Consider the following 61907-nt stretch of genomic DNA (forward strand, 5'->3'; position numbering starts at 1 on the left):
TATATGAACTCAATTTTTGATACGAATATTTAGTATGAATATGTGGACACAAATTAATTTATTTTAGTGAGTGTAAAGGCCTAAAGGGTGATTGGAAGTTTATTATCAATATATACGCATGTATCTTTCCAAATCGATTTTTCCCTTGTAAATTCACAAAATTCAATTCACAATGCCAATTACTCTTTCACCGCTTAATCCATCATTGCCTTCGGCCTTTATTAACCTAATTATGAAGTGATGAGCGCATTATCTAAAAAATCAGACATGTCGATCTTTATAAATTATAACTTACACACTTACAATCATAATTGTGAATTTAATAATTTAATAATTATGGATCATCTCAATAACATATGATTATATACATTATTCTGGTGATATGAATTCAAATAATTTTTTTATAAAGTATATGCAAATTTATCTTATGGAAAAAATGACCAAGTCTTCTTCATCAGACAACTCCGAAACTTATTTTTGTTTGGTTGTAAGAGAGAGAGAGAGAGAGAGAGAGAGAGAGAGAGAGAGAGAGACGGACAAAAGGAAGGAAAGAGTTTTGCTTTACTGTGTGGTTAAAAAGCTAAAGGCCAGCCTGAGCTTACCCAAAGCTTTTATAACCAAGAGGTGTCAAAGGCAGCAGCAGACACCAGTGTATATCAAAGAAAGTAGCTTCCTTTGGAGCCCAAAGAAAAAAAAAAGAACCCATCTTTTCTCAAATATATAGGCATATATATATATATATATATATATATATATATATATATATATACACACAGAGAGAGAGAGAGAGAGAGAGAGAGAGAGGGACTAGAGAGGACGAGAGAGATGGTGGGCTCAGGTTCAGCAGATAGGACTCATAGGAGCAAAGAAGCTGTTGGGATGATGGCCCTTCATGAGGCACTTAGAACCGTCTGTCTCAACTCAGACTGGACTTACTCTGTTTTCTGGACCATCCGTCCTCGCCTGTATCTTCCTTCTTTTTGTTCTCTATTATCAAATCTTCATTTTTTTTATTTCTTTTCTTTGTATTCACTTGCTCTCTGTTTATTCACTTTGCTAAAATTTCCTTTTTCTTCTCTCTTTTTAATTTCTTCAAGTTTTTGTAATTTTCTCATCTGTTTTACTGAATCGGGTCTCTTTGTTTTGGCGTAGGAGAGTAAGGGGCGGTAATGGTTGCAAGGTTGGAGATGACAACGGCAGCTTGTAAGTATGGTTTTGGGGTTTTCATTCTGCACTTTTTTCTCTACTTGTTTGGTTCTCTAGAAAACTGAGGAAAACGAAATAACTTCAGAGCTTAAAGTGCTGCAAACTTTTGCCTATTAAGTTAACAAGAAAACAGAGGAAAATGAAAGAACTTCGTACTCAGGCATTACATGTTTCCTTGTAGAAACATGAGATATTTGGTTAATGAGAGACTTTGAGTCATTAATTGATTTTATGAGATGGGTTTTTGTTATTATCATTTCTAAATTCAGCAAATTTGTGTAAAAATTGTTTTTTTCCCCTTCTGGTGAAGGATGTTGATGTGGGAAGATGGATTTTGCCGAGGAAGAGTGACAGATTATTTAGAAGATATGGATGCAGAAGATCCAGTGAAGAAAGCTTTCAGCAAATTATCCATTCAGTTATATAATTATGGAGAAGGGTGGGTACTGGGTAGGTGCTATTAATATTTCAATAGATTTAGCCTTACAAAAAAGGGGAAAATAGATTTTTATTTTTCGTACTGTATGTTTTTGATTGGTTGAAAATATGATTTAATGAAAAGGTTAATGGGGAAAGTTGCATCAGATAAGTGCCATAAATGGGTGTTCAAAGAATCAGCAGAATGTGAGCCCAATGTATCCAATTATTGGCAGAGTTCTTTTGATGCTGTATGTTTATCTTTCACTGCTTCTTTTTGTTGTTAAAATCTTAATTGTTGGTTAAATGCTGTGTTGTTATTTAATTTGCAGCTTCCTCCTGAATGGACTGATCAATTTGACTCTGGGATTCAGGTCTGCACAGTAACTAATTGTTCTTCACTGCTAGTTTTTTTTTCTGGTTTATTTTTGTCTATCTTACTCGGACTCAGCGTAAGATTCTGATACGGGTATATTTAGTTTCCTCTAAGATTTCCATGTCGATATACATATACATATACATATACATAATTGTGTTCGGCATTTACGCTAAAGTTCGAGTAACATATGTTTTTATGTCGGTCATTGGGACATTGGTGATTCTTGATTTTGTCTTGACCAGACAATTGCTGTTATTCAAGCTGGCCATGGCCTTCTCCAGTTGGGTTCCTGCAAGATTGTGAGTCTGATAATTAAAGTTTTCCATTAGTGATGATGGTTGTAATATATGATGTTTCTTACATATATGTGTGTTGTATGTATGTATGTATTATTCAGATACCTGAAGATCTTCATTTTGTGCTAAGAATGAGGCATACCTTCGAATCTCTTGGCTATCAATCTGGTTTCTATGTCTCTCAGACGTTTCCGTCGAATAGGAACGGTTCATCGTCGTCTATAGTTCCTTCAAATCAGTCTGCCATTCCGTCCTGGCCTCCTCCGCCTTCAGTCTTCAGCTGGAACCAGAGGCCGCTTCCACCAGCAGCTCCAATGGTTGGTTCGCCTAATTATCAGAACCTGGCTAGGGTCAGATTTCCACAGGCCAAAGACGAGACCAACATGTTTCTCATGCCTCGTTCATCTGAAGCCAGAATGAAAGATGTGATGAATGAACAGGAAAGTGACGTCAAATGGCCTAATGGTTTGAGTTTCTTCAACTCTCTCACCGGACGGAGAGAAGACGCCGACCTTTTAGTTAACCTGGAGAGTTTAGGAGCCAAACCGGACCTGGACCACCATCCCCTTATTGTTGAAGGAAAAGATAATCAGAATTTGGATGCCGATGTGAACCATACCGAGTTATTGAGCTTGGATAGTCATCCGGAGAATATAAGGAAGAGGGAAAACAAGTTTAAGAGGAGCTTTACATTACCTGCAAGAATGGCCACGTCTTCTTCTTCGACGTTGTTAGATCATCATCAGCACCAACTGGGGGAGTTTTGGAACTCTGATGCAGGGATGTATGGCGATGCCATGGATACCTTCTTGAAATGAAGGGTTGTATTAGAGGGAGGTTTTATATTTTCGCAAAAGGATTTGTGCTATTTAGTTGCTGAACTTATGTGCTTGCTTTTATGTTCTTTTAAATTCGCTACTTTGATCCATTGGAATCAAACTTTCTAATCTTTTGTGGTTTAGCCTAATATCCTACTCTAATATTGAACCCTAAAATTCTTAACCTATAAGAATGAACAAAATTTAAAAAAAAATTAATATAATTTAAAAATAATTATAATTAAAATATTAAGGAGAATTGATCTAATGATAGAATGGTTTCATGGATCCAAGGCAAGTCAACAAGATTCATTTGAAACAATGTTATATCCTGAGCAAGCATGGGTTACTTGAGTTGCAAACATGAGATTCCTCCTAACAAAACATTGAAGATCTTAATGATCTTGTCTGAACGAAGAAAATGTCTTGACTGTCGACTTGCACCCTGCATGAAACTTGGATCCATATCCATTTGCGTTTCTTTATTTGAATAATGAAGTTTGCAAATGAATGTTTCATTTCTTACCAAGCAGAATTTAACAAAACCCAGATTTTTTAGAAGCCAGTTCAATGTTTTTGTTTACAATTAACGGAAATTAAGATATAAAATTAAAAGAAATTAAAGGATATAAAAGTTTAACCCGGATTCGATTAGTTTGAATTTATAAATATATAAAATTAAAAGGAAAATAGAGAAATAGAAAACTTAATTTGATTGAAAGTTCTATTCTATTTTATGTTGTTTATCCAAACAAGTTTTATTTATAATCAAGCAAATGTCTCTATAAATAGATACTAGGATTAGGATTAGAAGTCAAGTTGTTCATGTGATTCTTCTTATATTCTTCTATTTCTGACATTAGTGAAAATTTTGCTTAAAATATGAAATTTTGATGTTGATCGCAACACTAAATTCACATTGTTGCAAGTGAAGGTATGAAAATTTACAAGAATTCTCCATTTGTGATGAAATGGTAGAAAAAAACTACTAAGTTTTATGTTTTGTCAGATTCAACAATTGCCGAAGATAAAATTGTTATTTTCTCCTTCATATTAGATGACAATGTTATTGGTGAAATCGCTTTGATTGAATAAAGTAAATGAGAATTATGTATTGGACCAAACAATTGAGAGTATAATAGTTCTTAAAAGCAGGAAAAATAAATAAATTTTGTGAGTATAATGAAATTGAGAAAAAGAAGAGTCCAATTCTTCACATAGATTAATAACAAAAAAGATAAAATTGACGTTGATGATCAGAATTGTGTTGTGCATGATATTACTTATAGTGATATGACTGTGAGCAAAGTTGATACTTATGATGACGTTACTTATGATAAGACTAAATCTAAACTTGAGAAAGACTTGGATTCAGTTGGCAATCATTGTTGAAGAATATCTCTTTAAGGAGTTTCGTGGAAAAAGTGGGGAACTTGATCGTCAAAGTGAAAAATTGATTTTTTGTTGAGTTTAATTATTCCGTCGAATTTGAGATTTTCCCCCTTAACTCCTTTCACTTTCATAATTTGTGTCAATATGGAGATGGTTAGAGTTCAATTCGAATTCGATAATACTCAAATTAACTAAGATGCAAAATTAACAGAAAATTGGAAAAATATAGAAAATCTAGTTTGATTGTAAGTAGGGACTTTATTCTATTTTATATTGATTAAAAGTTGAAAATCTTGTTTGAGTATATTTCTAGAACAAGTTTTTATTGTAACCAATTAATTGTCACTATAAATAAATATTAAAGATTATATTTAGAAGTCAAGCTGTTCATAGGTTTCCTCTTGTATTCTTCTATTTTCGATGTTAATAAAAATTCTCTTTTCTTTTCCTGTATTTTTTTAAAAGATTTTTTCACATAAAATCTTAATATTTATTTTATTATACAATCATTATATATATCGTTATATTCTAATATGTTTTCATATAATTGAAATCCGAATCGAACTGATTCAATCCAAACCTAGTTGGGCTTCTTAGACCATTTTTCTGGTCCTTTGGGTAGTGTTGGACTGAAACCGAAAGAACTAAAGGCTATTTAAAGTGTATCTGAATCATGCACTCAGGGCAAGGTCATATTCCAGGTATTATTGTAGAGGAAGTGTATCTAAAGTCGTCAAAACTAAAGTTGCGATCTAAGTTAGTTCAAAATAATCATGACGAAGCTTTGAAAACTAAGAGGCCAACAAAGAGGAAATGGCGAAACTTTAAAAGAGTTATAGATGTTAAAAATAATAATAATACTTGCAACACAGTGTACGAGACTACTGACAGATAGTTGGACTTACAGAAGTCAACTTATGCTGGAACAGATTAATCATCCCGGATAATCCTAGGATCTAGCGATGAATTTGAACGACAGAAAATCTCGGAGAAAGCCAGAACGAAAGTACTTATTTATTTTCTTTCTAGTTGGCAAGAAGTATTTCATCAAAATTCCAAACAAAATGATGTTCATAGCAGAAAATCCTCACAAGTCAATCAAGAAATATATATATATATATATATATTAATATGCATTCATATGTTATTCTTGTTTCTTGGAAGGTTCCATAGCATGACATTCTCTACAGGCCAACAAAAACAGGCTGAAAAACCTCAGGCAAGGTTCCGATCTTCCCTTAGTGGCAGTCCTTTGTTGTTGATGATCACCTTGTTTCTTGCCTCTCAAGGCATCTTTCCTCTCCACCCCACTATTCTTCCTCCTGGAAGCCTCGCGTTTCAGAACAGGCACCGCCGTAATGTACTGCCATCTCTGAGCATCCCCATATAGCTGAGCTGTTACCATTTTACTCGCTTTATTACATGCATGGATCTTGCTATGGCACAGCAACCTCCTCTCTGAATTGTCGCTCGAGCTCGTCCGTGCGCTGCTGCAACTGCTCCTGCTGTTCGTGCTGTTACTTCTGGAAGACATCAACGAATCCTTGCTGTTGATGCTGCTCGTTCTGCTCGTCTCACGAGAACTACGACCACTCGCGACGACTGCAGTAGTCGCTGCAGGTGGTAAAGGAAAGGCATGTGGCAAGAGTCGGCCGTTGCAGAAAAGATGATCTGCCGGTGAGGTCCTATATAGATCTTGAGAAGGCGAATCCGGGGTAAAACACCCAAATTCGAACTCCGAATCCAGCTCTTCGTTCTGGGTGATAGGGAAGGAGAATATCTCACCGGAACTCGACCTTTTCCTAAGAGTTTCCATGAAAAAGATGTTAAATTTTACAATAATTTGATGATTCCTCTATTGTTGTTGAAAGTTTGGAGAAGTGCATGAGTAAGCTTGTATACTTATACCTAAACCAAGTTGATGAATAAATTGATAGTATGATAGCTAGGAACAAGGTGAGAGAATCATGTGTTATGTCGAGATGGGGCAGCTCTTGGGGGTCCCGTTGTTGGGTGATTTTGATAAGTTTTGTGTTGGTGTTCATTTCTTGCCAACCCAACCTTAATGTACCACATGGGAGAGCTTAGTATTGTAATAATATCTTTGAATGTGGGATTTTCCCAAGTGTGTGTCTTAAATGATTAAATGATTCAAATGTAGGGTCTTTTTGCATCTTTGACCAAAGCTTAAGATCTCCCAAAATAATCTAAATTCTATAAAGATCGAGTCTTAAGTGTGTGATACATATAATAATACATGTTTTTATTTTTTTAGCATAAACTTGAAAGGTTAAAACCCAAATCTCATCTATCCTTTTTAGTTGAGATGAGAGTGTATTTGGGGTAAAGCAATGTATTTCAATATGCGTATATATGTATGTATGTATAGAGTAACCAACTTCATTGTTTCAATATACCTTACAAGCAATTGTAAGAAAACCATGGTGACATTTAGATGAATACGAATAATTGATCTTTTTATTTAAGACATTCGGTGTTTGATAGTCACATAAACCCTAATGATATCTAAAGATAAATTGATTTTTTTTAATACCATTTTTCCATTCACAAGACTTGAACATACGTTGATGTTAATTCATCATCTTGTTTGTGCTTTATGATTGCCAAACATGAGTTTGATATTAAAATTTATAGTCATTTTGCTTTATGATAATCAAAGTTTGGGCAAATGGGGTGGCGTGGCATTCTCTTTAGCCTTTGTGCATCAACTTGCTTTAGTTTTTGACACAGCCTCCCAAAAATTCTCTTCCATATAAAGCAAGGAGAGCTTTTTAGACCATAGAGATTGAGTCATTGGCTACTTGATTTTCCCCACACAATTGCTTAAAAAATTGTTCCAACTTAGTGTTAATAAGTACTTATTTGATAGTTTAGGCTCTCTCAAGCCTAGAAACGAGGACAAAACACAAAGAGGTCCTTAAATAATTAGCCTTGTCTCCCATTTGGGTTTCGTTGGAGGAACTTTTGGGGTCCATTTGAGGTCATCATGCCTTTGGGACCACCAGCATTCAGCCTAGTTTCGGTCTCCTACTTTTCTTTAAGCCACCGCAGGCTGCAAGCCATTGCCTAGTACTTTTGTTTTCCCTTTGTTGACACCCTTAAATCTTTAGCTTAAAGGATATGGAGATGGTTGAGTCCTTATATTTAGAGGGGTGGGTTTAAGTTGACTCTTTGAGCTAACTTTTGACTTGGGCACCTTCCTCATTGTTTATTCAATGGGCTTTGGTTTGGACTGTGTTTAGTGTTTTGAACTCATATTAAGGCTTCCCTAATAGTATAATGGGTGGGTTCTTTCCTTCTATTAGGAGCCCAATTGGATTACATATAAAATGTATCAATAAAATTTTTATTAGTTTAACGATCAACTTAGAAGTTAAAGTTTATTTGGATTTAATATAAAAAAAATTTAGAACACAAATCATTTAGATGTTTGTTGATGGAATAAATGGGTTATGATGATTATAGACGATTCATCTCTTTTGATCGGGATAGAGAATTGTAATTGGTGATTGGACGACGGTCATTGGCCAATGTTAGAATATTTTATCTTCAAAGGTAGAAGAGGAGAACAAATGTAAGAGATGATTCCAATCTTTCTCTCGGTATTAATTGAGAGACATTATAACAACTCTTAATCCTGCTATTAGATGTATGATTGTTATGACAACTCATATGTTAACAAACTAAGTGGATATGATCACCTAATAGTAGATTTAACTCTGATAAATCATGTGGATCTATAAGAGTTCGTGTCAAGAGATTCTTTTGTGATTTTATAGAGTCCCTAAAGTACATAAAAGATCAAAGATTCGAATATGATCTTGAATCCTCTTATGGCTTTGAGATGAAGAAATACTAAAATACAAATTAAATTTTAAATATTTATATACTTGTTATATAGACTACTTGAATATAACATGTTAAAAATATATTTAGTGTCATTAACCTTCTTTGAAGATGAAATTAAAATGTTCTAAAATTTGAGAACTAATTTAAAATTTGGTCCATTGTTTAGGGACGCCTAATAGAAATGATACCCAGCGCAAAAATAAGAAGATTTGCATGAATGTCTCGAAAGTTTAACCCTCACGGAATGGAGAAGAAAAGTAAAGGCAGCGTGTCAACAGTTGGGTATACTTCAACAAACACCTGTCTCCCTCATTTACTTCCACAACCATCTTCTTTGCTTCCTCATCATCTTGTTTCCTGTCGTTTTCCCCTTCCCTTCACCACTTATTAGATTTGATATAATATATATATCTATATATACATGCACATACAAGTTCCTTCCATTTTCGAAAGCTATGAGTAGTGGCAAAGAAATCCTTCATAAGATGAAGGTATTTTGACTATTTTCTCTTAACTTACCATCATTATCATCTCTATGCTTTGTCTTGACTATACATATTCATCTGTTTATATGTTTATTGCAGGAAAAAGTTGGCTTAGGTTCCAGTACAGGTGAATCTGGGAAAGGAAAGAGCAAGATCTCCAAGAACATAAAACATGGTTATCATTTAGTGGAGGGGAAATCCCATCATCCCATGGAAGATTATGTTGTTGCTGAGTTTAAGCATGTTGGCAACTGCGAGCTTGGTTTATTTGCTATATTTGATGGTCATCTGAGCCAAGTAATTCCTGATTATTTGAGGTCACATTTGTTTGATAATATCTTGAACGAGGTAATAATGTCATCAATGTGCAAACTGGTGTTCCATGGTCGTTGATCTTTTGTTAAAGTATGCTCCTGATTAGATTGTGTTCCTTTGTTTTACAAGCAGCCTGACTTTTGGATAGAACCGGAGAATGCGATACGGAAGGGTTATCGAATAACCGATAAAGATATATTGGAAAAAGCAATCGATTTAGGCCGAGGGGGTTCCACTGCAGTGACTGCAATTTTGATCAATGGCGAGAAGCTGGTAATAGCGAATGTAGGTGATTCTCGGGCTGTTATCTGCAAGGGTGGTGAGGCTAAACAGCTCTCGGTTGATCACGAACCGACCATGGAAAAGGAGATCATTGAAAATCGAGGCGGTTTCGTTTCGAACTTTCCAGGTAACGAATACGGATGATCATAAACTGCATTAACAAATTGATCATGATATAAAAGCTGCAAGTTTTGTTGTCATTGCAGGGGACGTCGCGCGAGTTGACGGGCAGTTGGCTGTGGCGAGGGCATTCGGCGACAAGAACTTAAAGGAACATCTTAGTTCCGAGCCGGACATCACCGTGGAAATCATCGATGATGATACAGAGTTACTGATATTGGCAAGTGATGGTTTATGGAAGGTTGGCAAGGGCCCTATCTAAATATGATTTCGCCCAAGATTGAACTGTTTGATTTATTTCCTTTGATACGATTGCAGGTAATGACGAACCAAGAAGCGGTCGATGCGATCAGGAACATTAAGGATGCTCGGTCCGCAGCCAAGTACCTAACAGAGGAAGCTGTTAATAGGAACAGCACGGATGACATTTCGTGCATTGTCGTAAGATTTTAGTGATTTTAAGTTTGGCAATTGTGTCCTGCTTTCATTTGATAACACAACTCTTTCCCAATAATGTGCAAGCACCTTTGTTATATTAATAGAATATTATATTAGATGTTGTGCTTTATGTATCTGCCTAATTGCTTTGAACTTGCTTGTTCGATCTTTTGCTTCAGATAAATGATCAGATTTGTACATGATATTTGATAGTAATCCTTTGAATATTTAAGACATGTATCTTACAAGTCTTTGTACACCGCAGACGCTGCTTTCCAATTTGGTTCTTGTATTTGATATGTACTACATGTGTAATATTTTTTTTTGGGAGAGAATCCGTAAAACTGAACAAAATATTTTCTTATTTATGTTTATTATCATGTCACTCTGTCATGCTAACATCTCAGTTTTCAGTAATATTTACAACAATATTCACCTCTCGGAATGTGTCACATACTCTTTACTTGAATACAACTGCTATAGGAAATTATATAGCATATGATCATTGATAAAATAGTAGACTCCATAGATAGAGTTGCAGGTACAGAGAGCTTAGATTCGACGACAAGGCAAGCTTCCGAAGAGAGGGAGCATGGTGATCGCAGGTTTTGGTCTTTAAGCTCCTTATCTGATTTGAGAATTCTTAAAAGATGAACTCCAGCTCTTTGATCATCGGCCTGCCTGCAATGACTCTTTCAACTGTGGACTCGTCCCTTTGCGACTCAAACCTTCTGCAGATGATTCAGCCGAATGCCTGTCGTTGAGTCCATCCAACCTACTCCGACAGCTCCTTTTCGCCTCATCAAACTCTGATAGCTCATGGATCTTGTGAAAATATACCACGATGACAGAAAATTTCTGACCTGTTTACTTGTAGGTCAAGCAATTAGCATTTTAAGTATCAATAGAATTAAATAAACAATCAAACAATAAACAAAGTCCAAAACCTGCTGCATTGCAGACAGAAACCTTGCTTGATTCCAGCAACAACCGCAACCGGACCCTCTCCTTTCTGAAGCATTCTTCTTCTAATCATCAGGGAAACCATGATAACCTACGGTTCCCTCTTCTTCGTCGTCCTCCTCCATTGACAAACTAAACTGGTTCAAAATTTGGGTGATCATGTATGTTGGTGACAGACTCTTGAGAGACATATTAAGAAAAGGGTCATTGAAATGACTACTGGCAAAGTAACCAATTGTGTGTGACTGTTTGAGTGGGACAAAGCTTTTTAGAGTATCAGAGTGCATGATTAAACAAGAATGGGACCAAAATGGACCAAAATGGACCTAGCAATCTATAGTTCTATACCATATAGACATTCAATTTCCTATTATATGTCATATAGGATCATAGGAAACATCAACATTCCTATTGTGAATAAGACGACTCCATTGTCTCTTGAACAATCATGAAGGAAAAAAAGAAAAGGGGGGGGGGGCTCAACTAATGTCAAATTTCAATTCCAATTGAAATTTCTCGCACACTATAAAAAATAAAAAACCCAAAACCACCATTGAAAAAAAATTATTGAACCACTTTATATAATGTTTTGATATAACAATTTAAGCCAAAATAATTTTCGACTTGAATTGAATTTATTCAAAGTTTTCAAAATAATTTAAAGTCAATTAAAAGTGAATTTGAGCACAAAAGTGATTTTCTCGTACGTAATACTGATATTGTTCTTACATTATCGACATTATATGAACAATACTGATACTTTTCATGTGGTATCAATAGCCTAGATAAGAGAAGTATCGATACACTCTAGTTAGTACAGATACTATCATCTCAAGCTCAACTAATGTCAAATTTCAATTCCAATTGAAATTTCTCGCACACTATAAAAAATAAAAAACCCAAAACCACCATTGAAAAAAAATTATTGAACCACTTTATATAATGTTTTGATATAACAATTTAAGCCAAAATAATTTTCGACTTGAATTGAATTTATTCAAAGTTTTCAAAAATAATTTAAAGTCAATTAAAAGTGAATTTGAGCACAAAAGTGATTTTCTCGTACGTAATACTGATATTGTTCTTACATTATCGACATTATATGAACAATACTGATACTTTTCATGTGGTATCAATAGCCTAGATAAGAGAAGTATCGATACACTCTAGTTAGTACAGATACTATCATCTCAAATTCCAGAATGCAAAAATGGTATCGATACCCAAAGGGGTACCAATACTACTTTACATAGGAGTATCGATACCGTCAGGCCCAACGACTAGTTTTATTTAAAAATAATAAAGGTAGTACCGATACTCCCTATAGGAGTACCGATACTCTCTGTACTTGCAGTTTTATTTTGTAGAGAAAAACATCCCCAACGGCTCCAAATCACTCCCAACGACTAGAATCGACCACAAACTCATTCCAACATATATATACAAGTTCAAGACACTTGAAGAAGGGTTAGAACTTTTCACTCTTTATTCCTATTCTCTTGTAAATATTTTGTTCTTGTGAGCTTTGATTCTTTGTAAACACATTCCTTTTTGAAGTTTTCTTTGTTTACATCTTTTTCCTTGTAAAGAGGTTTTGGTTCTAGCCGAGCCTTTGAAAAGCTAGGGAGTCTTGTAAATGTTATCTCTTTGTCCTTGAAAAAGAAAGAACAAATTAGTGGATTTGTTGGAAAATCCTTAGTGATGAGCTAAGATAGTGGAGGTAGACTTAGTTGAGAAGCCGAACCATTATAATTCGTTGTGCCTATTGTTTATCTTTTCTTTATCCTTACTCCCTATACAATTTTTTCCAATTCACCCCTTGTACAATTTTTGGTTGTCCAATATGAGCTTCAAAAATCCCAACAAAAATGTTGGTGAAAGTGTTTGAAATGGTACAATGATCAAACAATGTTACATTCATTCCAAGTTTAGGGACTGCAAAACAATTTTACCATTATATTAGCTTACCTTTTTTTCATAGTCAATCCCTCTTTAGTGTGAAAAAATGAAATGTGACCTAAATTAATAATCTTAAGGGTAAAGTATGTAAATAGTCTCCAACTTTTAGGACACTTGCATTTTGGTCACCTAACTTTTGAAACTTTCAATACAATCATCGAACTTTTAGTTCATTTTCAAGAAGGTCTCTATAGTTATCTCCCGTTAGTTTTTGCTGATGTGGCACCTAACCCTTGTCAAACCCCATTAACCCACTTCTTCTTTCTCATCTTCTCCTTCTCCTTCTCTCACACCTTTGGTCACCTCACCTTCGGTCAGCGGTGGCTTATACTATCATCACCATCATCATTGGCGTCACCTCTTGACCACACCCTTGATTCATACTCATCGTCCACCGTTTTTCCTAAATTGGGAGAAGACCGTTCAAACACTCATCCCTGATCTCTATCGTCAGTTGTCTATAACCGTCACCACTAGTACCAGTAGGAGCGCTGCCTATCCCGACAAAATTCCCGTTAGCCACTTGTCGAGACTCACCTCCGTTCGTCGTGGAGAGGGTAACGAATCTCGTGAGAAAACCCCAACACCCATTTGATGTTTTCATTGATTTTTGACCAATTTGGATGTCCATTCGCCACATTGCCACCACCGTTGGAGTCTTCACACCGTTTCGACCAAAACCCAGTCAGTCGTGCCTCGTTGTCGTCGTCCCTCCTCCGTCTGTCGTTGGTTAAGAAGAAGGAGAAGAAGAAGAGGGTTAACAAAAACTAACGGGAGGTAACAACAAAGATCTTATTGAAAACGAACTTAAAGTTTAATGATTGTATTACAAGTTTCAAAAGTTTAATGACTAAAATGCAATCGCCCTAGAAATTTGGGAACTGTTTATATATTTTACCCTAATTTTAATTGAATCTAAGATTTAAACTAGAAACTTTTGACACAGATAATCAAACATTTCTTAAAATTATATGGTTAAACATTTCTTAATTGCCTCTATCATCTAAATCCGGGTCCATTAATGTTTTATGGGCCAAACAATAATAGGTCCATTATATGGTGAAACTGTTAGCTTAACAAGTTTTAAAAAAGATGATAAAAAATATATATTTTGGTCCTCCAAAATAATAATTTTTCAAATTATATTTTAGCCCTTCAAAGTTTTATAATTTTCTTATCTCCCCTTAGAAGTTTCTGGCTTCCCCCTAATCTAACTGGTCGTTGAAACGCAAGGTCAATACAAACACTAATTTGAGAATTTTTCCAAATTCATCTTAAATAGTTCAAACAAATTTAAGTAACAAATTGAGAAAAAAATCATCTCTTCTTCCCTTCAACGTTTCGTTTCCAAAGGCCAACTTTCCCAGGTAAAAAAGCTTGCTTCTTTATTTCATCTTCCTTGTATGGGGTTTTTCAAGTTATATATATACGTGTGTGTGTGTGTTTGCATATGTTGATGATCAAAACTTCTAATCCGATTGAGAATCTAGATTGGGTTTGAGTTAAAACAGGTTGAAGAGATAGCAAAACAGATAACAAGGGTTGATCTTGGTTAGAGCTTGTGTTTGGGCTTTGGTTTGCAAATTTGAGAAATTTGTAGCTCTAGTAGTTGATGGAAGGCTTGAGTGGTTGAACTTTTGATGAAATTCAGTGTAAATTTTGTAGAGGAATAGGCTGCCTATGGGACTGGTATTAATTGAAGTTGTTTTGAGGTTTAAATGAAACGGTTGCATTGGGTGTGGCTAGTAATTACTTTTGGTCTGGTATTGTATTTAATTTAACAATCACATGAAGTCATAGTTTCGCCATGAAAATCGCCCTTGGGTGTGGTGAAACAGGGCAATCTTGCCTGCAATCCTGCTATTTGGAGGCATAAAGTTGTACTTTTGAAACATTTAGGTCAAAGCATTTATGTTAAGTGTTAACCAGAAAGTGTTAGTGTTGCCTCAAAAATATGGTTGCTGGTTTTCCATAGTTCTTTATTCCTTTTTCTAGTCATATGAACCGAAATAAGTTCCCAGCAAACCCTTTTTCTGTGATGGAACTCGGATGCTAGAGTTGGAAACATTTATGTTCAATCTTTTTCTATATTTCTCCACGTAAGTGGGGGTCCTTGGAGGGTCCTATTCCCATACGGGTACTTAAGAAAAATGTCGAGTTGGAGCAACATAGCCTTTTCTTTCTAATTTACCATTATAGATTAGGCCTATCTCCTTTTATTGATGTTTCTTATGCATTTTCTGATAAACCTGATAATTGAACGTTGTGGCAAAACCCAACAAGGAGAATAAGAGGACATGGGCATTGACGAAATGTTAGTTTTCATTACTTAATTATTTCGATTGACAGACTGCTTGTACTGAAGCTTTGAAACATATTGAATGTACTTAAAATATAGAACACTTGAGATCGGCTGATTTCATTGTCGAAGCAATTGTGGAATCAAAAGATGTGAAGAAAAAGCTGTTCATCGAACTGGATAAGATCGCAAAGTGTTCGGCCATTTTAGCATCTAATACAAGTTCCATCTCCATTACTCGGTTCGCGTCCGAAACCAGCAGACAACACCAGGTTTTATTTGGAGCCATGTTTTGGACATTTTGATACAAGTGACTATCGCATGCAAAATCACATCACGTTGTTGAGATTGAAGCGGACACGTGCAGGTCATTGGAATGCATTTCATGAATCCTCCTCCAGTAATGAAGTTGGTTGAGATTGTTCGAGGTGCAGACACATCAGATGAAACATTTCATGTGACGAAAGCATTGGCGGAGAGGTAATGTTTGATTAAAGAACTCCTGTGAAAAAGAAACATTAATAACTTCTTTCAACTAGCTTTATTGCCTTTTGCATGTGGTAGCTAGCTAGCATTGTCGTCTCTGTTCCAAGTTGCAAATTTCAATTGGATCTGATGATAACCAGTATGCTCTCAGGACTATCCCGGCTTTATCGTGAATCGAATCCTTAAGGCAATGATAAATGAAGCATTCTTCACCCTTTATACTGGGGTGGCCACCAAGGAAGATATTGACACAGGAAAGAAGTTAGGGACAAACCATCCCATGGGTCCCTTGGAGCTTGCAGATTTCATAGAACTTGATGTGTGTTATCTGTTATTGAAGTTCTACATACTGGTCTAGGTGACAATAAGTATGCCCCTTACCCTCTTCTTGTGCATTACGTCGGTGCCAGTTGTGTTGGGAGAAAATGTGGTATCGGGGTATACAATCACCATAAACCATCTCCTCGGCTCTGAATTTATCTTATTTAATGGTAATTCTGCAAATTGCATATGCATGTGTCCCCTATGTTGCTTGCCAGCTCAGAAACCTTTAGTATAAGGCAAGGAACATTAAAAGAAAACCCTCCTTTTTCCTCACAAATGATGGCCAAGGTGACCCACAGGGAGGAAACCCCAAACCCTACCAGAGACTATGAAATTCATCCATTGTTTCCGTAACCCTAAAGTTGGCATTATTAGGCACCATCTTTACTTTATTGAAAGTGATTGAATTGGAATCCAATAAGGGTTGATTATTACACACCCCATAAAAAAGGACTTTTAGGACATATTTTGAAACCAAAAACAAAACAGATATGAAGTTCTTGTTCCAGTGTCCTTGCTGTTCTTGTTTCTGCTTCGTGAAGCCTAAGCAAGGGAAACCAAAGGTGAAGGATGCTCCGAAGGTGGAGAAAGAGAAGGAAGTGAAGGCTGACAAGGCAGAGTAAATTCTGTTTCTTTACTTTCTTCTTCTTCTCTGCTGCTGCTACTCAAGTAAATTGTATGTAATAACTTTTCTTAAATTTATCCGAGTTTGCATGAAAATGTTGTGCAAATGTTTTCATCTTTGTATTCCGATTCGATTTTATGTTCTGCAAGTGTTGCCTGTCTTGTAGATTTGTATCATAACGATGAACGATAAATCTGTTTTGTTCTGATTTTATCAGATGTCATTAAAAGAATGACCAGATCTGCTTGTATTACCAACATTTTCCTGAGAACTCAAGCATTCATTAGGTTCGAGTTTGTTGTTACGACATTGTGGTTTATCTTGTAAGTAGGGAAGCCATCTAGTTCAATGGAGCTCAACTCAAAATTCGACATTTAGAGCTTGGATCGAATTCGATTGATTATCATTTTTAAGATTCAAACTTAATTTGATATCACAAATTAACTACTGGAGTATGAAGTCTGGAATTTCGTAGTTTCATTTCATGCTTCAAATTAGGTCAAGAACTGTGAACAAAAAGAAAAAGACACAAGCATGTGATGTAAGAGACAAGAGATCATGCAAAAATATGTCAGTATTTTATATTAGGAGGGACGAATTTATAATTTTAAGTAAAAAAAAACGTGCAAAATTTCAGGGAGGCAAAAACATAATTTTAATATAAAATACAAAGAAAATATTTAAAATATATAAGAATTTGATTTTTTTAGGTAGCAATCTCCTGTATCCGTCTTCTCTAGGTCCATCATGGCCCACACAAACAAAGTTCAATTTTTTCTCGATTAGTCAGGAAATTTTAAAATACAACTTGTTAATATAATGTTAAAAATGATAAAATTAATTATAATAATTTTTTTTATTAAGAGTGTAATTTTTTAGGTTGAATAGAGTAACTTCTTAAGTTAAATAGAGTAATTTTTTAGATTGGACATGTTGCAACTGAAACTGTTATATTCTTAATAACATTTTCGGATATAAGCCTTAAACCACTGCAATATAATTTTTTGGATTGTAATCGAAAATAGTATAAATTTATATAATTTTTTAGATTGAAAATAATAATAATATTGTAGATCAAAATTGTCTTAAATTAATTTTAAATTAAATTGTCTTATCGTATAACTACTAAATTTGTAGCCATGATTTCTTTGGCAATTTTGAAAGTTAGAGAGTGAGATTGTCGGTTTGGTTATAATTTTTTTTTAAAAATATAATAATCAAATTAATTAGAAATGGCAAAGGTCAAATTGCTTTACGGGTTTTGCACCGATTTATTTTAAATGGGGTGATTTTTTTGTAGAAAAAAAGGTACATAATGGAGTAGGGTGTGTAGGATAATTGTGATATATGTTTGCTTCGTTCTGTCCTGTTTCGATTTTTAAAATTATTATTTTATCTATTTATAATATTTTATATATCATGTTAATATTTTATATATATCATGTTAATATTATCTTCTTAAATATAACTTTTCTGGTAAAATTGTCATTTTATCCCTAACTTTTCTACAATTTAGTTTAAATATCTCAACCCATATAATCCAATATTATTACATACTATAATAATAAAATTAATAATTGATATTTAATCATTTATAAATATCGAAATAAATCAAAATTTGATATAGAAGATTTAGGGGCATTACAATTTTATGTTTTCATGGAATTAAATTTGCGCCAATTCATTAAGTTAAAAAACTTATATTTTTTATTGACGATAATGAAAACAATTTTGTATTATTTTACACATTTCACTTATTTTCATTTTCTAAAAGAACCATTTTCTAACATAACACATTTTCTTTAATATTTCCTATTTTTTTGAAAAATCAATAATTGATCTAACGAGATAAGAAATTAAATTATTTAAATAAGGTCATGAATATAAATCTTAATATTGTAAATGAAATAAATTATATTAGAATTAATCGTCACAATAATAAAACCAAGACATTAAAAGTTTACAACAACTTTTATTAAATGTTATCTTCTAGGTGAAAATTAGAAAAAGCTGAAGCTGGGTAAGATTTCAACCCAAGATCATTAAAAGCGAATAAGAATACATTACTATTAAAACAAGTCTAATGTTCAAAAGAAACTGACAATATATTATATATAGATTTAATTATAATTGACAAATTTTAATATAATAGTATGTAATATTGTATTTTTATTTTAATAATATAGAATAAATTTTAAATATTTTTATGAAAATAATATATATTATTAAATATGTCGATAGTTTATTAAACTATGAAAATATATAATATTAGTTTAATCTTTTAAAAGCTATATTATTTATAAATTAAAATAATTATAAAATTACATTTTCATCTTTAAACTTTGATAACCTAAATTTAGTTCTTTCTAACTTCACTAAAATTCTTATAAAATATTTTAAATTTTAATATTTATTCAAATTTTTTAATAATTAATAATATATATATACTCTAATAAATATAACTGCTTCAACTTTATAGAATCAGTTGTAGCATGCATTAAATTTACACCATACCATCCATAGAGTAGAGCGGGCAGCTGGAGAGCAAAACCACCATTGATTTATTACTTTAAAAAATGTCTGTCCCTTTTTCCCATATATATAGGGTAAGGGAGAGGTAAGATAGTAGGCTACCCTCAACACCAGGGGAGAGCAGCTTCCGTAAGAGACCTCCGAATTATGAAATATCCTCTGTGGGACTCGATCCCACGACCTCAAGGTTAAGAACCTTGTGCTCTACCAACTGAGCTGGATGCTCGTTTCTTCATTGATTTATTACTTTAGATATACGTAATTACTAACACCCAATAACCTTGGCATGTCTTCCCTTAAAAAACAACAATTTCATTTGTTTATCGTCTTAAATTTGTTACAAATTCACTTTAGTATTTAGGGTATTTTCACTTTAATCATTCAACTTAAAAAATTTGTATTATAATCACTAAAATTTATTTTTGTTACGGTCACTATCGTTAGCTACCGTTAAAAAAATTGACATGAGATGTTAAAAAATCCTATAAAACCTAAGTTTCTTCTTCTAAATTGGCAATTATCGCTCCTCCTTTAGTCGCTTTTTTGTTTACTTTCTTTCTATCATCATCCACAACCACAACCATCAATAGCATAAACAATAAATAACAACAAACAAACAAAAAGAAGAAGAAGAAGAAGAAAACAAAGTAAAACTATTGATCTCAATTTTGGCAAGTTTTTAATGAACGTAGTGGTCACCTAACAGTGGAAGGCTCTGTTTTACATAAAAGGTTAATATAATTCAAGTTCAAACTAATTCGACGATTGAATATGGCAAATCAAAAGGTTTTAACTTTTAGTCTCAATTGAGATTTGAGGAGACTGAAAAAAAATTCAACGAATTTGAACCAAAAGAAAGAAATAGAAGAATAACATGAGTAATTTAGTGATCTTTTAGATCGAAGAAAAGCAGCGAACAATGAAGAACATAGAAATGAAATGAGAAGCAATGACTGCTAACATGAAAGAAGCTTATAATTTTTTAATGTGCTATCTCAATTTTTTTAACAATGATGATTATAATGAAAATGAATTAAAATTTTAATATAAGGTTTAAAAGTTCGGTGACCAAAGTGAAAATAATCTAAAGGTTTAGTGACCATCATTGTAATTTATGCTAAATCAATTTGACAACGTTAGTAAGAAGCGTAGGTATCAATATTAATAACATTTACTTTCTTGAGCTGCTACTACTACCCTAGAAGGCAAGAGAAGATCATAGAGATGTCACAAAGAAAATTATTTAGAATCAATGAGATTATGTTATCAAATATTGATATTCGTCACGAACGATGAAAATCAATCGTGGTGAAGGAAAGTTTTAGGCATGGAGGAGGTGAGGAAACAAGTGTTGTTCTCACTCCTGATGATTGTCTCTAACGTTTTATGTCAACTTTTTAATAGGGGTGACGTAATGAAAACATAATAAAAATTAATGATTATAATACAAGTTTTAAAAGTTGTAACCAAAGTGAAAATATCATAAAAGGACACTGATGAACAATGTAATTTACCCTAATAACAAGGGGAGAGTGTTACTGTTATTAATAAGCGTAGGTATCGAAAGTAATAAACATCTACTTTCTTCTCTTCTCTTTTAACCTTCCTTGAGCTACGACTAGTACCCTAGAAGGCAAAAGAAGAGCATAGAGATGTCACGAAAGAGAAGTTATTCAGAGGCGACGGAGACTCTGTTACCGGATGTCGACCGTGGAGACGAAGACGACGATCAATGGTGGTGGAGGAAAGTTTTGGACGTGGAGGAGGCGAGGAGACAAGTGTTGTTCTCACTCCCCATGATCGCATCTAACGTTTCGTTTTTGTCGATAACTTTGGTGTCTGTCATGTTTGCCGCTCACCTTGGGGAGCTCCAGCTTGCCGGTGCAACGCTTGCTAATTCTTGGGCAACTGTCACTGGCTTCGCTTTCATGGTTAGGACTTCATTTCTCAATATTCTATCAAATTATTTTCTTCATTTTTTTTCAATATAATTTCTCCTTTTATTTGATATATATATTAACTTAGAGTATGCAGTGTAGTTGGTTCAATCAAGACGACTATGATATACAAACTCAGTTTTGTTGGTGATTAAATAGGTTAAATCAATTATGAATTTTCATAATCAAATGGACTTTATATATATATATATATCTTTTTGAATTCATTTATAATACATAATATATAAATTTTTAACAAAACCCAAACCTACATTTTTTTTGAATTCATTTATAGTATGCTTATGTTTTGATTATTCAACAGTAAAATAAAATTAATTTGATTGTTAAACTTTCAAATTTAAATTTTTTAAGTCACTTGAACGTTAAGTCTAACATTGTAACGTTGAAGTCCAAAAATATTACATTTTTTTAATTTTTTTATTTATAAAATTAACTTATGTTTTAGTTTTTTTTCTTGACTGATATTTTTGGGTAAACTCTGCAAATAGTCCCATATATTTTTGGTCTGATCAACTTTAGTCACCAATTTAAATATTAAGGAGAAATGGTCCCTAATGTTATCAATCCATTTGATTTTAGTCCTTAATGTTAACGATCCATTTGATTTTAGTCCCTCAGCTGTTAACTCATGTTCAATTTCAATCCTTCAATCATGTTAGAGACTTAAACAAACGGGACATAAACATAAAGGGGTTAATGAAAATTAATAGCAAAGGGACTTAAACCGGACGAACCGATAATGTAAGAGACTATTTCTTCTCGGGTCGGGTGAAACATTAATTTTGTCGGGTCGGGTCGGGTCACGGGTGGAGAACCCTTTCTTCTCGGGTCGGGTCGGGTGGCCCAAAAACCCGACCCGACCCGACCCATTGCCATCCCTACTTGTCATTGACCCCATTTAGTACATTCCTTTGTGAATGAAATCTTTGATCTTCTCCCATTATGGTTCTAGACAGGATTAAGTGGAGCTTTAGAAACACTATGCGGCCAAGGATTCGGTGCAAAACTTTACCGAATGCTGGGGATTTACCTCCAATCATCGTGCATAATCTCATGCTTTTTCTCGATCATCATATCCATCTTATGGTTCTACACCGAGCCCATTCTCATTTTGCTTCAACAAGATGCCCAGATTGCAAAAACCGCCGCTCTCTACATCAAGTACCTAATTCCGGGCTTATTTGCCTACGGTTTCGTTCAAAACATCCTCAGATTTCTTCAGACGCAAAGCATTTTGCTGCCTCTGGTTTGGTTTTCGTTCATTCCGATGGGCATTCATATAGGCGTTGCTTTCGCTTTGGTGAATCGTACTGATCTGGGTTTCATGGGAGCTCCGTTGGCGGCTTCGATTTCACTGTGGATTTCGTTTCTTTCGTTATCGATTTATGTGTTCTTCGCTAAGGAATTTGACGAGACCTGGGAAGGGTTTTCGTTGGAATCGTTCAGTTGCGTTATTACGAACTTGAAGTTGTCCCTCCCTTCTGCCGCAATGGTTTGGTAAGTTGAGGGACTAGTTTCATAATTTTCATAAAGTATAAGGATTAGACTCGTAATTAAACCAGTTTTAGTTCCAAAATTTTGATTAAACTATTATAGCTTGAATCCTTACTAAATTGATCTTTCTCTTTTTCCCAGTTTAGAATACTGGGCTTTCGAGCTTCTTGTGTTGTGTGCAGGGTTGATGCCTAATTCAGAATTAAATACTTCATTGATTGCAATGTGGTAAGCAAAATATTCAGGGTTTGTTGCCAGTGGATTTTAATGACGAAGTAGATGCATTTGAATTTCGAAAATTATTAAGCTTTACGTGGTAATTTAAAGCTTTTGACATGGAAACTTTTTGCTCCCCCCCTCCCCCCTTTTTCAAAGTGTGAATACAGAAGCGATTGCCTACATGACAACTTATGGCCTCAGTGCTGCTGCAAGGTAAGTTAAATTATTATCTTTTGAGTTATTAATATTCCTCCATTTTGCCCAAGATTTATAAATTATATGACACAGCACAAGGGTTTCGAATGAGCTAGGAGCTGGGCATCCAACTCGGGCCAAGAACGCCATGGCTGTCACCCTCATGCTCTCGGTCCTTCTTGCACTTGTGATTGTCCTTGCTCTGGCATTTGGTCATCATATCTGGGCTGCTTCCTTTAGTATCAGTTCTTTAATTATCAACCAATTCGCTTCAATGACACCCTTTCTTTTAATCTCGATAACCATCGATTCTTTTCAAGGCGTCCTATCAGGTATGCTATAATTCGATTGTCATTAATGGTGAATTAAAAGCATAGTTTAAAAAATGATTATTGAAGATGAAAGTTCATAAATGTTGCAGGGGTGGCCAGAGGAAGTGGTTGGCAGCTATTGGCAGCATGGGTTAATATGGGGACTTTTTATTTCATTGGAATGCCAATTGCAGCTCTTCTTGCATTTAAATTCAAGCTTTATGCTAAGGTAATACATATTTTATCCTATTGGTCACTAAACTATGGGGTTGATTCTAGTCGGATCACTGAACAACAAGATTATCAATTTGGTCACTAATCTTTTCATTTAGTTTCAATCAAGCCACCACCCTGTTAGCATAATTGTTGACGTGGGAGAGAAGTAAATTTGTATAATAACACATTCGATTTTCATTACTTATGTCTTCTATACATTCATTAGATGTGTTATTATCCCAAGTATGATCAAATTGATAGAATGTGTCATTATACAAATTTTCTTAATTGTTATCAGCGATGTCAATAATTCCATTAACAATTAACGATCAATGGTTTAATTTAAATTAAATTGAAAGTTTAGTGTCTTAATTGATCATTCTTTTGCTGAAATGATCAAAATAGAATGAACCTTATATCTGACTGATTTGCGAAGCATTATAGCAGTTTGGTATCACTTTGAGTTGAGGGTTTTATCTCCATAATTGGCTATTAATTTACTCTAATGAAGTTATTTTCTTTTCAGGGTTTGTGGATAGGCTTAATATGTGGTCTCTCCTCCCAAGCTGGTGTCCTCCTATTAATCACTTTGTGTAGAAAATGGACAAAAATTGAAATTTCAGAAGAGAGTGATAGACAAACTAAAATTTCTGTTTAATTAATCTTCTAGTGAAAACTGAAAAATTATATTGTACTATCTACATTTTGGGCTATAAGAATGGGAATTTCATATGTTTTTTTTTCTTATTTAAGATTTATATTGGCTTAATACCCAAATAAGTTCTCAAACTATACCATTTTTCCCGAATAGGTGCCTACAATATTTTTTGGATCATTCATGTACTTAACGTTACAAACGTTACCACTTTAGGTGCTCGGGTCGTAACAACGTTAATTTTCTTCGTTAAGTGACACTTCACAATCTGATAATTTAAAAAAATAAAATTATATATTTTTTAAAAAGAAAACACATGAGGAGATGAACTTGTTTCAAAAGGATACGAGACAGGTTTTTATCAATGTGATTTTTTTAATTGTTTAGAGTGATTACAAGATAATATATGTTTAGAATTTTTTTAGTCATTAACAACGTACACACACTGCAAACACAATTATTTAAACTCGATATCTCTAAAGAGAACAACACTCTTTTCTATTATTGACGTCACTTAATATATTAAATTTATAATATATAATTAAAACTAAAAAATATTAACAAAGTTTACTGTTTCTGTCCATGTTCTTCAGAAAAACACCACCACATTAAAATGGAAGTTCAAATAATCTACTCAACCACATTAAAATGAAAATTTCAAAATATCTTAATCAATCACATTCATGAAATTTATTATTTTTTCTTTTATCGTTAACAAAGTAAAAATATTTTTCTCTTTTATGAGTTTGATTTGATTTTTCACCAACTTATAATTTCATTAAGTAGAATTTCTTAATCAAAATCTTTTTTTTTGGATAGGATTTCTTAATCTAAATCTAAGAACGCAGCAAAAAAAAAAAAGTCTCATACGACTTCACTCTAGACATAATAAAAAAAATTTGTGGCTTTACAATAATATTTATATATATACAAATACATCATTTATACTTTATCATAAATCTTATTATTTTTCGTTTATAATTTCTTTTCTAATGAAAAATTAGGATATTTTTTCTTATTTTCTTCAGGATTGGATTTGACGATTCCCTCTCTAATTAACATTTATTTAATTATATTTATCCATACTTCATTGATGGACACTTACAATCATTGAAGATATGTTACAATTCAGTGTTGATAAATTCAATTTGTCAATATACGTAATTGTTATATGTATTTTTATATTAGTGCTGATATTATTTATCATTTACTATCGATAATAATATTTATTTGTATATATTATTTTTTTAATCGTACACTCTTATAAATTTATTGTATTTTCTATCTCTCTCCTTGAATGGTTTTATTTTAATTTTTTTAGTAATTAATATATGTACTATGATAGTTTAAATAAAATGACCTGTTAATATAATTGATATCCTGTTACTTAAAATAATAAACATAAACACCCACGTAAATATATACCTCAAAAGGGCTTTCTAAAGCCGCAAACAGAGAGGTGTTATCATTAGCAGACAAGAAACTACAGGTTGGTTCTAATCGCAACTACAGATGACTACGAAGATGGATTGACGATGATAGAGGAAAATACCACCAACGCTCACCAAATCCAAGACCAGGTTTTGCAGCAAATACTGGAGAGGAATGCTGGGACTGAGTATCTAAGTCGATTCATCAATGGCCAGACTGGCAAGCAATGCTTCAAAACCAATGTTCCTATTGTCACTTATGAAGATGTTAAGCCCGACATCGATTGGATTGCCGACAGGGAGACATCCGCATCCTGGTAACCGAACCAGTCGTCGAGTTCCTTATGAGGTGCAAAATTATTGTCTCTTTTGTTTTATTATTTAAATTTTCTTGCTATGTTGCCTAGTTCGTACTAAGTCAATCCCTGTTTGATTATTTGCAGGACTGGAACTTCAGGAGGGTTGCCCAAGTTAATACCTGTGACGGCTGAATTTCATGATCAAACGGCTCTTTGTTTTACCCTCATGAGATCTGTGATGAACAAGTAAGAATTTAAATAAGGAAAAATATGTCCATATGATCCATGTCACTGTCATAGTTGAGCACAAACCAAAAACTGACTGGTTCATGTTTATTCAGACAATTTGGTTGCCTGGACAAACCCGGCAAAAGAATGCAAGTTTGGTTTGCCAAACCGGAGACTGAAACTACCGGAGGTTTCAAGGCAAGAACTTTTCTAACAAGTACGTTGAAGAATAGCTGGTTTACAACCAACGTTTCCAAGATTTGCACAAGCCCCTTTGAGATAATGTTTTGTTCGGACAACAAGCAGTGCATGTTCTGTCAATTACTACTTGGTTTAATACAGCGTGACGAGGTCATTTCGGTGGGCTCGACCTTTGCAATCGTTGTGCTAAGAGCTATCAAATTTTTAGAAGATCACTATGAAGAGTTATGCTCCAACGTAAAAACAGGTCGACTTAGGATTGGATCACTGATTCAGGCTGCAGAAATGCGGTCTCCTTGATCCTGAAGCCTAATCCTGAACTGGCCGATTTGATCCAAAACATATGTAGTTGTAAAGCATGGGAAGGAATACTCAAAAAGCTTTTGCCTAAAGCTAAGGTTATTGATGCCATTACTACAGGATCTATAAGCCAATACGTTGAAACACTTGAATTCTACAGCGGAGGGCTGCCTATAGTGTTGAATGTTCATATGTGCTCAGAAGTCATTTGTGGTATCAATTTAGAGCCTCTGAGCAAACCTTTTGATGTCTCTTACACGTTTCTCCCTAACATGGCTTACATAGAATTCCTCCCTGTCAACAAAGACGGTACGGCGATGTCTGAACAGAGTCAGTTTAACGGTGAACCTGTGGATCTTGTAAATGTGAGGCTTGGTCAATATTATGAGTTACTTGTCACAACTTTTGCGGGTAAAGTCTCACCATAATAACCTTAGTATGCGGTTGCGATGAACTTAAAAACCCTTAGGTGGCGTTTGATTCGCTAGAATGTTTATGAGGGAATTGAAATCTGTGAAGGAATTTGAATATGTAGGAATTAGAATTTGAATTTGAAACCTGTTTGGTTGGTACGAAATTGAATTAGAATCCAATTCCATATTCTATTTGGTTTGCAGACATGTCAGATGAATTTGATTTCAGTAATGTAAAATGACATAATTGTCCTTCTTATTTTTTTTGCTTAATTTTAGTTTGTTTTATAACTTACATGTAGCAATATATTATAAAATTTTAAAAAATATTAAAATTTCATTTTATTGATTGATTATTCATTTCAATAAATTATAAAAATCATAACTTAAAATCATCCCAATTAGGAATGGCCATGGGTCGGGTTTTTGGTCCACCCGACCCGACCCGAGAACAAGGGAACCTCCACCCGAGACCCGACCCGACCAAAATAAAGTTTCACCTGACCCGACCCGAATATATGAATTAGAAACCCGACCCGAAATAATAAAAAAATTATTTTTATTCAATAAAAACAGTGACTTAATTGAAAATATATATATATAGAGGGGTATTATTGTAATTATTCCTAAATATATAAGGCAAAATTATATATTTTTTCGGGTCGGGTATTTTTCACCCTAAACCCGACCCGAATATCACACTTAAAAAAGCTCGACCCGAATATTACACTTAAAAAAACCCGACCCGAATACCAAAAGATTGATGAGGGTAGTATGGTTAAATTTCACATTCCCTCATCCAAAGAATTTCAATTCATCATGTTATGGATGTAATTTACTTTCCCTCCCTTGATGGAATTGGATTCCAATTTCTCCTTTGAAAACTTGAACTAAATATGGGAAAGTGATGGAATTGGATTCCAATTCCCCCTAATTCCAAGGGATTCCAACGAATCAAACGCCACCTTATAATGTTGCGGTTGCAAATTAACTGTTGATTTTTGATTCAGGGTTATATAGATATAAGGTTGGAGATATTCTTAAGGTGACTGGTTTCCACAATAACGCACCTCAATTTCGATTTGTAGAGAGAAAAAACATAATTCTAAGCGTCGAGTCTGATAAAACGAGTGAATCGGATCTCTTAAAGGCGGTGATGGAAGCAAAGACTCTTCTCGATCCGCTCGGGTTCATCTTGATATGGTACACTAGCTATGTTGATACATCTTTGATACCGGGTCACTATGTCATATTTTGGGAGCTTATGGCAAAAGAAGGCGACAACGATACCAAAGAGCTCGATCCAATGATAATGGCGGAATGTTGCTATAAAATGGAGGAGTCGTTGGGTTTTATATACAAAATTTATAGGAAGGAGAATGCAATTGCAGCATTGGAGATTAGGGTGGTAAAACAAAGAAGTTTTGAAGCATTAATGGATTATTATGTGACCCAAGGAGCTGCTTTGAGTCAATACAAGGGACCTACTTGCATTAAATCTAAAGATGCTCTTAAAATTTTAGACTCCACGGTGATAGCAAAGTTTTCTAGCCCAAGAAAACCAACGTAGTAACTTGTAGTTTTCTTCCCCTAAAGAAGTATGTTTTGTGTGCTAAATATATAACGAAATTTATATTGTGTTATACATTTAGGCTTTGTTTGGTATAAAAGTTAAAAAAAATCTTAATTAACAAAATTTTCATCTTTCATATCAGATAAAGTCTTAGTTCGAATTGTTAATTTGTGATATTATAGTTTTTGTGTGCATGATTATGTGTATTAAGCACTTGTTAAGAGACCGTATCCAAGGTCTTTTATGAATACGTTGTTTACTTGGGTGTTATGTTAATCACAGTACATCTGAAGATATTTTAAATTTATTTTTATAAAAACAAAATTCAAGGTAAATTTCACTCAATTATTTTTATGGTTCTGTTTTAAACACCTAATTTTTTTTAAATCATATATAAATTTATATTTTTATTTCGTTTTTATCATTTATTGTTAAAAAATAAATAAAACTGTTAATGTGATATTTTTAATTAAATTGATAGTTTGCTTTCATTGAGGTATCGTATTCTAGTGCTCATGTTGAGTAAATAATCCGATCAATGACGGATCAGATCTGGTTTATGGGCTGAATAATTTAATTATACATTATTTTACCCTCAAATAAAATTATAATAATAGTAACGGTGGAAGCGTGAATATATTTAAGGGTAAATCATATAAATGACCACTGAAGTTTAAATAAATTTCTCTTTTCTTTATTGATGTTTCAAAATTAATGATTTAGTCATTAATGCAATCAATTCATAACAAACAAGTCTCTCCACCGTTAACAGTGTAACAAAATGGTGATGTGGTATGTCAAGCCGGCTGACTTGACATCGTTTGACCGCACGGGACAATAATTTTGATGGGTGTTTGATTCTTCCTTTTTAAAGAGACCACAATCCCTCGATACATGTTCTTTGAAATGCTTTGCAGAACAACGGGGACCGATTTAAATTTAAGAAATGGCGTAGGGTGGTTATGCAGGCACCCAATATTCCAATTGAGTAAGCCGATCAAGAAGACACGAAATCTAGGGATTGTAAATAATGGAAGAGGTGAATGGTGAAGTGTCTATGTGTTGCTTGTTGATCATTAGGTGAATGGTGACTGATGATTATGTACTACTGTGCATTATAATGGTGTAGTTCTCATTGGTTGATTAAAATTGATATATTCTAGGCACAAACTAACTTATCTCAGTGAATAAAAGAATCGTCGTTGTTCCTAGAGGTCATAGATTTGAACACCAGAGACTGTAAGGGTGATTGGGTTTTTATTGTTAAATATAAGATACCTTTATTCGATAACAATATATATAGAAAATTACTAATATGAAAATGCTAATAATTTTAAGAAATAAAAACCAACACCCTCTAAAGTAGTGGACTCTCTCTACTTGAAGCCCAAATATCAGAGTTCATTTTGATACTATCATCCATGTCCTCCAAAATATTGCAAATTGCTTGAACTTATCCTATATTTCCATTTAAATATATTCACGTTTTCCACTATTACTATTATTTTAATCATATTTGCGGGTTACGTATAATTAAATTATTCAGCTAAAACCTGATCTGGTCTGTCATTGATAGGATCATTTCATCCGTTCTAAGGTCGCAAACAGTGAGGTGTCAAAATTTTCAGACAAGAAACTGCAGTTTGGTTTTAATGGCAACTACAAATGACTACGAAGATGGATTGAAGATGATAGAGGAACTAACCACCAACGCTGAGCAGATCCAAGAACAGGTTTTGCAGCAAATACTGGAAAGAAATTCTCGAACAGAGTATCTAAGTCGATTCATGAATGGCCAAACTGACAAGCAATGCTTCAAAACCAATGTTCCTATTGTCACTTATGAAGATGTTAAGCCCTACATCGGTCGGATTGCTGACGGTGAGACATCGAACATCCTTGTAACCGAACCAGTCGTCGAGTTTCATACGAGGTGCAAACTTATTGTCTCTTTTTCTTGTTATTCTTGATATGTTCCTAGTTCGTACTAAGTGAATCCTGATTGATTATATTCAGCACTGGAACTTCAGGAGGGTTGCCCAAGTTGATGCCTGTGACGGCTGAAATTCATGATCAAACGACTCTTTGTTTTACCCTCTTGAGATCTCTGATGATCAAGTAAGAATCTGAGTTCCTATATATATATTTGATCTTCTTAATTTAAGCTAGCAACCCTTGTTCGCGTTTATTCAGACAATTTGGTGACTTGGACAAAACCGGCAAAAGATTGGCACTTTTTTTCGCCAAACCAGACACTGAAACTGCTTCCGGCATCAAGAAAAGAACTGTTCTAACAAGTATATTGAAAGATCCTGGGTCTAGAGCCGCCGTTTTTAAGCTTTACACGAGCCCCATTGAGGCAGTCTTTTCTTCAGACAACAAGCAGAGCATGTTCTGTCAATTACTCATCGGTTTAACACAGCGAGATGATGTCGTTTCAGTTGGCTCGACCTTTGCAACCGTTGTGCTAAGAGCTATCAAGTTCTTAGAAGATCACTATGAAGAGTTATGTTCCAACATAAAAACAGGTCGACTTAGCAATTGGATCACCGATGCAGGCTGCAGAAATGTGGTCTCGTTGATCCTAAAGCCTAATCCCGAACTGGCGGATTCGATCCAATGTATATGTAATTGTAAATCATGGGAAGGAATACTCAAAAAGCTTTGGCCTAAAGCCAAGCTTATTGATGCCATTGCTACGGGATCTATGAGCCAATACGCTGAAACACTAGAATTCTACGGCGGAGGGCTCCCCATAGTGTCGACTGTTTATATTTGCTCAGAAGCCGTTTGTGGTATCAATTTAGAGCCTCTGAGCAAACCTTTTGATGTCTCTTACACGTTTCTCCCCAACATGGCTTACTTCGAATTCCTCCCCGTCAACAAAGACGGCACAACGACGTCCGAACAGATTCCGTTTAACGGCGAACCTGTAGATCTTGTAAATGTGAGGCTTGGTCAATATTATGAGTTACTTGTCACAACTTTTGCAGGTACAATTTCCTATCTTGTAGATGAAAAGTTTAATTATAATGATATACAATCTCTTTTATTATACTATTGACTCCTTTTTAAAACTTTTTACAGGATTATATAGGTATAAAGTTGGAGATATTCTTATGGTGACTGGTTTCCGCAATAATGCACCTCAGTTCCAATTTGTAGAGAGGCGAAACATAATTCTAAGTGTGGATACGGATAAAACGAGTGAATCGGATCTCATAAAAGCAGTGACAGAAGCGAAGACTCTTCTTGAACCGTTTGGATTCATCTTGAGATCGTACACTAGCTATGCTGATACATCTGCTATACCAGGCCACTATGTCATATTTTGGGAGCTTATGGAAAAAGAAGACGTCGACAATACCAAAGACCTCGATCCGATGATAATGGTGGAATGTTGCTGTAAAATGGAAGAGTCGTTGAGTTTAACATATAAAATCTATAGGAGGGAGGATTCAATTGCAGCATTGGAGATTAGGGTGGTGAAACAAGGAAGTTTTGAAGCATTAATGGATTACTATGTGTCCCAAGGAGCTGCTTTGAACCAATACAAGGGATCTAGTTGCATTAAATCTAAAGATGCCATAAAAATTTTAGACTCCAGAGTAATAGCGAGGTTTTTCAGCACCAAGAAACCATTGTATTAAGTTGTAATTTTAGGCATTAATAGAAGGTGAAATGTCATTGTACTCGTTTTAAAATTTGAGTTAAAGATAATTATATATGTAATGTATTATTAATAATTAAAAGAATTTTAAACTCCATAACCATAGCAAGACTATGAGCAACTCCATTTCTCTGAACTGAGAATAGATTTAGAAAATCCAAACAATTTTCTATCGTTCAACATTATTTATTTCATCATTTGAACAAGAAACAACGAAACTCTAAACTGAGTTCATTTAGGTGCTCAAGGATGTAGAGGTTTATACCTCAAATTGAAGTGTGATTATAAAAGTTCAGGCTTTGCTCATCCAAGCTTACCATTCTTATATTCACTCTTACCTTAAACGAATCAAATCAAAACATGTCCAACACAAACTGTCTTGCCCCACTTCTGAATTGAGATTGAATGAGAAAAAAATTACACCCGAAGCTTTATTCTTTAGAGGGCATAATTTAAAGCACCCGCAAAACACTTGCTTCTTTTTTTATTTATTTAAAGATTCCTGCTTTTTTTTTGGTTCTAGCCATTAATATACACACGCAAAGAGGGTTTTTTTTTTTGTGATTGGTATTATAAACGGAGGCTCTAAAATGGGGAGTATTTCACAAGCTTATTTAGATAGCCAAGCAGTGAAGGAGGCGAGATCTTCGATATCTGAGCTTTGCCGCCAGTTCTATAGCCTTGGATGGGTCTCTGGAACAGGTGGCAGCATCACCTTGAAGGTCCACGACAGTTCTATCGCTAAGCCTCAGCAACTCATCCTCATGTCCCCTTCTGGTAACTATTCCTCAATCATCAATCAATCAAACAATCATCTTTTCTTTTCGATGTTCTTTTGATTTCTGAATATTTAGTATTGGAACTCAAATCTGTGTGTTTTGAACATTTTAATGTGGGGTCTTAGATAGCTGGATCAATGTTTTTGTAGCTTAATCATTAGTTTTTTAACAAGATTTTCTTGGTTCTCGGTCCTGAGTATTTGTTATTGAAGCTAAAAGCTGTCTTTTGTAATGATTTATTCGGGAAGATTGATCGTTTGTTCATGATATTGTAGCTGAATTAACTATTTTTAACTTCTTTATTTCTAGGTTTTGTTATTTTAGCTTAAATTTTATTTTATTGTTCTTTTAGCTTCTGTTTAGGTCATTCATGCTCAAAATTTTTACTTTATTATTATTATTAATCAATAGGGTTTAATAACCTAGCTGTTTGCTGATTAGCCCACTTATTTGTTTTCTTTACACACTTGCTTTTGGATATTAATTATTCAAGCATGACTGACTCTGATATCTGGGATATGGTAAACATACCTCAAACTTCCCCCTTTTTATGGCCTTTTTGGGTACTTGGTATATGCTTTTCAAGCCTAAATGAATCCGAATATTGATTTTAGTCCATACGAGTCTAATTATCTTCCAACATCCTTTTTTTCCCCATTAAGAATTTACAGTCTGATACCTTGTAGATAGAACTTTTCATTTACAATCTGTTCTCCATATGTTGTCGTTCATCTCCAATTGCATGTTTGTTTATTTCTTTGCATTCTTCTGATTGCTGGAATATTGTTGTTTAAGAGTTACTGTTCGTATTCTCTTCTACAATATAGCTTCATTATGGATTTGTGACTGGGTGCTTTGATAGGTGTCCAAAAGGAGAGAATGGAACCGGACATGTATGTATTATCAGGGGATGGGGCTATAATATCTTCACCTTCTCCAAAGCCGTGCCCTCATAAGCCTCCTAAGTGCTCTGATTGTGCTCCTCTTTTTATGAAGGTAATTATTATCTGTGTTTTTGTAGGAAAAACATACAAAAGAAATTACTGTTGGATTGAAATCGTAACAAAGCCAGGTGTGTTTGTTTTGGTGCAAAAACTGATTAAAGATCCCTGTTGCAAATCAACAACCGGCAGATTTGGTTCTCATCTAGTTTAGGTGCCCTTGATCATATCGTAACTTACAATTAGTAGGGTGAGTTATGCATGCGGAACTTATACCCAATTACGATCTTTTGATGTATATTCTTGCACTTGTTGCAGCTAAAATTGTTAAAGTTTACATTGGTAAAAGTGAATCCTCTTTGTTACTTCATCTGATGCATTCTAAAACTCATTAACTACATAATTTTTTTTGTTCTTTTACCCAAAGGTTAGCCGCTGATTATTTGGTTTGGTTAAGGAGTCAAAGTAGTCCTGTTATGTCTCCATGTTATAATGTTGATGAATTATCCATGACAGATGTAACCAAATCAGCATTTAATGGCATGCCGCCTCCATTTTTATGTTTCGAGTTCTGTATTTATATTTAATGTTCTTTCTGCCTCATAATTCAGGCATATCATATGCGTAATGCTGGGGCTGTTATCCACAGTCATGGAGTAGAATCCTGTCTTGTAACAATGATTGATCCACATTCGAAAGAGTTTCATGCAAGTTATTGTTTTGTAATATTATTCTAGGGTGTGTTTCTCGCTATTTCTCACCTTTAATTTCCTTCTTTTCTGCTAGACATCTGTGTTTCTTTTAGTGATTGATTTACTTTTTCTGTTTTGGATGTTTGCAGATCACTCACATGGAAATGATAAAAGGAATCCAGGGACATGGTTACTATGATGAACTTGTGATCCCAATAATTGAGAACACAGCCTATGAAAACGAGCTAACGGATTCTCTCGCCAAAGCTGTATGTTTCATTTGCATTAATCTTGTTAATAGATAGATTATGAGACAGGTTTTATAATGATCATAAAATGTTATGTAGCGGAATGAGATTATCAAATATTCTATATCAACGAAGACCACTTCGCTAATGAGAACATATTGTCTACACTCCATTGCAGTCCATTTCAATCAAATTTATCCACGCATAACATTGCTTTTGCTCAATTGAAGTCTACTTCATTTTTTTTTCAGATTGAAGCCTATCCTAAAACAACAGCTGTGCTTGTGTGCAATCATGGCATATATGTATGGGGAGACTCGTGGATCAGCTCTAAAACTCAGGTTCGTTGAACTTATGTATATAATTGAGTTCCAACTGGGGAAATTTCAGAATGTGTATCTGGAGCCCCTCTCTCATGGGCTTTACTGCAGCTTACAAATGCCAAAAGTATTTTCGTATGCATATGAATTAGAATATAATAACAAGATTAAAATGTAAGACCTCCATTAAAAGTTGATGCTCCTCCCTAGTAAGATAGAGATTCTTACATGTTGCATCAGTCGTATTTTGTTTCTTACTATTTCAGGCTGAATGTTACCACTACCTATTTGATGCTGCTATTAAATTACATCAACTAGGCTTTGACTGGTCTACTCCAGATCATGGCCCCATTCGGAGTGTTAAAGGAGTTCCAGGTGTCGACTGTAATGTGTCTAAAAAGGCTAGGACAATGGATTCAAATTGTAACTTGAAGCCGTTACCTGTAAGAATTTTGCAAATTCTCCCTTCAGTTTGTTAAATTCAGAACTTTTGCAACGACAATGTGCCCCCTCTCACAAAAAATTTCATATGGGGAACTGTCTTTTAACTTGAATGGATGAATGACGTATTGGTAGACTCTGCTTTTTTCATTGCTGAACAAGAAGATTGTTACATTCTTTCGTCAGAAATACACACTCCTTTACGGTTTGTTCTGTTGCAGCGTTGCATTGTCCTTGACATTGAAGGAACCACTACTCCTATTTCATTTGTAACGGACGTTCTCTTTCCTTATGCCTGAAACAATGTTTGGAGGCATTTATCTGCAACATATGCTAGTGCTGAATCCCAGGAGGATATTAAGTTATTTCGTTCTCAGGTAAGATTTTTCTTTTGACCTTTGAACCTCTTATTATATTATGCTGTCATCATGATACAATCTTTCGGCTTTGCTTTCTTGAAGCAATTATTCTTAATATATTATAGGAAAGAACTGAATTTAACAGTTACGCCACCATGGAGATTAGGGTGATCAAAGAACTTGATATTGACTCCTAAATTAGATGTCTATATTGAATACATAATGGGTTTTCTGCAGGTTGAAGATGACTTGAAGCAAGGTGTTATTGGCGCTGTACCTATCCCCTCAGAGGATTCAGGAAAAGAGGAGTTGATTGCAGCGTTGGTTGCTAATGTGGAAGCAATGATAAAAGCTGATCGAAAAATCACTGCCTTGAAGCAATTGCAAGTAAGAAAAATGAACTCAAAGAAAATATATTTTTAAAGCTTACTGTTGGGATGAGCTAATACATGAAGCAAAATAGGGCCATATATGGCGAACTGGATTAGAGAACAAGGTAGAGCACAAGGTTCTTAACCTTGAGGTCGTGGGATCGAGTCCTACGGAGGACATTTCATAATTCGGAGGTCTCTTACGGAAGCTGCTCTTAACTTAGTGTTGGGGTAGCCTACTATCTTACCTCCCCTTACCTCATACATATGGGAAAAAGGGACAGCCATTTGGATTAGAGAACAATGAACTCAAAGGCATAGTTTTTGATGATGTAGCAGAAGCTCTTGAAAGTGGCATGCTTCGGGTGTGAAGGTATCTTGCATATTTCATTTACTCGAGTTTATTTTCCGAATGAAGTTTCGCACTCCATATTTGTAAAGCCTACTCACTAAACAAAGCAGTCATGAATTACAATCTATTACCACAGAAACAGGATGATTTCTCTTATTTCTTAGAAGACTTGCATATCAATTACGAAAAACGAAGCATATCCTCATATATGTTAAAGAGTGTCTAACCTTGTAGCTCTCTCCCTCTCCATAATCCCTTTTTGAAATGATCAGTAATCCTTAATTATGCTTTGAATTACCGATGTCTGTCTATATTTGTCATTCACACTCAAGTTCGAGTAACTTAGCTCCTTGACCTCTTGAATATTTACTGGAAGTTCAATTTCAATGTTAACCACTGCTTCCTTTTTTCACCACAGGTATACATATATTCCAGTGGTAGCAGATTGGCTCAGAGGCTTCTCTTTGGAAATACAAAATTTGGTGATTTGAGAAAGTATTTATCTGGATATTTCGACACTGCAGTGGGGTAAATTCACAATTTTCGTAGTTGCTTCCGTTCTTATCACTCAAATTTAATTCAAGGTAACACTTTATTTTGCCTTCCTTGCTTGCAGAAACAAGAGAGAAATACGCAGTTACGTTGAAATAAACGAGACCTTGGGTGTTGACAAGCCATCTGAGATACTATTTCTGACCGATATCTATCAAGAAGCCATTGCTGCAAAAGCTGCAGGTATTGTACTGCTCCTTTTTTTTTTCCTTTTTGCTTTTCAACAGTGAATGCCAGATTACAAAAATCATGGGTTCCACTTCATTTCTTGTTTTTCTCTATGTCCATATTTCGAGACCCTGTTTGATTCCTGGTTCAGTCTATAAAGTTTTACACCAAAATAAATGATAAGTACTATTTTCCATGTTCCTTTCTTTGTTGTTGGTTTGTCTGTTTGTTTTTTCCCCCCTTCAATATGCCGTACTGTTAAAAGAGAATCCGAACCATAGCAATTCGATAAACAACACTTACCATAACGAAAATGTAGTAAATTTCTCTTCACTTCCTTGCATAAGTTGTCGAAGGAACATGTAACTTGAAAGTTTGGTTGTTCTGTAGATCAGTTTCCGATATCAGTGTTACTCAAACTAGAACATTAAGGCAATTTATACATATCTTATTCTTATATTAATGATTCTCCATGTCCTAGGTTTGGAGGCTATAATCTCTATCCAGCCGGGGGAACGGTCCTCTTCCCGAGTTTTGTACAGCAGAGCCAACTAAATTCTGAAAACCTTCTTCATCCATCAAATAACTAAATAACCTGAATGGTTTTTTACCCCAACTAACACCACCATTCTCAAGAAAAATGACATTGTGATCTGATATAGCCTTGGGTAACAAATACTGTATAGTCTCAGGAAAGGCTTCCAAGAAATCTACCAAATTGGCGATCAAGGAATGGGTAGGGAATAGAGATCAATACCCAGCTGTAGAAATTGCAGAATTAGAAAGGAATATCCACTTCGCAGAGGATAATTTCCAGCAAATGCAAGACTATAATGGTTGTGAAAAAGCTGCAGAATTGAGGACTATGAGAACAGAATTATGGAAGCTTTATAAATTGAAGAACAGATTTGGTTTCAAAATTCGAGATCAAAATGGGTGCAAGCAGGGGATCGTAATACAAGATTTTTCCATGCATGTGCTTCAATCAGGAGAAGGAGGAATTTTTTGAGTGTTCTAAATATCAATGGAGAGGTTATTCAAGATCCAACTATCATAAAAGATACTGTTAAGGACCATTTTTTTGGAATCTATAATTCTAAGTCTACTTTGGAAGTTGAAGATTTGAAGCTGAATTTTTCCAGAATTTCTGGGGAGCAAAGTGTGTTTTTGGAAAGAGAATTTACAGAGGAAGAAATTTGGGAAACTCTTCAATCGTGTGATAGCAATAAAGCTCCCGGACCGGATGGATTAAATATGGGGTTTTTCAAGAGATTTTGGTCTATTCTAAAGGTCGTCAAATACTGGATTGCTCTCTTATAGCTAATGAGGTAGTTGATTTTTGGAGGAAGAAATGGCTTAAAGGATGTCTGTTTAAAGTGGACTTCAGAAAGGCCTATGATACTGTGGATTGGTCCATTCTCTTTACGGTTATGGAGAAAATGGGATTTGGCTTCAGATGGAGGAGTTGGATCAGACAATGTGTAACAACAGTCTCAATTTCAGTTTTGATTAATGGGGTCCCTTCTCAGGAATTCTCTATGGCAAGGGGTCTCCGTCTGGGCTGCTCTTTATCTCCTATGCTTTTCAACTTGGTTGGGGAACTTCTAAACTTACTGCTTTCAAAAGCAGTATCTGAGGGACTGTTTTCTGGACTGCAATTTGGAAGAAATGAGACGGCTTTTAATTTATCTCATCTGCAATTTGCAGATGACTTAATTATTTTCTGTGGAGCTTCGAAGAATCAGATTTTAAATGTTAAGAGGGTCCTAAGAGTGTTTGAACTGATTTCTGGCCTTCAATTGAATTTGAAGAAAAACAGATTATTTGGTGTTAATACGGCAGTGGAGGAGGTTGAGGAGTGGGCCTCGTCTATTGGTTGTGCAGTTGGGAATTTTCCCTCTGAATATCTAGGTTTGCCTCTCGGTGCATCTAGGAATTCTTCCTCTCTTTGGGATCCGGTGGTTTTGCAATTTAACAAGAAGCTTGCAGGTTGGAAATCGAACACTCTTTCATTGGCAGGGAGGCTAGTCTTGATTAAATCGATTCTCTGTTCACTTTCAACCTACTATTTATCTCTGTTTAAAATTCCTTTCTCGGTCAATTCCAAACTCAATTCCATTATGTCAAAATTCCTATGGGGAGGTGGAACGGATAAAAACAAGATTCATTGGGTCAGCTGGTCCAATGTGTGCAAATCTAAAGAGGAGGGAGGTTTGGGAGTGTTGAATATTAGTAATATGAACAGAGCTTTATTGGGAAAATGGTCTTGGAGGTTTGCTAATGAAAGGAATGCTGTTTGGAGGAGGTTGATATGTTCAAAATACAATATGGATCCCTACTCTTTACTGTTCAATAGCAAGTTACCAGCTCAATCCTCTTGGATTTGGAGTTCAGTGGTTAATTCTCATTTTAAAGAAGACTCATTTGGCTCAAAATTTTGAAGTATGTGCAGAATTCAAGTTGGTTGTGGTTAGTTTATCTGTTTTTGGCAGGATAAATGGGCAATGGACTGCCCTCTTAAGGTCTCTTTCCCAAGGTTGTTTGCTATCTCTTCAAATCAGAGTGGTAAATTGATTGATTTCGGCGAGTTTAGTTCTCTAGGCTGGATTTGGAATATTTGATTGAGGAGGAATTTGGCTGATTGAGAATTTGAACAGTGGACTAATCTGATGACAATCATTTTTAATTTTTGCTTGTCTAAAGATGCCAGCGATGCTCTGATCTGGAAAGGGAAAGGGGATGGTGTTTATTCTGTTAATTCATGTGTGAAGATTTGTTCCTCGGTTTTCTAGGCGAACTCTTTTTGGAAGAAATTTTTGTGGAAAGGATTGGTGCCACCAAGGATTGAGACTTTTATGTGGCAGGTGGTCCTTCAAAAACTACCAGTGAGGACTGAACTGGCTAAAAGAGGGGTTTCGGATATTGTAGATCTTTCATGTCCTTTATGTAATTTGGTGGATGAATCCTCTTCACTTATTTCTCTCTTGTTTAGTCGTGTGGTCTTTGTGAAATAAATTTTTGCAGTATTGGAGTATCAGTTCGGTCTTTCATGGAAATGCGCAAAACTTTCTTCTAGCTTGGGAAGATCTAAATTCCGGTTCTACTATTTGGAACTTTATTCCGGCTGTTGTTATGTGGACTGTTTGGAAAGCTAGAAATGACATCGTCTTCGATAGAGGGAAGTTGGATCAAACTAATTTATTTTTCTTAGCTAGAGTAAGGCTTGCATCTTGGTTCCTAGCTAAGTTTGCAGATTCGGTCATTTCTTTGGATTCCCTTATCAGTGACCCTTCCCTTGGGGATTCATGTTTCCCTCCAAACAAATCAATTGTCTCTACCATCCCGTGGTCCCTGCCTCCTAAGGGCTTTGTTAAATTGAATGTGGATGCAGCTACTAGTTCTGACTGGAAGAGCAATGGAATTGCAGGCATCCTAAGGGATGAAGAAGGTTTACTTTTAGGTTCTTTTAAGACGGCTTCTGATCTAGGTCCACCTATTTTGATGGAATTAAAGGCTATTAAGGAGGGTTTAAATTTCTTTCACTCAGTGAGAGGAAGTATTAAGGGTCGGTTGATTATAGAATCAGATTGTAAAATGGTAGTGGATTGGATTAAGGATGGATCTTGTTGTCCTGTTGTCTATGCCTCCATTGTTAGGGAGGTAGCTGTTAAACTCAAAGAAGTCGAGGGAGTTATTAGATGAGTGGCTAGGACAGCCAATATTGAGGCTGATGGGTTGGTTAAGTCTGGTATTGGTTAATTTTTCTTTGTTGTTGGGATATCTTATTTTGGGTTTTTAGGTTGTTTGTAAGGGTTTTATTTTATTATTGTATTTTATGTATCTATATTAATAAAGTTTAAGGCACTCTTTTCCTCCTTCCTCCGATTTAAGAATTCAATATGAGTTCCTTAAATCATGAAGGAATTTTTTAATGAGGCCTCAATTCCTATAAAAAAAAACCATGGGTTCAAGACCATCAACTCTTTCTCAGATCTCTTATAGAAATTTTGTACTACTGTAATAATATCAACTGCAACAGTTCGTACACATAATAAATCACTGTCGGATGCAATGAATATTGGTTTTCTGCAAGTTCTGTTTGTTTGTGGATTCATTCTGAGCAATGGGAATAATTTCGATCCTGGGGAAGACAACTAATGTTTTCAGACAATCAAGTGTTGACACTTTTGTCACCCCATAAAGGATGTAAGGAGATATCTACCACACATTTTGTTATAATAAGTTTGCTGGTACAATATTGTCTCAGACAAAGAGGATTTGGTTTTCATTCTCAGATGATGAACCATCGGTGTCTGCTGTGAAACACAAGATCTCATGAATGTTTAAAAAATAGAGAATTTACTATGTCGGGAGACGTTCGAATCCAAAACTAAAGGTCAACCGATGATTTGATAACAACACAAAATCTTTCGACAGATAAACCAGCATCGGACACAGCTTTGATCATTTGGCTCAGGTTTGCAATAAAAAGCAGTAAATGCTGGAAACTAATGAAGTAGAAACTGCATGCATGCAGACACTTGTATATAATGAAGTTCAGTGGATAAAACAGTTCTCATTACTATTTTTATAAATGCTCTTCTGTACATACGTAAACGGGAAATATCTTTAAATTTTTGTTTTTCTGTATATATCTCTAATCAAATAAATAATTTGTTTGATTTTTGCTTACTTTTTCCCCTTATTAAATGTCTCTAAGAGAGCAAAAGCTAAAAGTATAGAAACTAGCCTAGAAATAGCTAACCAGAAGTTAGCCCAACTAAAAACCTGTTGGGATTACAAATTATGTTAATTCGATTCTTTATTTTATTATTATTTTAAAATATTCGTGCTTAATGTATATTTCTATAGGAAAAATATTTTTAAAAAAAGTAAATATTCATAGGTACGTATCTATATTTGACACTCGCTCTTATTCCGAGCAATGACTAAATAAACTTTTAGAAGGGAAAAGGTAAAAAACCCTACACGTTATCTGTTCATTTTTGTTTCTTTTTTCTTTTAAAACTTCATTTTCAACCATAATCATAAGAGAAGTCTCAACTTTTTCCACTTCAGCATGCTGAGTATGTTCCCATTTCTTAAGACCTCTGGCTAACTGATGCATCTAAGACAAGAAAATGATTTCACAGTTTCTTACAAGCCTTTGCCTCAAGTCTTTGATACCTAAAAACAAATGTTCCAGTATCAAAGTTTAACTGCTTTTTCAGCACAGCTAAAACAGATCAAACCAGACCAAAACTGGTTAGGGTTGTTAAGAAAAAGCAATCCAAGAAAAAGGGTAAACAAAACACAAAAGCAGCATTCTACTTAATATTATGGTGTAGAAAAGTGAGAAAAGATTAAGAGGATCCAATATTGTCACATCTTGTTTGATCCATTTTTTTCTCCTTTGTTATGGTGGGCCATTTTTAGTGATAGAAAAGCTTGACTATCATACTATTGTTGATTAACAACTGCAAAGTTTTTGGCTAATGAAAATGAATAGAGTTTACAAGGACAAATCACACTCTTACATAGTACAAGCAATTTACTAAAAGTTTCAAATTTTATTTTGAAAAACAAAATGCACCCAAAATTCATTCCCCTCCCCCCAGTGAATTGGACTCAGAAACAGACATCCTTGTAACACACCATGATGGTCCATTATTAAAACATGCCAGAAAGTATTCATTCTCCAGCTCACACCTCAGTCACTTTTTTTCTTCTTAGCAACAGAAATATATCTCATCTTTCTGATCTTTTGCTATATATAACTCAATTATCACAGAAAGAAATTGAATATTATTCTTAAACGGCAGTGTTCTTACAACAACTATAATGTCTGTAATAATCCTATAGTAAGAGTTTTACTTGGACTCATGGTATTAGTTTTCATTTCTGATGCCCTTTTTAGCTGAAAAGAGCTGCAAAGATTACATTAAAGCATGGAACACAATGCCACAACCACAAAGCAGAACAAAACTAAAGGAAAATGAAATGTTCATTATATGCAAAACACAAAGGATTAGTAGTAATTGTTATGGTTTTCAAGTAGCAGGTCGAAATCCAAGGATAAATGAAGGAAGAAGATGGTGAAAAGGAAGAGCATTACAATAATCAAAGGGGGATGAAATCATACAATTGAAGAAAGATCTTCATAACTTCGTTTTTTTTTCTTGACAAATCACTCTCAAACTAACATAATCATTTTCTTCTTCTTTGAATCCTTAAGAAGAGCCTGAAACTCTGGGAGAAGTAACCGGGAAGAGTGGCAAGAGCTGAGGCTCGGTGTCTCTAGGAGTTGACATGGGTGATGGATGCAAGTAAAAGCCTTTCTCAGCTATAGCTTTGTCTTCCTCAGATGAATTCCCTAAAGAAGGTGAAGACTTGTTGAAAGGGTCTTCATTTAATGGTGTAACCGGGCTAAGAGCTAGCTTTGGGAAGTCGAGCAAGCTCGGAGACAATATCTCGGCATTCCTCGGCGAATAAAAAGCTCCACCACCACCGTTGTTTGCAACACTAGAAGGCAGGAAAGTGTTGATCATCATGAGGTTGTTCTTCAGGTTACTGTTCCTCCTCTCGTAAAGCTTGAAATTTTGTTTCTTGGGTGAGTTTGTTTTCATGGGAGGAATGGGAAAAGATGATCTTGATGGTATTCCTTGATCTTGATGATGATGTTGTTGTTGTGTTGGAGGCTTCGAGGAAGCTTGTTTAGCAGTCTCCGATGAACCAGTGAGCATTTGGACAACCTGTTTGAAAGTAGTTGTGTCAGCTTGCACAAAGGTTGTTGAAGGGTTTGCCTCAGATCTGGAGATGGGGATCGGAGTTAAAGGTGGGGTGTGAATTTGGACAACCCCATTGCTGTTGCTGTTGTTGTTGGTTCCATTGCTATGCGGAGAATTCAAAGGAGATGAAGAAGACGATGACGATGGGAAGTTCAAGCTCTTGTTCTCTTGAACTAACCTTGTTGAATTCTCCATTGATGGGGTGATCTCTCTCTCTCTCACTTCTCAACACCCTGAAAGAGAAATTTTCTTGGGGTTTGTTTGGTTAAAGAGAAAAAAGAAAAAGAAAAAAAGAGAAGAGTGAAAAACAATGGTTGATTGCTGTTGAATATCAGAAAGGTTGCTTTGCTTGTTTATATGTATTTTTGTTTTCTTGTGTTGTGACAATGGCATTTGCAGCAGCAACTGGTTGTAGTTTTTTAGTCCAACTCTTTTTCTCTCTTTTTTTCTCTCATTAGAATTATTATTATTTTATTAAATTTGAAAAACTATTGCTTTATTTGATTATTAATTAGATTTAATGAAGAAGTAAATAAACAATAAAATGGATATTGGGTTTTGGGATTATAAAAAAGATAAGGGTTATTGGTAGAATATGGAATTTCTTTTGGCCCACCTATAGCAAAGTGTTGGAAGATATGAACTAATATATTCATTTATTTGAGATATAAATAAATAAATAGATTGGAATATATATGTGGAATTGGGCATTATTGACTTCAGATCAGAGCCCTGAATAATATATTGGTAGTATGAGCCACTATTGTGTGTTGTTGATGGCCTTCTTGGTATTGTTTAACCATAGGAATAGCATCCAAACTATACATTTCATAATCACCTGAGAACTCCCATGCACAAATGAGACCAATCAGTATCCCTCATAACTCAGCTTCGAAAATCGAGCAAATGCCGATAAACTTAGAGAACCCACGAATCCAAACACCATCGGAGTTTCTGAGAACATCACCACAAGAAACTAGACCATTCTCTTTATTCCTAACACCATTAGAATTGATTTTGACTCAATTCCTCGGAAGAGGACTCCACAAATCAGTCCTTAGAATCATAAACCCCTGTGCAAACCTTTTTTCAGTTTCCGCTGTAATGGCCCTGCATGTACTCTCTTTCAAATATTTACATTGCTCAATCAAAGGTCAGGGTGTCACTTAGAGGTGAATCAAAAACAATGAAATTCCGATGAAGCCATAAATTCCAAACTGTGGCACCAAAGAGAATACCCTAGTCTTGAACGTCTATAACAAAATCTCGAGGGCTCGATAGATTCATCACCACCCACACTTGAAACTCCATGTTGAGAATTTCCAGTTGTCGATCCCTTTTAATCATGACTATCCATATCGTCATGGCCACCGAACACCGCCTGAGTATATGATCTATGTCCTCAATAGGATTGAGGCAAATAGGACAACTACAACTGACCTAAAATGTCGATGCATCCTCGCCATATTAGTCATCTATCGACCACAGCATGCCAGCCATAAGAAGATCTTAATACGCTGTATACCTCGGTATTTATAGATTAATCCTCATATAGATTCTGAAGACTCGCCTCTATTTTTTGTACGAATGCCATATGCAGACTTCACGGAGAAAACTAAATCACTCCTTCCTGTCCATCTAACATAATCGCTAAACAGTCTGTATAGGTCCTCTCTTAAAATTTTAAAAATTCATCATCTTAACCTAAAAAATTATGGATGTCCCTAAACATACAATGGATGTGGAATCTCTCTTATTTTAAAGTAAAATTATGCCCAAGAATGTCAAAATGTTTTTTAGTTATGAATCAACGTCACAAAATAAGAGAGATAAAATTTGTACACTGATGGAAGGAAGAGGGTCGATTCCTTTATAATATTTTAATCCTCTAAATAATAAATCGTTGTGTTTTAATATTTTTCTCGTTGATTAACTACAATTTTGTGAAGGATAGGACATGTAAATAAAGTGCGTGACATAATATAATCCACTTGTACTTTTGAAAATATTACAACGAACCATTTCTCAGGTCATAAATTAAATACAAATGTTTTCTTTTACCAAGTGAATCTGTTCGAATTCGATGGGATCCAGTTTTCAATTTGTTGCATCATTATATTAGCATGAGGTTCTTGGTTGAAATGATAATTAAAAAAATATATAAATATTTTATGTGTAATGGAGTTATAATTATGTTCGATATGATGCAAGTCAATCAGAATCAATCATTATAGTACAATCGAATTAACAATAAAAATATACTTAAGTTCGAATTAAAATAAATTTAGATAAAATCTACACATGATGAAACCTAAATCAATATTATAAAATTAAATTTAAATTACATCATACTTAAACCTAATATTTCAAAATTCTCAAACTTTAATCTTATCATTAAACTAAGTTTTCTCAATGATAAGTTTTTGGATTTTTAAAATGAGTATATCACGCTTCGATGGACATGTGGTAGGACTCTGTGGGATATGACGACAAACTCTGCTATTAGGATGTCCTTAGGGGTGATGTCTGTTTCCGAAAAAATGAGGGAGGGAAGACTACGGTGGTTTGGGCACGTCCTTAGGCGACTACCGTCGGATGCGGTCAGGAGGGTAGAGTCGATTACAGTCGAAGGTGCCAGAAGGAAAGGACGACCAAGGCGGAAGTGGGATGACTGCTTGAGATCTGATTTGAGGGATTTAGGCCTTACCGAAGACATGACCTATGATAGGAAATTATGGAGGCTTAAGACTAGGGTAGTCGAGTAGTGTGAGTCACATCTATAGGGTGTATCATCTTTGTCTTCTTTTAAATGCATTTGTAGTTATTTCCTTGACTTTTACTTTTTATACTTTTCTGTTATTGGTATTTATGAAAGATTAGAACTGGGCTTGCTATCGTTGTCTCATGTGTATCATTCTCATCATGTTTCCTCTGTTAATTTTAGCCGGGTCTTAGGTTTCTGTCTATATGCAGAGACTCTTTCGCAGGGATTATTTTGCAGGGATTACTCCCCATTACAGAAGCACATATGATATTAATGACTGCATATGAAGATTGTTTAGCTATGTATTTATGTAATTATTTATACATGCATTGCATTTTATCTATATTTTTAATTTTCTGACTGCCGGAGGTCTTTCACGGAAGCTATTCTCAACCTGGCGTTGGGGGCAGCCTACTACCCTACCTCCCCCTATCCCATACATATGGGAATTGGGTTTTGTTGTTGTTGTTGTTGTTGTATGTGTATCGTGGTCCTAATTTTGTCATTGATTTTAAAAATTAATGGTGGATGTATAAAGTTATATTCTATAAAAATATATTTAAACCATAAAACAAAAAGAAAGAATCAAATTCTGATTATAATGGGATAGATAAAATAAGTATACGTATATTATGTTGGAAACGAAGGGTAGGGGACCAAAGTCCCATTACAAAAATTGGTGAAAAGGGCATCAAATTCCTCCTTTTTTTCTTCTTTTCAAAACCAAAATCATTATTGTCTTACATTGTGGAGTGCCTAACATACCCCAATTATGCAACTAAATAAAATAAAAGTTATTTGATTAATTAAATAGTACAATCCTCCATTCAAGCATAGCCCAACAATTAAAAAATGATTCGGACCATAATTTAATTGTTCGTATATTTATATTTAAAAACTATCATTAAATCAATTCATCGAGAGTTCTCAATAATAAAAAGGAATGTTATTTTCTCTAAAGGTCATAAATTCAAGCAATTGCATTTGTATATGCATTGTCAATTAATTTAAAAATTTTTGAATATATATTACATTGTAATCACCCGATATTATATTTTTTAAAAACAAACTATCATTAAATAGATGGAGTATTATTCCAATTAATAAATTTTCAAACCACAAATCTTTTTTTCAAAGTCAATTTGTTTAATAAATGATTAAACTAATGATCTTTGGTTCATTCTTACCTCATAGGTACCACAAACCAATTCATTGTTTTAAACACAAAACCAAAGTTTTTTTTAAAAGAAAAACAAATAGCTCCATAATTACAAATTACAACTCAATTGAGAAAATTCCTAGAAAGTAGCAATATTTGTCAAATTTATAATAGAAATAAAAAAGTACAAAAATAAATTAAATCTTATGTTCCCAAATTCAATGGTTTTCTCTTTCCTTTTCCTTTTTGAAATCAAACGATAAATCCCATCATAACATTTAATAACATAAATCGAAATTAAACTTTCTATTACCTTTATAATAAGCTATTAAATTGGATTATGTAGCATTTTCTAAGGCCGTGTAAAAGCCATGTAATGTGTGAAGAGTACAAGGAATTAAAACATTATTAAACTTATTTCTTTTAAAATTTCCACGAAAGTAATGCTATTTACGTCGTTGATTTTACAAGGATAATTATGATAATTATATTTATTGAGTATAAAAAAATTAACAAAAAATAATTATAAATTAAGCATAGTAAACATAGAAATATACATATCGTAGTTAAAAAATTGTAGGGGCTTGGCCGGCTTGACTAAAGTTTTTTTTTAAAATGTTGAAAATTTGGTATCAATTAGGTAATTTTTTTTGGATCATGTTGGAACAGTACCAACTTATTTATTTGGAACCCTACTTTTGATTTAATATTTGCTTAGTACACTTTGTTGGGACCGCCAAACACGGTCTTCTTTTTTGTCTCAACACCGTCACTCTCTAAAGTATACCCAATATTTTAGCTTCATCTTTGAGCTACGAAACCGGCCTATTCAATTCCAAATCCCTATAAATATATATGGGATAGGATTCTACCCTATTATTTTTATATAAAATGAATAAGTTTTATATCATGTAAATAAATTTTCTCTGTTCATATATAAATATTGTTAATTTATAACTATTTTTTATTCTAATCGGAGTTAAATATGTGGTGAATACAACATAATATAAGTTCAAAAACTCTTAATCATTTGATAGTAAACGTTTATATCACAACATATGCATTGCTCGAACCCAAGGCTTCAAGGAATAACAACAAATCTCTAAACCATTAGTGTCCCTTAACAACAAACTTATTTTTAATAGGGTAAACTACATCATGCAACACTTAATTATCTTTTCACTCTTATTTTAATTACTAAAATTTAAAATTTTGAATTTAATAACAAAACTTTCAAATTATTCATATTTTAATCGTTATAGTTTATTTTATTAATATTTTATGTTGTAGTGTATTTTATTGTTACTATTATTATCACATAGGATTATAATAAAAAATAAAAAGAAATTAAAACCTCCAAACTAAAGTTTAAACCCTAAACATAAACCTCAAATCCTAAATTTCAACCCTAACCCCAAATAACAACATAGAAACCCCAAAATGCAACCTACAAATTTCAAATCACAACACTAAACTCTAAATTGCATCATCTAAACACAAAATAACAACCCATATACTCCAAACCACAACAATCAAACTCTATATCGCATCACCTGAATCTCAAATTGAAACCCATAAATTCTAAAATCGAACACTCAACCCTGAAGAACAAACCCCAAATCACAACTCCACCCACTCCACCGTCAGAGCTCCAAGATGAATTAGAAATTTGAATGGGTATGAATTAAGATTTGTGATTTTGGGTAAAATTTAGTGTTTGAAATGATTTTATTATTTTTATCTTAGAATACAGTTGGCATTAAAAATTAATAAAGTATACAATATTATAATAAAAATAATATTAAAATAATCCATATCATTGGAGAGTGACCAACACAGGAGTAATTTAAAAGTTTAGTTATTAAATTTTAAAAAAATTAAGTTTATGTGTCTAAAATAGGAGTGAGAAAAAAATTGACTAATACATGTAAACGTTGTATGGAAAAGGATGGTGGATATTGAAATTTAAATTCAAATTTTAATATATGTTGTATATTAAAATGATTATTTAAATAAATTTAAATTTCCTTTTGATTTAAAATTTTAAAATTAAGATTTTGATAACTAAAATTATGGGGCTTGATATAGGGTTACATGGGAAACAAAGGGAGAAAATTTTCTTGGTGTGTGGGGGTGTTTTGGTGGGATCTAGAAGAATAAAGAAATGAAACATTTCGATTGAGACCTTAACTTTCAAGTCCTTTTCCTTGTCAGATTAATAGTAATAATAATGTGATAAAGAAAATTTGTCCATTACTAACATTACATGGTTGTAAGTCAAAGCTACGTGGCCTTACAATGTTTTGCTTTCTTTAATTTACTCTCAACAATGATAGTAATGGGTTACCATCAATTATATATATATATAAAATGAAGGAAATATTAACAACAATTTTAATTATTTATTTATTTGTATTCGTTAAATGTATGGACCTTTCATATTCAAATCTCTCTGTGTACCAAGAAAGGCCAATAATTAATTTATGGATTGGTCAAATGAAATTGGGGAGAAAACTAGATTGAAAAAGAAATCCAATAAAATATTGTCAATTGTTCCCACTGAACTACCTTATTCAATCTTTAAACTTAGTCTTGTTGACCTAATTTGCACGTAATCATGATAATATGGTTGAAGAGGAACTCCATTAATGTAAAGTCTTTTGTGTAGTTATCTTTAAATAAATGAAGTTGAAAACAATATTACTTTCTTTTATTACAAGCGATATTGATTTATTGATGTATTAATTCGAACCTGGTACTATTGAGAAATGTTAGGGAGTTAACTCTCTCAATTCAATTTCTTCCAATAATAGCATCATGATTTAATTTTTAAATTTTACTTAAACGGTCTAATGACTCATTACATTAAACATTTTATAATTAAATTAGAAATGATTCTATTTATATTTAAATATTTTTTCTTCCTTCGTTGATGGAATATAAAGGGTAGGTTTCAACATATGATATTTAAAGTCAAAATTAACTAATTTTTTTAATAAAAGTCGATAGTGTTATTAAAAAATGAATATTCAAAATTACAATAAGAGTTTATAACTATTATCGTAAACTAAATATATAATTTGAACATTTTCCTATAACATTGAAACTAGCCACTTTAGTTCATATAAGGACATATATGGAAAAAGGTTAAAATCCAACCAAAATACTCGAACAAAAAATAGATACAAACAAATCTGACTACATCGACAAACGAACAACAAGAGGGGATTAAGCTATTAAAAGATCACCGAGAACGGCAAATCATAGTCGAGCGTCGTGAAAAACTATCCAAGAATGCAAAATCGTGTATCCAAAATCAATTCAAGAGTCCATAGCTGGGAAGATCAACTGGATTACAAATAAACACTATCTTGATCAGTTGTGGCGTCGTCAAATCCAACCTTAAGTAAACATAAAATAAAAAGAACGACAAAAGGACCGAAAAAGAAGACGAAAAATGTATCACAAAGGCATAAAAAAATTGTCATAAAGGCAAGATAAACGTGCCACAAAGATTGAATTATTCTTATTAAAAAAAATTTAAAAAAAACAAAGAAATAAAAAAACTGACAATCGACAATCAACAACAAAATTGATGTTGTCGTCGGTTAAACAAAATCAAGAAAGAAAAGCTTGATTTTATCTATAGAATATAAAGAAAAGAAAAAAAGGAGGAAGAGGGGGAGATTAAAGTATTTTTAGACTACGTTTTAAAACTTGTTTAGCCATTTTCAGAAATTAAAGCACATTAACCCTTTTATATATATATATATATATATATATATATATATATATATAATACAAATATATAATGAATAAGTCATATGATGTAAGCATTAACCCACTTGTAAATGCATTTTTTCCTTTTTTTATTTTCATTTATCTCTTTAACAAAAAATAATCTTTAACAATTTCACTATTGTTATCGAAACTAAGTCGATTTCCACTCTATCAATTTACATTTTCTCAAAATCTCTTTAAAACTCACAAAATTCAACTCAAAACCTTAAAAAACGACTCTAATCCACAATCTTCATCGATATATCACACAGAATCGAGATATATGTTCCTTGTCTCTGTCTTCTTCACCTTCCCACTATTAGAACTTGAAAGAATATGTTTTAACGTCAAAAAATATAAGAGAAATTAAAAAAACTTGGGGGGAATGGAAAGAGAGTTTTGGAGGCGTTCAATGAATCTTATAAGATAAAATACTTTGTTATTACGTCGTTAAATAATTAATGATGGAGTAACTAAAACAATAATAATTCAAAAATCTAGTGATAAAATTTTAAAAAATATATAAGTTAAACGTCTAAAATAGGAATATGATTAAAATTAAGTGATGAAAAGTGTTTACCCTAATAAATACAAAAGTAATTAAATAAATATGATATGAGTCCCCGTTAAGTGTCAACCAATAAACTTAATACATTTATATTTAAAATGATAGCACATTTAATAAACTAGTTAGATAATTAAAAAATAATTATCAAATATAAAATATAATAATGTAGGAATAGGTTTCTTCCAATAGGGACATTAGAGACAAAAGAGAGGAAGGGAAGGGAAGGGGACCTCATGTTAAGAAAAACAAAACAAGGTCATTAATAGTTTTAAGAGAAAATAACCTCAGTGACCGAAAATGTCTTATAATATACGATTTTAATCAATTTTTTTTTATTTACCAAAATGACCAACAAAATCGCAACACAATCTTAAATTCGCAACGCGAACTCTAATTTTTCAACTCAGTTTCCAAATTTGCAACGCGAATATCCAGATTCGCAACGCGATTGTAAGATTCGCAACACGATTTTGAAAAATGTGTTGCGATAGTTAAATTGTGTTGCGAGAGTTTGAAAAACGAATTGTTGCGATAGTGAAAAATCCAAAATAAGTTTACATTTTAACTATTCCAAATTCACGTGGAGTTTGAAAAAATAAAAAATGTGTTGCGATAGTGTAAAAGATTCCCAAGCCATTTGTAAGATATTAGTTTGAAACAATAAAGAATGTGTTGCGATAGTGTAAAAGATTCCCAAGTGTTTGCAATGCTCAATCCCACATAGTATTGGAAACACTATTGGGAATGGGTATTTAAGGTTTGGATTTCCCACTTCCTTGTTGAGTGGAAGAGAACAAGGGGGACTCTCGCGCACCGCCGCCGCCGCCGTCCCGTCCCGTCTCGGGTCGTGGTAATACGTATATTCGACACGTCCGCGCGAATACTATCTTTTTTAGAGAAAATTCTTAAGAAATCGCAGCGTGAACTTGGGCTATCGCAACGAATTTAGACTAACGTAAATTTGGAAAATCGCATTGCGATTTTGTATTATCGCGTTGCGATAGTCAGAATCGTGTTACGATTATGTATTATCTCGTTACGATAGTCAAAATCGTGTTGCGATTTTGTATTATCGCGTTGCGATTTACATATTCGCATTGCGATTTTCTAAAATCGCAATGCGAATTTGGATTTTTAGAAAATCACAATGCGATAGTCAAAATCGCGTTGCGAATCTGGAAACTGATTTGCGATACTGGATATCGCGTTGCGATTTACATATTCGCATTGCGATAGTCAAAATCGCGTTGCGAATCTGAAAACTGATTTGCGATACTGGAGATCGTGTTGCGATTTAGAGATCGCATTACGATTTTGTTGGTCATTTTGACAAATCAAAAAAAAAATTGATCAAAATCGTATATTATAAAATATTTTCGATCAATGAGTTTGTTTTCTCTAGTTTTAAACGTTGCTGACACCATAGCTGTCTTTTTCTTCTTCTTATTAATTATTATTATTATTTCTTTTCAAAGTTCAATATTCATTAGTACTGTTGTTTTGAAAATACTCTAATTTTATTTTTGTACGAGAACGTGACATACTCTAATTTTAGACAAAGGTTAGTTTAATTTGGTTTTCCAAATGTCCAATAGACAGATGTTTTTAGATAATTTAAAAAAAAAAATATTTTAAGTTTAGTTTGAAATTTAATATTTTTTATTAAGTTAAGTTGGTTACAAAGTAATAATTATTTTAAATACTCTTAATTAATTGACAATGAAAGTCTAATAATATTTGTTGTTATTGGTGTTCGAACCCACTTAACAAAAATAAATTCTTATGATAATCTCAACTTTTAAGTTTTATACATTTTTAGGATCGTTGGATGAAAGAAATCAAAGATTGATATTAACTCCTTATTTTTTTTTCTAGTTAATATATTCTCATTTCTTACTGATAATCTCAACATTTGATTTTCCTCATCCATCGTTCCTAAAAAAGTGTAAGAATCTTAATTTTACATTGGGTGTAATTGGATCGTGCCTCTATATTATGATATGTTGATAAATTTACTTTACCAATATTTAAATATTTTAAGATTATAACATATAAAATATATAAATTTAAATTATGATAAAAATGTAAAAATAATTATTTATTAAAAATAAATTTATAATAATTATATGTCTCATAAAATATATAAAATTTAAATAATTTTGATATGTAAAAGTTAATAAGATTAAAATTCAAAATCTATAAATAAATTTTCAAATACAAAAACTAAAATAATCTCTCCCAACCTTAACATTTTTCTGAGAGAAAAATCATCATCATGATTGGTATCATCTCGGACATCATATTGTTTGAAATTCCATTGTAAGTGGGCTTTACTTTACAATTTCTTTATTTTTTTTCCCAGTAGGCAGCCCACCTAAGTGACACCCTTTGACTCTAATATTCTATTTTTAACATCGTTTGACTATTTTTTGAATTAATACTTTCGGCTAACGTGGCATAAAGGTGTGTCTCTGGGGATGCATTTTATGTAAGGCGCGTTTTTAAGGATGCGCTTTCCGGTCACGTGTAAAAATCGGGTGTTAATATTGTAAATATTTTTAAAATGACGTCTAATATGTAATTGAGTTATATTAGGGTGATATTAATGTAAAAACGTCAACTTTATTTATTTATTTTTTGTTGTGAAAAAAACTTTCTACGCTAAAATCTTCAAATATTTTATTGCAAATTATTTTGTAACTCGATAAATTTTGATTTTGGCATGAAATTACACAATACGTGTTATGTAGTATATGAAAACTTTGAAAGTAAATAATTTAAAATATGAATAATTTTATAAAAGTTTTATAACTAGTATTTTTTTATAAAAGGATGATGATGATTATGATGATAATAAATATTTTATAATTTAAAAATTATAAATTTCATATATTTTTGAAAAATTTATTGAATTTTAAAATTGATTGTTTAAAAATATAAAAAATATTAAAATAAACTTTTAATTACAATTGAGGGATCAAATCAATTATTATTTGTTAATTATTAAAATATCACCTCTTTATTTAAAAATATTCTTTCTAATATTAATTTTAAAAAATATAAAATAAATATTAATAATTAATGAATAATAATTTATTTGATCCCTCAATTGTAATTAAAAGTTTATTTTAATATTTTTTATATTTTTAAACAATTAATTTTAAAAGAAAATAAAGTTTTCAAAAATATATGGAATTTATAATTTTTTAAATTATAAAATATTTCTCATCATCATCATCATCCTTTTATAAAAAAATACTAGCTATAAAAGTTTTATAAAATTATTCATATTTTAAATTACTTACCCTCAAAGTTTAACTGTAACACCCCAACCCGTACCCGACCCGAATACGAGTCTGAGGTGTCACATTGACTTTTCAAACCTTGACACTTAAAGAAAAACCCCGGGGAATTTAAAACTTGTTTAAAACAAAATACTTTAATTTACATAAAAGAGACCACAAAATACAAACTTGATCAGAGTACTCATAATTAACGACTTATTACATGTCAACACTCTATACACAACAAAATACATACTTTGTCGATTACTTCTGATCTGATCTTCTAGTAATAATATTGTCCTTGCTACTTCTATTCTTGCTCTTCACGTTTCTTAGTACCTACGTATAAATCACTTACACGCTAAGTCATAGACTTAGTGAGGCAATAAATAAACATGTAACAGTAGATTCATGAATATGCATTCTTACTATTTGATCATGATATTTCAATATACATTGATATATTTCCTATGACATATATAATCAAGTCATGCACACATGAAACTTACCTTTTTGCATCACTTTCACTTTAATTTATATTTCAATTGCTGTTGCTGTTGCCCATGTATATTATTAAGATAGGGACTCAGCTCTGGAGTTCCAGCTCAGAGAGGTACGATTGCAGTCTAGGGGCATGTATTGACCAGACATATTTTGACATTCGACCGGCCGGTCTATCTTGAAAATTTTTGACTCAAACCATAGCTCTGATACCACTAAATGTAACACCCCAGACCGATGCGGGTAGCCCGATTCGATCTGAGAAGTCACATTAGGTCCACCGGAGTGACCCACTGTAAAAATGGCGGAAAATTTAAAACTTTTTTTTTTAACATGTAACTTATAAAATGATTTATCAGTGTGCAGAAATAAAACAGATTTTCAGACTCGTATATAAAACAAAATACAATTACATGCCCCCTAATCACATGTACCATACTCTGCAACAACACCGGAAGAACTCCCTTACTGAAGTCGATAGATGCACTGGTACAATTCTTTTAACCTGAAAAGGTGAGTAATAGAATGAGCTTTGGAAAGCTCAGTAATACAGAACTACCAGATGATGCTGAAAAACGTGCAGATACAGATAAACATATTTTCCTTATTGGTTCAGATATTTACATATTTTTATGTTGAGCAGAGATCCTACTAATATTTCAGGTGGTAACGGACAATGAGCTTTCGTTTCAGAGAAATATTTCGGATGACTGAGTTCAGGAGATCAGAATAGGTTTTCTAGTGTGTTCCCGAAAAATTCAGTAAAAAGATACAGATCTTTTAAAACATATATATATATATATACCCCCATCCGTTCACATCATAAATGTGTAGGTTCCCCAGAACCATACACCCAACCGCACATGCCATTTAGACCCTGAGCACAAAGCCGAGGAGTCTGCAGATAATCTTCCTCCAACGATAAACCCCCAGATAAAACATTTCTCCGTCGGTAAACGGAGATATCAGAAATCAAAACATAATTCAGATCAGATATCAGAACAGAATCCAGGTTAGGAATCAGAACAGATTTCAGATCAGATGTCAAAACATAATTCAAATCAGAAATCAGATAAAATATTCATATAAGTAAGGAACACACTAGAGTTTCCAAATATTATTTAGAGATACAGGATAATCTTATCGGGCAGAGAAACACAAATCTTTAGTTTAACGATAGAATATTGAAATTTAGAATCACTATTGGAAGAGTTCATTAACTGACAGAATCATCAGTTATTCAGAATGTGAATTATCAGGATCATATCTTATTCGGACAGTTTTCAGAAGTTGTACGTAATCAGAAGAGTATTCAGAATCCTTTGTATCCATGTCAATTGATCGGATAATCGAACAACTTGATAACGAAGATTCAGAACCTTAACAATTTATATCCACTGGTCAATTCATTTCCCTTCCAGGGTATTTACTTTTTAATACCACAAATTCTTGTTCATAGATCACCTTCAGAATCATCGCTGAATAGATCTTCCAATGATCTTTATTTCATTTCCAAGCTTCCACGATATCATGAAATACTGACGTGCTTGATTTGTAGTTCATGTTCCATAAGGACAGTACATCTTATAAACTCATCAAAATTTCCAGACTTATCCAATTCACTTACTTAATCCTCGATCATTGAGGTTACTTAGCTTATTTAGCAGTCAAATTCATTCCAGTTACTTCGGGGTTTTTCAGAGTAATTTAGACGTTACTGAATTTTAGATACATGTTGTACTTCCATTCCATTCGATTTGGTCTTCATGGTTGATTTGATTAACAAACGTCCAATTCATAGTATTGAATGCGATCTAGAGTTGAATTGAGTTGAATACTCCCAAAATTATCATCGAGTCAAACTTAAGAAGAGGAACACGCATTCCAGTAATATCTATGCTATTTAGGTATTGACATAGTTTTAGGGTTGATATACTCACTTAAGTTGTTTTCCATTACTTTTAAAGGTATGCCAATACCTATGTTTATTTGGATTCCTTAATTAATCCAAGGCATTTACTTGGTATAGGTCATGAGGGTATTTTGGTAATTTTTGTATTTAGTTTTATTCCATTCATTTCAGAGCTCGAGGATATCCAATCATTCCTGAGCTTGGTGATAATCTTGGGTCATTTCCATTACAGGGGTATTTTGGTCATTTTATAGATCTACGGTATTTCAATCTTTTCGTTCCATCCGATCTTATTATTTAATTCAATCTTATCATTTACTTCAGTCCTTTCGAACAATTCTGACAGCAGAATACCCCCGATAAATTACTCTTCCAGTATTTACTCATTATTCGAATATTTTCAGGTCAAGTGTCTTCTCAGACTTTACAAACGGAATATCATAAATTTTCCTGCACTAAGTCGGGATCTTAACAATTAAATCCGTACTTATTCGAGTTAAGTACGAATCCTCTAAGTATTTTCTCATTCAGAGTCATCTCAGACTATTCTACCTCTTAAGGCATTTCCGTAATTTCTTAGCCAGATAAGTTCGATATTAGCTCTTAACGAAAATAATATAATTTAGAGATCCTATGATTAATTGCTTTCTTGAACAATCTCTGATCTTGAAATAATTCCCTTAACACACTTCTAGTATCTTGCATAAACCTTCTTGGGGTTAAAAACCGGTTATCCATAATTTCTAAGTATAACTATCATTTCTTATGCACATCAATGTATTTATCGTATCAATATGTCTTTTCAGATTTATTAATCCACTTCTAGGGACAATTCTTATCATTTTCCAATATAAGGGTAATTTCGTATTTTTACCATACCGAAGTATTCTCATAATTTCCCATCCAAGTACCTTTAACATTTAACCTTTGATGATATAAAATATAATTTACAAATCCATGTCTGATTTCTTTATCACTATTCACAAACTTGTAATTTAATTCTAACAATCTTTCAATCTCTTATATTAGTCATTCGATCCGTATTCAGTTATAGAATTTCTACCACATTCATATCGAGTGAATAAATTATTCAACTCCACAAAAGTGACCAACATTATCTTATTCATGCATTTACCAATATCAACATGTTCCATAAAGCATAAAGAGGTAGTAAAGTATTACCTCGATTTCCGTGCAATATTGATCGACCATAAAAATTCCATTCGAACACCTTTGATCTTCAATTCAACTTCCAATATTTCCTCGGATCCATATAAACAGAAATTATATCAGAAACGGAGCTTAATTACGATAAACAGATCGAATTGGGTGATAAATCAGTGAAAGACGGCTTACCGGGTTTGAATTTGGCGAAACGGACTTCGGATTCGGATTCAGGACGTCGAAAGCATAAAATATGACTTTTCGGAAATTTGGAATATTCGGTCAAAATCAAAGTCAACGGGTTTAACCGGCAATTTCGAGGTCTTCGGGTTTGAATTTTGAAAAACAGACAGCGGAATCGGATTTGGAACGTCGAAAAATGTCAGGATAGGTATACTCGGTCGAAGTCAAAGGTCGTTTAATGCTCGATCAAAGCCGGTCAAAGTTTTGGTCAACAGTGGTCAACGTGGGTCAACGGTCAACGTGGGTCAACGGGTCGGGTCAACGGGTCGGGTCGGGTCAACTGGCCGGGTAAACGGGTCGGGTAAACGGGTCGGGTCAGGTTATGACCGGTCAAACCGGTCAACTATCCACTAAAACCGGTCAAACCGGTCACTTTTGTTTTCCCCACGCGCAGTGGCGGCGCGTGGGGGCGCGTGAACAGTGCTAAAATCCCGGAAAAATTTCTAAAAATTATTTTGAGCGATTTCGAGATACTTACAAAGCTCGGTTCACAATTTTGAACGGTGGAGAGCTCGATTTCAACGAATCGGAAACTTTGACCGCTTTACCTCCTCACGCGCCGCCGTGGACGGAGACCAAGGATGACACCGGCAAACTCGGAACGATGCAACGAACACGATGGTGCGGGAGGTGTCGTAAACGGATGACCCAATCGTCGTGAATCGATGAAAACCCAACTAAAACTGAGTTATTACCGACGATACTTCCGACTGAAATTCACGACGAACGGTGATGATTCACGACGAAAGGTTTGAGGGGTTTTGTTCCTCGGTTGACAACGAACACGATGGTGATTTTGGCTCGTCGTTTGGAGGTCGGACGACGAGTAGATCGGAGTTCGAAGTAGGGAGAACGGGAGAGGAAAACTGGAAAATTTTCCAGAAACATACGGGAGTCGGGGTTTATAACATCTCATAATTAAAAATGGTTAAACCAAGAGTTTAGCCACTGAACTTCCTGCACTTCTTAAAACGGTCTGCCATCTTTGAAATCTTACAATTTAATCCCCAAATTTCTTCCAAATACCAATTAAATTCACCATTTTATAATTTCTTAAATTTAGCCCCTAAATTGGGGTGTTACATAGTGAGGCAATAAATAAACATGTCACAGTAGATTCATGAATATGCATTCTTACTATTTGATCATGATATTTCAATATGCATTGATATATTTCCTATGACATATATAATCAAGTCATGCACACATGAAACTTACCTTTTTGCATCACTTTCACTTTAATTTATATTTCAATTGCTGTTGTTGTTGCCCATGTATATTATTAAGAATAGAGGTATGTGAGTACATTGAGATTGTGCACTAATGTTGTCACCACAGCTCGTATAAATTCTCTCATGGGGCACCGAACATTTATTCAGTATTCGTCCCGAAGGACTGCTATATATGTCCCGTAAGACCACTACGTCCCGAAGGATTACAATACCTTCGACTCTTGGCATGTCTACTATACCTATAGCTCTCGTATCATATACTATGGGCATTTATTATGAATATATTTCTCATCACTTATTCTTTCTCTTCTGTCACATACCACATGTATGTGTAACCATATATTTTATATCATATCACATATTGCATATTCATATGTCATTTCATATATTCACATAGCTTATTTCATTTCACATTGGTCATATCTCATAGCATATATCACATATGCATATAATCATGTATATCATATCATATATCTTATGTTTCATGCTCTTATGTTTATGCATATCATGTATTCATGTACATATAAGAGTCACATATCAAATAACATTTTAGGAGTCACTTCTTACCATAGTAACTCCATCATTGGCTCATCGCAAGCCAATCGTTCAATAATATAAGTACAATTAAAATTGCACTCACCTTAGCCTTGCTTTGATTCGATTATAATCCTTTGATTATTCCGGAACTTGTTTAGGCTCAATATCTACATAAATATATCATTTCAAAACAACTATCAGAAGCCTAAACTTTAAACTTGATGTTAATAAATTAAATCGGTTTAATGAATCAAATTCCATTTTTTTCATTTAGGGGGAATCGATACCCCCAGGGGGAATCTGTTCCCGGGGAATCGATACTCCCCAGGGGGGAATCTGTTCTCCCTGCACATACTGGAATTTTCGTCCAAGAGGGGGAATCGA

The 61907-nt window shown here is 33.8% G+C and overlaps 6 protein-coding genes, 1 long non-coding RNA gene and 2 pseudogenes across 9 annotated transcripts; 7 read left to right on the plus strand and 2 right to left on the minus strand.

Moving 5' to 3' along the window:
- The first annotated feature begins 768 nt into the window (after positions 1–768).
- LOC120160212 (protein RICE SALT SENSITIVE 3-like) lies at positions 769–3251 on the plus strand. Of its 2 annotated transcripts, XM_039170627.1 has the most exons (7): positions 769–965; positions 1153–1203; positions 1517–1645; positions 1769–1874; positions 1956–1997; positions 2245–2301; positions 2400–3251. In XM_039170627.1, the coding sequence occupies exons 1-7, from the start codon at positions 826–828 to the stop codon at positions 3114–3116; spliced, it is 1242 nt and encodes a 413-aa protein (XP_039026558.1). In that variant the 5' UTR covers positions 769–825; the 3' UTR covers positions 3117–3251. The 2 variants fall into 2 exon arrangements, with proteins under 2 accessions (XP_039026558.1, XP_039026559.1); XM_039170628.1 differs by lacking the exons at positions 769–965; positions 1153–1203 and having other exon boundaries at positions 1520–1656.
- Positions 3252–5503: 2252 nt separating this feature from the next.
- On the minus strand, positions 5504–6495 carry LOC120160215. The gene has a single exon (XM_039170630.1). The coding sequence runs from the start codon at positions 6322–6324 to the stop codon at positions 5653–5655; it is 672 nt and encodes a 223-aa protein (XP_039026561.1). The 5' UTR covers positions 6325–6495; the 3' UTR covers positions 5504–5652.
- Positions 6496–8703: 2208 nt separating this feature from the next.
- LOC120160214 (probable protein phosphatase 2C 39) lies at positions 8704–10221 on the plus strand. The gene is made up of 5 exons (XM_039170629.1): positions 8704–8869; positions 8963–9211; positions 9311–9587; positions 9667–9821; positions 9899–10221. Exons 1-5 carry the CDS (start codon positions 8834–8836, stop codon positions 10031–10033), a joined length of 852 nt encoding a protein of 283 aa, XP_039026560.1. The 5' UTR covers positions 8704–8833; the 3' UTR covers positions 10034–10221.
- A 5008-nt stretch (positions 10222–15229) lies between these two features.
- On the plus strand, positions 15230–19343 carry LOC120160217. 2 transcript variants are annotated; one of them, XR_005519417.1, is made up of 3 exons: positions 15230–15511; positions 15607–15719; positions 15877–16503. It is a non-coding gene; the product is annotated as an uncharacterized LOC120160217 (long non-coding RNA). The 2 variants fall into 2 exon arrangements; XR_005519416.1 differs by lacking the exon at positions 15877–16503 and adding an exon at positions 19331–19343 and having other exon boundaries at positions 15241–15511.
- A 1515-nt stretch (positions 19344–20858) lies between these two features.
- LOC120160614 (protein DETOXIFICATION 18-like) lies at positions 20859–24307 on the plus strand. Its single transcript, XM_039170989.1, has 7 exons — positions 20859–21137; positions 22117–22661; positions 22800–22886; positions 23034–23090; positions 23166–23404; positions 23494–23612; positions 24126–24307. The coding sequence occupies exons 1-7, from the start codon at positions 20859–20861 to the stop codon at positions 24255–24257; spliced, it is 1458 nt and encodes a 485-aa protein (XP_039026920.1). The 3' UTR covers positions 24258–24307.
- A 271-nt stretch (positions 24308–24578) lies between these two features.
- LOC120160615 lies at positions 24579–28695 on the plus strand (annotated as a pseudogene).
- Positions 28696–30274: 1579 nt separating this feature from the next.
- Positions 30275–32368, plus strand: LOC120160211 (indole-3-acetic acid-amido synthetase GH3.17-like). The gene is made up of 4 exons (XM_039170626.1): positions 30275–30631; positions 30715–30816; positions 30892–31691; positions 31786–32368. Exons 1-4 carry the CDS (start codon positions 30351–30353, stop codon positions 32346–32348), a joined length of 1746 nt encoding a protein of 581 aa, XP_039026557.1. The 5' UTR covers positions 30275–30350; the 3' UTR covers positions 32349–32368.
- Positions 32369–32898: 530 nt separating this feature from the next.
- LOC120160216 lies at positions 32899–41679 on the plus strand (annotated as a pseudogene).
- Positions 41680–43687: 2008 nt separating this feature from the next.
- LOC120160198 (VQ motif-containing protein 19-like) lies at positions 43688–44775 on the minus strand. The gene has a single exon (XM_039170615.1). It carries the CDS (start codon positions 44572–44574, stop codon positions 43822–43824), a length of 753 nt encoding a protein of 250 aa, XP_039026546.1. The 5' UTR covers positions 44575–44775; the 3' UTR covers positions 43688–43821.
- Positions 44776–61907: the final 17132 nt, after the last annotated feature.

This window comes from Hibiscus syriacus, unplaced genomic scaffold (assembly GCF_006381635.1).
Source record: "Hibiscus syriacus cultivar Baekdansim isolate YM2019G1 unplaced genomic scaffold, ASM638163v2 tig00111392_pilon, whole genome shotgun sequence".
NCBI lineage: Eukaryota > Viridiplantae > Streptophyta > Magnoliopsida > Malvales > Malvaceae > Hibiscus > Hibiscus syriacus.

Excerpts from the sequence above, each read along its gene's own strand:
- LOC120160212 (XM_039170627.1), top strand. The coding sequence starts at position 826 with ATGGTGGGCTCAGGTTCAGCAGATAGGACTCATAGGAGCAAAGAAGCT. Across the intron at positions 1,204-1,516 it reads GGAGATGACAACGGCAGCTT|GATGTTGATGTGGGAAGATG; the intron begins GTAAGTATGGTT and ends CTTCTGGTGAAG. Across the intron at positions 2,302-2,399 it reads AGTTGGGTTCCTGCAAGATT|ATACCTGAAGATCTTCATTT; the intron begins GTGAGTCTGATA and ends TGTATTATTCAG.
- LOC120160215 (XM_039170630.1), bottom strand. The coding sequence starts at position 6,324 with ATGGAAACTCTTAGGAAAAGGTCGAGTTCCGGTGAGATATTCTCCTTC.
- LOC120160214 (XM_039170629.1), top strand. The coding sequence starts at position 8,834 with ATGAGTAGTGGCAAAGAAATCCTTCATAAGATGAAG. Across the intron at positions 8,870-8,962 it reads AAATCCTTCATAAGATGAAG|GAAAAAGTTGGCTTAGGTTC; the intron begins GTATTTTGACTA and ends TGTTTATTGCAG. Across the intron at positions 9,588-9,666 it reads TTTCGTTTCGAACTTTCCAG|GGGACGTCGCGCGAGTTGAC; the intron begins GTAACGAATACG and ends TTGTCATTGCAG.
- LOC120160614 (XM_039170989.1), top strand. The coding sequence starts at position 20,859 with ATGTCACGAAAGAGAAGTTATTCAGAGGCGACGGAGACTCTGTTACCG. Across the intron at positions 23,091-23,165 it reads GGCCTCAGTGCTGCTGCAAG|CACAAGGGTTTCGAATGAGC; the intron begins GTAAGTTAAATT and ends TATATGACACAG. Across the intron at positions 23,613-24,125 it reads AATTCAAGCTTTATGCTAAG|GGTTTGTGGATAGGCTTAAT; the intron begins GTAATACATATT and ends TTTTCTTTTCAG.
- LOC120160211 (XM_039170626.1), top strand. The coding sequence starts at position 30,351 with ATGGCAACTACAAATGACTACGAAGATGGATTGAAGATGATAGAGGAA. Across the intron at positions 30,632-30,714 it reads GTCGTCGAGTTTCATACGAG|CACTGGAACTTCAGGAGGGT; the intron begins GTGCAAACTTAT and ends GATTATATTCAG. Across the intron at positions 30,817-30,891 it reads TTGAGATCTCTGATGATCAA|ACAATTTGGTGACTTGGACA; the intron begins GTAAGAATCTGA and ends GCGTTTATTCAG.
- LOC120160198 (XM_039170615.1), bottom strand. The coding sequence starts at position 44,574 with ATGGAGAATTCAACAAGGTTAGTTCAAGAGAACAAGAGCTTGAACTTC.